Source organism: Vanacampus margaritifer, chromosome 16 (genome assembly GCF_051991255.1).
Source record: "Vanacampus margaritifer isolate UIUO_Vmar chromosome 16, RoL_Vmar_1.0, whole genome shotgun sequence".
NCBI lineage: Eukaryota > Metazoa > Chordata > Actinopteri > Syngnathiformes > Syngnathidae > Vanacampus > Vanacampus margaritifer.
Genome location: NC_135447.1, coordinates 9,338,175 through 9,406,883, shown reverse-complemented (window position 1 = coordinate 9,406,883; position 68,709 = coordinate 9,338,175). Strand labels below are relative to the sequence as shown.

The 68,709-nt window shown below is 39.7% G+C and overlaps 6 protein-coding genes and 1 long non-coding RNA gene across 19 annotated transcripts in view; 2 read left to right on the top strand and 5 right to left on the bottom strand.

The window, feature by feature from the left end:
- chrdl2 (chordin-like 2) overlaps positions 1-765 on the bottom strand; it is a 5,943-nt gene extending 5,178 nt beyond the window's left edge. The window contains exon 1 of one of the 2 annotated variants that reach the window (XM_077547187.1): positions 109-765. Coding sequence is in view for 1 of the 2 variants with exons in the window: in XM_077547186.1 (XP_077403312.1) it covers positions 193-259 (67 nt within the window). In the remaining variant the exon portion in view is untranslated. The remainder of the gene's footprint in view (positions 1-108) is intronic. The other variant, XM_077547186.1, reaches the window with a different exon arrangement.
- A 142-nt stretch (positions 766-907) lies between these two features.
- spag7 (sperm associated antigen 7) lies at positions 908-3,417 on the bottom strand. Its single transcript, XM_077547188.1, has 7 exons — positions 3,262-3,417; positions 2,537-2,604; positions 2,362-2,450; positions 2,190-2,274; positions 2,021-2,110; positions 1,787-1,943; positions 908-1,701 (listed from the first exon to the last, which is right to left on the bottom strand). Exons 1-7 carry the CDS (start codon positions 3,344-3,346, stop codon positions 1,586-1,588), a joined length of 690 nt encoding a protein of 229 aa, XP_077403314.1. The 5' UTR covers positions 3,347-3,417; the 3' UTR covers positions 908-1,585.
- Positions 2,994-5,595, top strand: LOC144036495 (uncharacterized). 2 transcript variants are annotated; one of them, XR_013288659.1, is made up of 4 exons: positions 2,994-3,418; positions 4,763-4,914; positions 5,002-5,113; positions 5,212-5,595. It is a non-coding gene; the product is annotated as an uncharacterized LOC144036495 (long non-coding RNA). The 2 variants fall into 2 exon arrangements; XR_013288658.1 differs by lacking the exon at positions 2,994-3,418 and adding an exon at positions 3,562-4,505.
- Positions 5,596-8,692: 3,097 nt separating this feature from the next.
- On the bottom strand, positions 8,693-15,412 carry mepcea (methylphosphate capping enzyme a). 5 transcript variants are annotated; one of them, XM_077547193.1, is made up of 6 exons: positions 13,402-14,059; positions 11,016-12,540; positions 10,833-10,922; positions 9,509-9,727; positions 9,293-9,416; positions 8,693-9,214 (listed from the first exon to the last, which is right to left on the bottom strand). In XM_077547193.1, exons 2-6 carry the CDS (start codon positions 12,477-12,479, stop codon positions 9,180-9,182), a joined length of 1,932 nt encoding a protein of 643 aa, XP_077403319.1. In that variant the 5' UTR covers positions 12,480-12,540; positions 13,402-14,059; the 3' UTR covers positions 8,693-9,179. The 5 variants fall into 5 exon arrangements, with proteins under 5 accessions (XP_077403319.1, XP_077403317.1, XP_077403318.1 ...); XM_077547191.1 differs by lacking the exon at positions 13,402-14,059 and adding an exon at positions 15,232-15,412 and having other exon boundaries at positions 10,833-12,540; XM_077547192.1 differs by lacking the exon at positions 13,402-14,059 and adding an exon at positions 15,040-15,186 and having other exon boundaries at positions 10,833-12,540.
- Positions 15,413-18,444: 3,032 nt separating this feature from the next.
- LOC144036014 (serine/threonine-protein kinase PAK 3) lies at positions 18,445-43,757 on the top strand. Of its 5 annotated transcripts, none has more exons than XM_077546246.1 (17): positions 18,445-18,557; positions 19,466-19,693; positions 29,128-29,321; positions 29,423-29,523; positions 30,613-30,766; positions 30,864-30,901; positions 32,791-32,853; positions 34,587-34,748; positions 34,836-35,010; positions 35,760-35,823; positions 36,431-36,479; positions 36,571-36,683; positions 37,357-37,474; positions 38,141-38,240; positions 38,317-38,513; positions 38,588-38,725; positions 39,854-43,757. In XM_077546246.1, the coding sequence occupies exons 3-17, from the start codon at positions 29,150-29,152 to the stop codon at positions 39,941-39,943; spliced, it is 1,734 nt and encodes a 577-aa protein (XP_077402372.1). In that variant the 5' UTR covers positions 18,445-18,557; positions 19,466-19,693; positions 29,128-29,149; the 3' UTR covers positions 39,944-43,757. The 5 variants fall into 5 exon arrangements, with proteins under 5 accessions (XP_077402372.1, XP_077402375.1, XP_077402371.1 ...); XM_077546245.1 differs by having other exon boundaries at positions 18,449-18,557; positions 35,754-35,823; XM_077546249.1 differs by lacking the exon at positions 32,791-32,853 and having other exon boundaries at positions 34,590-34,748.
- A 94-nt stretch (positions 43,758-43,851) lies between these two features.
- On the bottom strand, positions 43,852-55,913 carry LOC144036013 (calpain-5-like). 2 transcript variants are annotated; one of them, XM_077546243.1, is made up of 13 exons: positions 55,765-55,913; positions 53,504-53,692; positions 51,880-52,011; positions 51,203-51,411; positions 50,202-50,394; positions 49,930-50,120; positions 48,710-48,787; positions 48,427-48,622; positions 48,223-48,345; positions 46,260-46,462; positions 45,996-46,117; positions 45,767-45,903; positions 43,852-45,482 (listed from the first exon to the last, which is right to left on the bottom strand). In XM_077546243.1, the coding sequence occupies exons 2-13, from the start codon at positions 53,666-53,668 to the stop codon at positions 45,300-45,302; spliced, it is 1,932 nt and encodes a 643-aa protein (XP_077402369.1). In that variant the 5' UTR covers positions 53,669-53,692; positions 55,765-55,913; the 3' UTR covers positions 43,852-45,299. The 2 variants fall into 2 exon arrangements, with proteins under 2 accessions (XP_077402369.1, XP_077402370.1); XM_077546244.1 differs by lacking the exon at positions 55,765-55,913 and adding an exon at positions 54,218-54,367.
- A 2,142-nt stretch (positions 55,914-58,055) lies between these two features.
- Positions 58,056-68,709, bottom strand: part of LOC144036615 (neuronal migration protein doublecortin-like) — a 17,549-nt gene continuing 6,895 nt past the window's right edge. For both annotated transcript variants that reach the window (XM_077547392.1, XM_077547393.1), the window contains exons 4-7: positions 63,367-63,469; positions 62,087-62,176; positions 60,327-60,424; positions 58,056-60,229 (exon numbers count right to left, since the gene is read on the bottom strand). In XM_077547392.1, the coding sequence (XP_077403518.1) occupies positions 60,173-60,229; positions 60,327-60,424; positions 62,087-62,176; positions 63,367-63,469 (348 nt within the window). In that variant the 3' untranslated portion in view covers positions 58,056-60,172. The remainder of the gene's footprint in view (positions 60,230-60,326; positions 60,425-62,086; positions 62,177-63,366; positions 63,470-68,709) is intronic.

Below are 68,709 nucleotides of genomic sequence, written 5' to 3'. Positions count from 1 at the left end.
AAAAAAAAAAAAAATACAAAGGGACAGCAGTGAAAAAAAAAGTGAATGCCATCAGATCTCAGTGCAGCTTTTATGTGGCAAAGTAATCTACCCAAAACTGAATGCAACCTTGGAGAACAGCGAGATGATCTTTTTCCCAGCCTTTTGGATGACCGTCCTTACTGAATGGCTACGCGGAGAAGTTAATCTTACCTTTGCGGCTTCTCAGCTGAGCATCTGCACACCAAACGAGCATCAAAGACACCAACAAGGACTTCATTTTTTCATCCCCAAATCGTGCGTCATACAGCCCGAGAAGTAAAATACTATGTATGTTTCTACACGAATCAAAGCGCACAACAAAGTTTTGCTTGGTTGAGCAGTGGCGCCTCCTGCAGGATAATGAACATCATGACATGCAGTCTCACCAATTGGCTTAGGAAAAGTGAATTGTATTGAATTACTGCTAAACCTACACCTGCCTATTCTATGCGGTACTAATAATAAACTAAAAATTATAAACAAGCTTAAAAATAAATTAAAATGATAAATTATAATGTACAATTGTTGGCTAATACTATAAGTAGCTGCAGTTAAATTGAGTATTTTCTCAGTTTCAGCTTGATCCAATGTAGCAAAATCCAAACAAAACCTATCAGGGGTGTGAAGTTGTAAAAGAGTGAAGGTTCAAGAATACTTTACTTACAATTATTTGATATGAAAGATTACAGAAACTTTGAACAAATGCAAACAATAAAAGCAATGTCAACAAACTAACAAAAAAAAAAAAGTTTTTCTTTGAATAATGTAGTATCTGTTGCCTTGTTTTGGGAAAAGATATAAACCAAATAAATCAGTGAACTTTTAACACCTATCAGACTTGGCTATTTTTGGGTGGCCTTGTAAAAATGACAACAAATTCTTGAAGTCTTATTTTACATTTTATACATTTCATATGGGGTGATGCAACAGCATTTTTAAAAACAAACCCAAAAAAACTTTGTCTAAAAAAAAAAGGGGAAAAAAGTATCAGCGACCAAAGAAAAATCAAATCATTGTAACCTATGAATTGACATGACATCATGGAGATGAGGAAAATAAATCCCTCATTATACAGATGAGGAAAATAAATCCCTGGTGCTTAAGAAGTGGACATTTGTATTTCTTAAAGAGTTTTAAAGCCTGTTTTAATCTTAAAAAGTCTTTAAAGATGTTGACTTGTAAAAATGCTAATAGAGGGGGAGGGATCGATGACATAGGCCTACTTGATGTACAGTATGACCTTTAAAAACCTTGGTAGTGAGATTTCAACACTTTCAACACTAAAAATGTACATTTATATATCCTATTCAGTAGTGTAGATAACACTTGGGGGCGTCGTATTTTAACACAAGCATGTTCCTTATACTGTCGATGGCTCAATGACTGAGAAGTTATTAGCTGACAAAATGTTAGAAACTCAGAAATCCTGAGTATCTTCTGTACAACCAGGATCAGAGTAGAACATCCAACTGCCATATATAAAGTCTCTGCAGTACAGAATATCGCATATTTAGTCAGGGACCAAATTGCATATCTACATGCAAGCGAGATCACGCAGAGCGACTCAGGAAGTGCTGCCGTGTGCTCCCGTGTAGTCTTCTAACTTTTGCCGTTTCTTTGCTCGGATTGCGTTCATGGCTTCTTCTATGGAGCGGGTGTCCCTTTTGTTGGCCACCGGCACTGGTAGGGAGGTAAACGACAGGGAAAGGATGTCAAGGAGAATTCTGGAGTGTGTGTGTTACGTGGTGAAATTAGCTACGCTCACCACATCCATATGCCTGGTTGGCTTCTAGTGTGTGTGCTGCATCTTTGGCTGCGGAGGTGCCAATCAGATGGCTGTACTTGTCTCTGTAGTTGGAATTGGGACACACCTCCGACTTGCTGCTCTGCCGGGACGCTTCTTCTTCCAGAGCCGCCTGCTCCTATAGTAGTCCAGAAATAAATGTATGAATTTTTTTATACAGCTCCTCTATTAGATGTTTCAATCCTCCGGTCTTACTTTGAGCTTGCGTCGCTGCTCCGCCAACTGCGGATCCCACTCCTCTCCTTTGCGATAAGCCTCCAGCTCCTCGTCAGATGGAGCAAACTCCTACAAGAGCACAACAGTAAAATCTAATTATGCTGCCACGTATTTATGTCAATATCAATTAAAAAGCATATTTTCCAACCTTCTTGAACAACATGACGTAACGGCTCTCTTCATCCTCACCAAAAGAAAAAGAAGTCAAACCAGCCACTTCAGCGACATCGTGCCTGTAAGCAGAACCCTTATTGTTGGGTATTTAAACCTCTTCAAAAACTCATTTCACTTGCACATTTGTAATTTTTAATAAACCTTACAATATACTTCGCTCAATCTTCCCCATTGGATTATATTTTCGCTTCTGTTGTGTACTGTCTTGGATGAAATCTGACACTTCTTTCTCCATCTAAACAGTGAAAGAAGCAGTTTTGCATCACTTTGCATGCAAGTTTACAATGTCTGAAAGCAATATCGCTCAGATCAAGTACACACCTTTTTCCTGAACGCTGCTTTCTTTCTTTTCTCCTCTTCTTCCATCTTCTTGAGCCTCGCTGCTTGCTCTGCAAACGTAGCAAAAGTTCAGGTCGCATAATCTTGATCATGTTTATGTTAACCTTGTCTAGTGAAAGTAAAACTTTGCCAACAAATGGATAAACTTATTAGTATGTCAACTGAATTAACCAATATTACAAAGATTGAACTTCTTTTGTGACATCAATCGCAAATAGATAGAATAAGACATGTTGTAAGTATGTATTCATTTAGTATATCTATCGCAGGCTTTCTGGACGCGTAAGGCAAATATTGCAAAAAGAGAGTACAAGAAATCTCAGAGTAACAAGTGATGGCGTAAACGCGACGTCACATATTTTTTTTAACGTAGGGACCAATCACATTTCTACGAATGCGTCCACAACCAACATTGGGCATGCGCATAGAGCTATTAGCCGGTGTGTGTTGTGCCCAAAATAATGCATCTACCCGTGGGCCCGACCTGTGGAACCTGATAATAACGACGAGATCGTGGGCGGTGTCTTTGGCTAGATCGTTACTATTTCTAACCGTGCAAATCGATGGCCAAACCGGCTTATAGCAGCACCAGAAACAACCTCGTTTGCCCTTTCCCTATTTTTCTCAGTCGTGTATCACATCATTGTGTACCGTTTCAAAGGAAAAACGCATGTTGAGGTGTTACAATAGCTAATATATTGTTCTACCTCGAGCCTTTCGTCGGCTTTCCTGGTCGCCGACTGTTGGAGGTTTTTCCATCGAGTTTAATATTGAACCTAGCAGATCCGCCATCTTGACTTGATAGCAAAAACAACGACTACGCACGCGCAACGCATACAGTCTTCTTCGGCGTCTCTTAAATTGGTACGTAAAATACAAAGCGCCCTCAAGTGCGTAAATTGTATATTACAGATAGAGCACTTCATTACAGTATTTAGGTTGGTTGAACAGTTTGGCATTTTCTCGACTTTTTCGTATATATATTAGCAACACATTAGAAATATAATTCAAATACTTTCACTGTTGCAAGATTAGCGCTATTAAATTAGTTTGAATGCAGATTTGCTGACAATCCTGAGAAATGCTACCGTCAATCTATAATGCCAAGGAAATAAGCTAGATACATTTGGCACTCACATGTCCATAATTTTTTTATACCAATGATCTTCATTAGGGTCACGAGCGAGCTGGAGCCTATCCCAGGTGACTTGGGATGGGGTGAGACGCAGGGTAGACTTACTGTAGCCCACACTTGGGGTTGAACAAATAATCTGTAGTGGACTATATATGATGAAAGTCGACTTGAAGTCGTTTAATCGACGACATGCACACTACAGCAGTCGGTCCCCGACTCCCCCACCCTTGCGAATCGCAATTGACCCTCTTACTTCTTTCTCTTGACCTTCTGTTTTGTGCTACAATCTTCTGATAAACCTGTTACATCATTTGGTATTTTGGACACCTGGACTTTGACGGGTGGTCAATTTAATGAGGACAAATATATGGACGGACCTGTATTCCCAGCCAAACTATGACTCTATGTCTGCCTCCCCCCCAAAAAAGAAAAAAATCAATAAATATTTTTAGATTATTTAAATATAGAGTCATAGAAGACAAAAGAAACAAGCTGCTTCAAACATTTGAAACAATCCCCAGGGGGCAGGCTGCACTCGCACCTGCGCAGCTGCATGTGTCCATGCCTTGTAGTCTTATTGTCTGGATGACAATTCGCCCTGCGTCATGGCTACAGCATGTTTTGTACAGTTTGATTGTGGTTTCTCAGCATCAGCAATAACCCATTAACCACTGCTGCATTCAGATGTGGGCAGAGCAGTGGGTGAACAGAGGGCAACCCTAAACACCAAGCTGGGCACACTGTCTTTCAAACTAGACTTTCATTTAACTATTGGGGGCGATTTCATTCTCGCTATCCTGCCATAGGGTTGCATATGTAAGTAAACTATCACTCACCATTTCTTCTTCAGTTAACAAAAAAAAAAGCGGCATATATATATATATATATATATATATATATATATATATATATTAGCAATATATATATATATATATATATATACGTATATATATTGCCCAATGCTGAAGAGGCCACACATAGCCGGTTGACTAAACCGGGTGAGCTGGCAGCCGCGACCGTCACTTCTCAGACTCCCTTCATTCAAAGACACTTTGTTCCTGGGATTTGGACAGAGCCTGGCCGACTCCACCCCCGTGATTGAAATACTGTATAAATGCAGCAGCAACGTGTCCACAGCAGAGGCTGAATGCTTATTGGTGCCCAAACATGAAGAGACCGGCCTTGGTTCTCCTCGTGCTTCTACTGATGTTTGCCACCGGGGAGGGTAAGCAACGGATCTAACCATTTTCACAACTAAATGTTGCAACTAATACTGTAATAATTATAATATCATCAATATTGTTATCTCCAGGTAATGATATCGAACCACAGTACTGGACATGTGGGCATAGAGGGCTTTGCAGACGGTTCTGCTATGCTCAGGAGTACATGATCGGTCATCATGGGTGCCCTCGACGATACAGGTGGGCATGCAAAGATCATAAAAGGCTCACATCAGTGAATTGTTTGGATGTGGAATAGAAATGTCATGATTTATTTTTTTGTCCACGTTCACTTGCAGGTGCTGTGCCATACGGTTTTAACACCTGCCAGGCTTCAGCTGCAAGAAGTCACAGAAGAGTGGTGTGTGCTATTCTGAGGGCTTGAGTCGATTTCTGCCCTCTAAAGTTCAGCAGGGTGTGAAAATGAGCATTTTTGCTGTGATTAAAAAAAACAAAAATACTTATAGGCTCATGAAATTCCATCTTTTTGTTTGAAATATTGTGTTATCTGCATCTTAGATTTTTTTTTTTAGTTGATCATTTCAATTACATTCTGAAATAAAGTGTTACTAATAAAGTTGTGAAAATACAAACACTATGGTAGGTTTGTCTGTACAGAATTTAATTAGAATTGTTATAAAACTTATTTTACTTCACAGCAGAAATTCCCAAACATAACAGTATTTATATGAAATTGTGTTACCGGAATAAAATTCTAAAATGAGTCCGCACGCGTCCATCGTCGCATCGACAGGACACAATGTTAGTCAAGCGACTGACCAGCGCTTTTTGTGAATGAAGCGTCTCTTGTTTTTGTTCTCACCATCGTGTCTGTCTTTCTGTCTGTCTGTGGACAACATTGCCAACCAGACATCAGACATCACAGTTCAACAGTCTTGATTGCAAAGCACATTCTTTGTTATTCTGCCTGTGAGAGAAAAGGTCAAATGTCTGTGCAGGTGAATGTTGACATACTCGAACCACGAGTTGCAATCAATTACACATACTGGAGTTTGTTATTATTATTAGTTACTCATGTATGAGTGATGCTGAGGGGGTAGCAGGCATTAAAAGTATGGATGCAATTTGTAAACACGAGCCTCTGCATTGTCATCTGGTATGAATTTTTCTACACCAACGTGACCCTACGTCAACAAAGCAGCCCCCCAACAGATTTGTTTACATCAGGCTGACTGTCTTCACTCGCCGAGAACAAAAAAAGTCATTCCAGGTTTCCTAACAGCAGGATTACACAAAGGTTGACTTTCATCAAAGGGGTCTCGAAAAGGCATAACAATATCAGTTTTGATTTACTAACTTTTTTAGCATAAGTATTTTAACTTTTAACAGTCAAAATGATCTTGGCAGTGCAGTTCTGTCATTCTCAAAGGAGCAAAAGAAGTCTTGACCCATTGCTGTCTGTAACCATTTTTAATATTTCAAATGTTTACCATAGAGAAACATTCAAATGAGCACTTTGTCGTACATGAAAATCAAGTTCCCCAAGCAGCAGGGAAAGTTCATTCCGACAGCTCCCCCACCCTTCGGCCCTCAAAATAAAAACAAACCTCCCCTGCAGAAATGTACTTTATTCCCTCAAAGTCATTAGTGCAAATTCAACACGAAATATAGTGCAGCTAAAAATCATACGCCCCTTGAATTTCTGTATCTGTTGTGCGACGGGAGCAACTTTTTTTTGTGAGGGAAATCCAGCTGAATTTTACATACATTGGCATATTGCTGCCTATAAAACAGAATTACACATTAAGGGCTCTTATGTATCAAAATGTGCACCATTTATTTCCTGTCTACTGCTTCAAATAGAAGAGATCTAATTGCCCATTGGCATTCAACGGTATTGTTTCTTATAAAAACCCAAATAACATTGACTGTACTGTACACAGATGACTGAACATCCTCAAGAAGGGTACGTTTTTTTCTCTCTCCATTTGACAGTGCATATATTTCATGTAATGCAACGTAATGTGCAGAAAAGACACGCTTTAGCTTGGACGCCTGGTTGTGACCTTTTAAAAGTTAAGACACCACTGCTGAGACAGTAACGTGCAATCAGGCAAAATATTAACGCATGTGTATTATGAGCAAAGAAATATGTTCATTATATGTAAGGAAAAAGTAATCAATGACGCAAAGAAATTGGCCCTTGGTATTACAGCCAAGGGCTGATTTATGCCTGAGAATCCGATTGTCTTAGCGGAAATAAATGAAATGAAATTTCAAACCTATATTTTGTGTCCCATAACAATAAATAAAATAATGATCTAATGGATGGAGGCATGTTTGAATTTAAGGGGGGGAAATAAATTGAAGAATGAAGAAAAATTGACATTATTCATCAGCTGGATTATTGATCCTGTTTAGGACCTTTTTATCTTCCCTATTTGTACACCCCCCCCCCCCCCCCCTCCAAATCATAAATCGTAAGCAAAGCAAAACACAAATCAACTATTCACAAACAAGAGTAAAACAAAATCCCCAAATTACAAACATTGATCACTTACTGAAAGAGAAACACACAGACACACACACACCAGTTATCTCCGTGGAATAATGTGCCCGGCTGCAGTCAATGAAAGATAAGCATTGCTCGTGCACACCAATGCAGGTACAATCATCGCTGACCGCCTGTGGATGACAACGGTACTAACAACTGACACACAGTCATCAAAATTCAAGTGCAAAAGACCCATAAAACATTTGGCGGCACCTTAAACAGCAGATTATTAGTAATAGTATACAAATGTGTTATTTAAAACAAGGCATGGTACGGTCTTGTGGTTTCGCCATCACTTCATAGTGCATTTGCTTTGAAATTGTGCGTAATTAGCAGATGTTGGATTCAGAAGGACAGTGTGTAGAATTTAGTGCCGTCTAGTGGTGAACTAATAGAATGCAACAATATAACTTCGAAAGTACGGTGCCTCAGAGAGACCATACTTCGCAAGCCGACCACCATTTTTACATTCGAGAAGTTCTTCTCCTTCTGGTATCCACAGCGGAAAGATGGTGACAAAACGTGAGCCTCCTATAAGGTGGAATATGCATTGTAAAGAGCTTTGAGCACCATATTGTGTGTATGTATGTATGTATGTATGTATGTATGTATGTATATATATATATATATATATATATATATATATAAAATATGTGATAGAACCTTTTTTCTCAAATTATTGATTTTTTCTTCTTTTTTTTTAAATGAATGAACATAAAAAAATAATAATTCTACACTTTCCTCTGACGTGTTCAAGATGCTGTAGCAACTCTGCCATGGGTCCTTTGCCGCTTCGATTCTACATTCATGAGCTCAACACGCATAAGAATATTAACAGACCGTTACAGTAGAGATATGGCGTCAATGGCAAGACAACCGATGGCAACATGCTGGGGGTGCATCTTACCACTTACCAGTAGCCAGCATTACGCCATCATGGCTTAAATGCGCCCCCTACCATTAGAATGGAGTATTACAACAGCCCAATGACGTAATGTGCAAAATCGGTGCCTCCTCCAAAATTGAAAATATGACATAGTTTAAGCCACATGGAAAAAAGAAGCCCTGTTGTCGAAAGACACATGTCAAATATAAACTTGGGGTTGCCACAATTTTGGCTGATGCGAGTTCAACTTTTACAATACAGTCTTCATATCGTTGTCAACTCCTGGGCCTCATTTTGCAATGTGTGCTAAAAACGGAACATCAACACTGTGATTTGGCAGCAATCAACTACATTTAAGGCTGATGGACTCAAAGCAGAATTTCAACATAACCATTTTATTCAACGGAAACAACTTGAGAAATTTGTGTTTGGGCCACATCTCACTAGCGCGATCGGAGTAATGGCTTTGGAATGAGTCACTAGCTCAAGTTTGGCCACACTCGGCTCACAGAGGCCAATCAAATTGTTTGTACAAAGGGAATTACACCCAGACCTGCTGCATGTGTCATTGCGGTGGCACACAACATTTAATTCATATCAGGGGGAAAAAGAAGAAGATATATATCCTAAGGTATCCAAACTGCCGTGAATCACACAAATTATTTGCAAATAGTCAAGTCCAAGCAGAGTGCTTCTTCCTCTGTGACTGAAGAAGTGAAGCTTCACAAAAACAAAAAAAAAAGTATCCTGCTTTTGGTCCCCTTCTTAAAGAATGTCCCTTGTCAAGAGTCCGAGCAGCCAACGGAACAGTCCAACAGTTTGGCTGTGTGATTACTCACATTCACATCCTCCCAAGGCAGAAGCGGTCATTTGTGAAACAAGTAGATTGGCCTCTGAAAACCTAAAACAAGAAGTTGATCATGACATCAAATCACAATGCAGAATGAAAAAACAAAACACAAAAAAAAACAATGAATACCTCTTGTTAAACTTTTCGGCGTCCCGAGGAACTCGCAACTGGTGAAGCCCACTTCATTGGTGAGGTAGGATGAAAACTGATCTGGCTTGAAGCGAATGCTGTGAAAATGTCTGTTGATGTTATCCTAGTGAGCAAGAAACCACCCAAAAAAAACAATCAGTTAATTATTATTTCACAACAAATAGGCTTCCAATAAAAACGACTCTGTGCTTTTACCGTCAGCTTCTTCCTTTTGATGTAGGACTGCCAAGGCTGCGGCTCCAGGATGAAGATGCCTCCGGGATGAAGATGTTTGTAAACTCTCTTGAAGAGCCGCCTGAGGCCGCTGTCCCCCCAGTTCAGGTGAACCCATTTGGTGACGCTCAGGCACAGGATCACGTCGTACTCGGGCCGCTGAGTCACCAGCAGGTTATCGTTCTGCAGCACGTAATTGGCCTGAAGACAAAACGGAAACAAACTAATTCCACAACTTATCTCACTATTACAGAAAAAGACTGAGTCTTGTCAAATGTTTGCTTAACCACCAACAATATTTTCAACAGATTTTCAAAGACATCCAAATGCATCGACAACAATGTAGCTTTTCACTATGGCCAAACAGTCAATACCTCTTGAAGCAGTGATTCTCATGACCATGCGTCCAATTTCACCTCATCGGTCTGAAAATTATCTATTTAATAAAAAATAATATTTGTTCAAACATCTATGCCAGTGCCATATAGTGGCAGGCAGAACAAATAAATACTCTTACACTCGAATATACATAATTAACCAGTCACTTTATGTGACATTCTTGTTGTGAATTTTACTTTTTTTTTTCTAAGATGGCAGGCTTTACATGATTACCAGGTTTTTTGGGGAATTTTATTATTTTTTTAGATGGCAGGAGTTTCATAATTAACCAGCGTCACTTTGTGACATTTTTTGTTGTGAATTTAATTAATTGTTTTCTAATGAAATGTGCATCGCCTCAATAGAGGTTATAAAAATACTGCTTTAAAGGGTTCACAGTTTGAGAAAAATTGACAGATTTCATACATTTTACTTGGGCTATTGGATTCCTTTAAGTTCAGATGAACACAATAAGATTCAGAACGGATCCTTACTTAACTGTCGTTTGTGTATAAACATTCATAGCAGTGCGCTACTGTATCCATTATTGAATTGGACACAAAAGAGGAACAGTAAACAAAAGAAAAGAATGAAAATGTCATCCAGCATTCTTGGCATGTGGCCATTTATGAGAAAGAGCCCATTTTGTGTTCTCATTCCTTTACATTGCATATAAGTGATGACTTTCGGTTGACCAATCAATGGACTGTTGTGTGTTTCACTCCACCCATGTGGTAAACTCTCACAGCAGAAGGCAGCCTAACGCAAGGGTGACACACTTGACACACTAAAACTAACCAAGTCGATTGCTCGGTGGAAATGGAGCTCGTCATGTGATGTCTAATAATAGAAGCGTTCATAAACGATGCTGAATACTTTTGTTGTGTTATTCTCAAATAATGAGCTCAGTTACAAGATGCCACCTTACCTTAATAAATGACACATTGGCGGGGAACTCCCCTGGTTTTGTGGTGGATGATTCCGTAAGAGGAGGTGCAGCAATGGGCCCCCGGGAGATCTGCAGGGACAGAGGGAAAGAGCAGCTCCTGGCCTGATCACTACCTACGTGCTCTTTTTTCCCCGTTTTGCCGTCTTGTTTACGAGTCTGGACCTGTTCTGTGCCACAAGAGCCCTTGTCGTCCGCAGCATCCTCTTTCAGTGTGTTGCCGTTTTCCCTGCTCTCCGTGTGGGTCGCCCGCCTGGCCTCTTGCGCCTGCATCTCGGAGAGATAGTGCCTGATGTTCTTGCGGGCGGCGTGCACCAGCCCGTTGTCAATGTCCAAACCCAATATGTGGGCGGGCCGCAGCATTTTTGCAACGTAGAGCGTCAGGTGGCCCGAGTTGCAGCCCAAATCGAGCACACGTTTACCTTCAAACCACTCTGGACGAAAGACATGTATCCGAGGGTCTTCACTTGCACTCGGGTTGCGGTAACCGTAATATTTGTTGTAGTTCCCATATTGGAACTTCTTCTTCTGCTGCTGGTGCTGCTGACCCTCCGGAGCAGATTTGGATCTCCCTCTGGGCGTGTGGAAGGAATTTTTGGATCCCCCAGTTTGATGATTTTGCTCACCAGATGCAGATTTTCCAACGGGGGTAGAGTGAGTCACAGGGGGGTCCATTTTGCCAGAGTTGCGCCTCCGCTTGCGTCTGCTTATGTGCTGGTTAGCCCCCACCGGAACCGAAGACGTGGAATCATCCGCAGACATGGACGTCGCTTCCTCCTTGAAGTTGGATGAGTCGTCTGCAGAGTGGTCACGAGAATCCCCCTCACCGCCGGAGACACTGTCTGACACTTTTGAGGCTTCCAGATTAGACCGTGACACCGTACCAGGAAATGACACAGCGTCTCCAGTTTTAACCTCATTTTTGCTCGAGTCTGAAAGGTGTAACTGGGTTGAAAAGCTGCCACCATGATGTCTGTTGCGATGTCTCCTCCTTCCGCCGCTCTTTAAGGGGGACACCAAAAAACTGCTATCTCCCATGCAGCTGTTCAGATTGAGCGGATCTGTGATGTCCCTGGGGATGAGGATCTCCACAGGGTCTCGACTCTTTGCCGGCAACGGGGACGATTTAGGGGTCTCTGCGTTCAGCGCCCTGTTGACTTCCTCATCCTGCAGGCTGTTGAGATTTAGTGGGTCAAAAATGTTCCCACCTAAGAGGAAGTTTGTGGGCAGGACGGAGTCACTTTCTGAGTTTACCCGCCGTCTCCTTTTACCAGAGCTTGGATGCTTGAAATTAAAGCTTGATGTGTTGCGGCGTTTTGCCACTCTCATTTGTTGATGCTGTTTGGCGTGATGGAAGCTATTCCTGCGATTGATGCTAGCCTCGTTCCCTTTGAACCTTGGTCCAGCACCATGGGAGTGGCTCAGAGTGTCCACTGCGCTGGTGTGTTTAGGGGAGGCGGCGGTGCCGGGGACAGGGCAAGAAGCCGCCAAGTCCGAGGCTGCCTTAGCTGAACTGTCCGGTAAAATTGATGTGCCACTGCAACTTCCAGAACATTCTGAAAGCTGCAGAGATGAAGCTGAGCTAGTCTGTGGGCTAGCAGTTTTTAGGGTGTCTTCGTCAACAGACATTGCGGTTGATTTTTTGAGCCAATTCGGACATGGAACTTATGTTAGATCTGCAATATTGGATCTGAAATTAGAGATCAGATGGAAAACGTTAGAAAAAGCAACATAATTTTAAATTCAAAGCTGGCAACAATAATGACACTATAAGCAGCAATGTAATAAGTGGCTGCCATTTTTGTGAAATTTTCTAAAAAGCTTATTGGTAGATACTTTGAACCAAAACTTGTCAGTTGACTGGAGAAAAGGTTCAATGAGTAGCAGACAAGTTAAACTGTTTTATTCTTAACTGAAAGGTGTTTTTTTTAAACCACATTTTATATAGACGACAGCACACACAAACATTCTACACTGTCTTTTTTTTTCTAAATAGAAAAAAATAAAGTTAGAAAATTCTCCAGAAACCAACATATGAATTTTCACAATTCATTTTGAAATCTGTCTCTTTATATAAAAAAATAAAATAAAAAATCTTGTCACGTTGCTAACAGTAAAAAAAATATTCAGTACACTTCCACAACCAATATACATAAGAAAATTTAAATATATATATACATTTTTCAAGTAACTCTCTCTTACAAAATCTATTAGGCTAACTTATCTTTCACACTTACTTGAATTTAACCACTATCCGATTAGAAAGGTGGCATTGAAGACAAGGCAGGGGTTAATGATGTGAAAAAGTTCAAGCCACTATGTTGGACAGTTATCCTGTTAGCATGTTAGCACCTAGCATCCGGGCCAACGTCGAATAAACGTTTAGTTTAAAAGACATCCGATGACCACAAAAAGTCCCCACTTCGACTTGTCGTTGCCTGGAACGCCATAAAAACCCCGTGTGACTCGCATGGCGGTGATAATATTTCGGGAACGGTCACGTTTTCGAGCACAGTCCAGAGTGTGGACACCATCAAAATAATAGACTCACCTCGCAGTTCTCCCCGCCTCCGGTCGGACTGTCAATAGCTGAGCTAATGTTAGCTAGACGCTAACTAGCATACAAGTGGAACCACATCGATGCTAACACGCGGCTAATAAAAATATTATTAGCAACAATAATATAAACAAAGCGTCTGCGCTAGTCTGGCCGTGTTGTGGGCTCCAGTACACATCACACACTCCTATGCACGTCCTCGATCAACTCTCTATACTCGTCAGGCAGGTAGGTGAATAAATGATTGTGGCGTTAGAGTCGGCATGGCGGCGCATCCGGGGTAAGGGATGTAGCTTCAAGCTAACGGCGGAGGGCGGAGATGAGTTAGGCGAGAATTGATGGCGAGAGGCCGGCCTGATGTGGGACAACCAGCAGCCTCTTTGATCTACATCACGGTCACCATCAGGACAGTTTTTGTCGGTACAACAGGCTGTATGGACACACTTTGCACAACCTTGACGTGGTTATTTCGTTTTCAATGTTTCTCCTTTTCTCTATGTCAAACTTTGTTTTTTTGTTTTTCTATATGCCTGCATTAATTGACACTGCCCAGAGAGTAGAGGTAGCAAAGTACAGTACTTTCATGTTGTATAAGTTCAGGTAATAATAATAATAATAATGATGATAATCATTGTCGTCATCATTATCATCATCATCAATCAATCAAAGGGACAAAGCAAAGTAAGCATAAAAGTAAACGTAAAATAAATAAAAGAACATTGTCCAACTACAAACACAAAACTTTCATTAAACTCTCCATTCACCCTAATGGAGAGCAGTAAAACACTGTACAAAATGCAAGCATAAAAACAACAACAGCAATCTAGCACATCACAACACAATACAAATGTGCAAAGAAAAGAGTTACATGTCATAGTAGTCTATGGGATGTTTTCTAAAATTAAACTTTTGTTTTATATATATATATATAATTTTTATTTAAAAAGTATGCTGTTTATAAAATTGAACGTATTATCTGGATGGGTTTAATTTTAGTTATAGAATATGAGGTGGGCCAGTAATAAATATATAAATAAATAAAAAAAGCAGTGGCTCTCAAATGGCCCCTCGGCTGGACTTTGGACACTCATGTACAACTACAGTGTACTGCATGATGCTGTTGTTATGTCGTTCTCATGTTGCTAAATTAGACAACCACAATATTAAACATGTCTCAATTGGATAAATTAAAACAATTCTTTTTTTTTTTGGCCCGCAATGAAAACTAACGTGATGATTTTTCACAATTTTGAAGTCTCATTTTATACACATGGCAATTTTTTTTTACCGCTCAAATTTGGTAGGATTGTTAATAGCACAGCTCTATGTGGTGTTGGTGTTTCAAATTCAGAATATTTTCACTTTCCAGGGACTTTTAAGGCAAGTGTAAATTACTTCCATAAAGGGAGACTGCTTTTCTGCAATGGGCCACCAGAGGGAGACACCACGACAGTGAAATTAAACAATTTAAGACCACCTGCCGGTCCATACCATACCATACATCGCTTCCTTATCATAGCTTTAATGGTTTTGCTGTAAAATTAATGTCTTACGTCAGTTTTTCCAATTATTTCAGTTTTTTTTGTTTTACTTGAAGGAGATTTTTGGTAATGCAGTTAAAAATATATTTACCAATAAAAGTACTGTATAGGGAAGATCAGAAGCTGTAGATTAAAAAAAAATAAAAATCAGCCGTTGGGTTGACATTCTTTGCCCTTGATCTGACAGCTTGTTCTTAATTGGGTTCCAAATCAGTACCGCCATCGGGTAAATGCGCCCCCTCACTAATCTCCATAAAGGAGGGGAAATAGAGGAGAGGGGTACCTGTTCTCCCGCTTATGTCAATCTCTTTTCTCATGGAAATAGGGGTGCGGCCCTCGATTCTGGGCACCATCTGCCCTTCCTCAGGGTTTGGGCCCCAAGCACTCCAGACATGCTCTATTGTTAGTGTGTGTCCAAGCAGAAAGTGGTGAGCACACGCGGCCCTTGTGGCCCAAAAAAAGCGCTTTGCATCAAGAGCACGGGCCTGCTGTTCATTAGCCTACATGTGACAGAAGAGGGGTGGGAGGTTTCGAGCGTGGCCTGTGTGCCATAACATCGGGGAGTGTTTTGTCTTTGAGGCTTGGGCAGGCTTTACATGTGATGTCATTCAAAGTAACCGTTGACTTGACAGGTCAAATGACCTTTTGTGTATCATGTGGGTTGCTTATGACATTTTGATTTCAAGCTAGTATAAATGGATAAATGCATTCATTTTAGCGGCGTATTGCCAAAGTTGGATGTCAGATGAGACACAAAGGAGGTGGGACCGATCCTTTAGTGACTCTTTGTAGTGCTGTACTTGTGCAGGACAAGATGTGCCAGATCAAAAAATCATCTGCAGTCTTGGAGAGAGAAATGGCATAATGCAGAGATAACCTTTTTGCATAATTATTGTGCCTTGAAAACGAAAAAAAGACAAGGCATTGATTTCTGTTTAGATTTTTTTGTTAAACTGGATTACAAATTCATGTAATGTGCGAAGCTGGTTGTGGTGTTTGGATAGTTAACAGGAAAAAAACGTTTACCTTATGTACTCAGTCGCTGGGCGAGTCGTTCAGTGGAGCAATTTAAGAATATAAAATAATGAGAACAGCATTTAAAAACAAACAAATATGATACAAGAATGCTTTTCAGCAGTGGTGTCCAAAGTATGGCCCGGGGGCCATTTGTGGCTCACCATTCACTCTTTGAGCGGCCCATAGCATATACTAAAAATGAAATTGCCTCTTACTAAAATTGTCTTATATACTTTAGAAATTTCACAATATGGAATTAATATATAGAATAAAATCTTACAACAGATTGGTCCTTCTTTTGGTTCTAATGTAGAGATGAGATTAGGCTGCTGTTCATTGCAGGGGCTAATATTTTCTGTTGGGTTTCAAAGCCTCAACCACCCCAAAATATTGTAAAATCCTAAACTATATGCCTTACAGAAAGTTGTTCAGGTAGGAGTTTTTTTTTATATATATATATATAATATTGAGCAATATGCAATTGCTTGATTGACTATTTTTGGTGTGCTTAACAATTTAAACAAGTAAAATAATTTCAAAGTGTATAGTACAGTTCACATCTTAATCATCATATGAAAAAAATTGTCTCAAACAAAACTCATTTGGGTTGTAAATATTTTGGAGCTAGCCTTACATTTCTTATCATATATTGTAATTTCGCCAAAGTGTCTATTTCGACTGAGCTGTTAAGGCCAGTGTGTCTATCATACAAGTGAAGTGACATTTAGAAAATGAGGGGAGAATTGAGTCTGCCTCTAAATGTACTACACTTTAGGAAGCATCAATAATATGCATGCTCGTTTTTTTGGACTGGTCAATGAATCATAAAGTGACCTCAGTATACTGGACCCGCCTGCCCTCCTCATTTTCCAATCTCCACGCTGCCGGCTGCATTGAGATTAGTTATTGAACTGGTCAAGCAAAGGGAAACAAGGCCGCTTCAGAGACACGCCGCACAATAAGCCAGCTGTCAGAGGGAGGGGCTTGCTCAAACCGCGGTTGTCATGGGGTAGGGTGTTGCGTCGCCTTCACAGAGGTGCCACTTCGACGTGCGCTCATTAATATTGACACAATGCTTGATCGGGCCATTCAAACATTAAAATGACAGCAACACAGTTAATAGCAAATATAACAATAAAAGTCTTTATTTTACATTGAAGATGACCAGTTCTGGCCAGTGATCTTAACGGCATGACGACGCGCTAAGCCTCTTCCCGATCCACAGAGGCTCCACATTTGCCTCCCTGTTACTCTTTTATATTCAAAAGGTCATCTCGGCCTCACCTGAATTAGAGCTGCTGTCCTCTGAGGTATACAAGAGGAACTACGTTCACAAGACTCTAATCTTTGCCGACATTTAGCGATTTTTATTATAACAGACAAATGCCATTCATTTAGCCGCTGTGATGTTCACATGCATCAGGTATGCTCCGTGTGAGCTCCCACTGAGCCTTATTATCCTCTTTGATGCAGCAGTTTGAAACGTGCCATAAAACCTAAATATTAAAATGTAGCAAGGCCGTCCAAAGAATTAAGTAGTACATTTAAAATCAAGCTGTAATCTGTCATTACTGTGCTCAGCTGTCCACGCTTAACTTGCTGCACAATTTATTCCAATCAGGAAAGAAAAAAAAATCAATATTTACCCGTAATCAACTGGATAGAGGTCCTCTAACCTCAATTAAATTATTTTTTGGGGGTGAGCGTGCTGAGTGGTAATCTGTCGTGTCAACACACACACACAGCAGACTAAAAGTAGTGGTTGTGTTTGTGGATGCAGCTGTAGCATGGATGAGCGTGACCTATTATGTTCGGCATGCCAAGTTTACCAGTGAAAGGCTTAAAGAGGTTAATCTGATGTAGTAAAACGAAGCGTATTTAATAGACTGTGCATAGCACACATCAGCATCAACATTGCTGTGGATAATTTTTGTTCGAAAAATAACGCAATATATTTTGTCCTTCTAGTAAAAAGTAATTACTTTAGCTTTAAAAACGCTTGCTCTTGTGTAGTGCAATGGCTATTTTATGCAAGTTTCTAAGTGATTGAGTAAAGTTTCTCATTTATAATAGCGTGTTATGTTGTGTTGTCCCAGATTTGTAAATCATTTTTAAATTGTGTCTGACTCTCGTGTCTACTTTAGAATGTTGGATTTGTACTGCCAAACTAGAATTGCATTTGTCCGTGTTTTCAATGTCACGGCTTAATCTCTTAGCGCTCCTGAGAGTCCAAGAAAAAGTAGATACTCAAAGGAAAGATGCGTGTCGGATTATACTTCATCTGCTATATATCTAAAACCTCTTAAGAGAAAATACATGGGCCTTTGCGGAGCTTTTGAGGATGAATACAAGTGTGTAACTGTGCAATATTGGCATTGATAAGTACGTAATGTATTATAATTTTTTTATGTTGTTGTTTTTCAAATCAACAGCCTCTCCATTTGAGTCAATGCTGTCGACTGTCGACTGTCGACGTTACAGGCGTTGTCAGGACAACCAGCCAGGATCCACAGGGCCTTGGTTCAGCTTCCACCTTGAGCAACATGCTAGCCATGAGACTGAGCAGATGCTGTACTCTTCAGCCAATCACAGGTGAGCTAGAGCAAAACGATGACATCATAGGCAAATTAAGACAAATGTAGGCAGGTTTTTGGTTGCCATGCATGCCTCCCCTCCGAATCCCCAACTGCCGTTATGGGGTGGAACGATGACTCTCAGGTATTTATTTGGCATTTTGTATAAATCTGAAAATGACAAATATTGGGGTGCTTTTATTTTTTTAATATTTAATTGTTGTACCAGAATGCTATTTAAATCTGACCACAAAGCTTTATCATGACACACGACAAAGTTGTCACATAATTTCATTCATTCATTCATGTATGTATTAACCCAGATAAAGTCATCTTTTTCATCCCCAAATTTACCATTGAAAAAAAAAAAACCTGAATGTTCTGGCTCATATTCTGTGGGGGTTAGTAATAAGGACACACATTTAGTTATTTTTATTGCATCATGAATGAATGACATCGAACAGCATCTGCATGTAAATGCTCCAGAAACGTCAAAAAAATTTAACTGCATATATAATATTTGATATTGCAGTGTTCGGTGTGCTCTTTGTATTTTATTATTGTTACTATTCTTATTTTCTGTTTTATTGTGGAATTTCCCGTTGAGGAATTATGAGTAGCTACAATAAATAAATTTAACTTTTAAATGACACTAAAATCTTTATATCACAGAAATTAGTTATTGACATTACTTGTTACATTGTTATTATTATTATTATTACTATTATTATGTGAATAAAGTGTGAATAACGTATGCATAAAATGAAGGAAGAAATATAGCAGCAAGTAGTAATTCGGTCCCGCCCTGCCGACTGTCTCACTCAGCAGGTTTGGTCTGTCAAACAGAAAACCAACAGTGTCTTACTCTCTGCTGGCTCCTCCCACTGACCAGCTTCTCTCATTAATATTCATCTTCCCGTCCAATAGGCGAAATAGGGCGGATGACGTCACGAGCTAGGGAACAGCGAGCAGCCAGTGAAGCATCCAGCCAGCCTGCTGAACAAGCCTGCTTTTAGGGTCAGGAACTGGTCTGACAAGAGAATGGCAATCCTGCCGTAAACTGTCACCAGGACCAGGACGGAAGACGGCGGTTCCACCACAGGTGATGGCACACAGGCGAAACACGGACCGAGAGAATGTGAAGACATATTTCAGGTAATTCCCCTCTATGTGTATGCAACATGGGGATGTTAGAGAGGGGGAGACAGAGGAGGTGAGGAGGAGGACGGGCGGGGGGAGGCAGTGAATGTATTTCGGGGTGCTTTGTAGCCCTTTTTTAGGCGTCTTCCACCCTGCAATGGGCCCGGCTAAGCAGGCAGCTGTTTGATCTGCAGTCTATTCGAGTGGGACAGGGTGACTGCCTTCATTCAAATGAGCTTGGCATGTTCTTTTTATTATTTTTTTTTTTATACCATCCTATATGTGCGCCCCCACCTCCACTCCTCTGCATCTCATCAACTCTGCACCCCCTCGCAAATTAGTGATGGGGAGGTGTTTCTAATCAATAGTGGCATTTGTGTAGGCCCGCAGCAGCTGCAGTTGCAACACCGAGACCCCAAAATGTAAAGCAGCCTTTTCTATTTTGGGTTTAGTCCTGAATCTGAGGGATGGATGGGAGCTACGGTATGTGTGCGGATGCTTGATATGCCCACGGATGCTCTTTTGTTACCTCTGCGGTGCGTCCTTTGACGCCTCCCTATCAAAGGATGATGCAGAAGGGAAAAATGTCTTTTTTTGGGTCAGTAAGCAAACACATAAAGCCGGGACGTGCTGCTGTCTCCTGGCTTTGACGTGGACGTGTGCGGCAGTTTCATGGCGGCTCCACTGACAAGCAGATATACAACATCTGGTCACCTGACTTCTTTGGGGATGGGAGTGGGGGCGGGGTCCGGTCCTGTGAGAGCCAAGCCGCTATTTCTCAGATTCTTCCACTGCCCCTCCGTCGGTGGAGGACGACGGGACGGATGGGATCCAGATGAATGCGCGTTTCCACCGTCTCCGCCGGCGCTCATTTTAGTCACGGCGTGCGAGTTAGCTAAGGGAGACATCCATCCGTCCCGGAGATTTGTGAGACGCAAGGCCTGCTGGGTAACCTGTTGTCTAGCTGTCAGGCGGAAGGGAGATTTTAGGGAGTCAACCCAGTGATGGAGGGGAGGGTGAGATGATAGCAAGGAGAATTGGGGGATGGGTTACAGAAGGTGTTACTCCCTGCTAGCACTGGTCTGCTGTATACTGATATTCAATAGACACTTCTATTTCCACATCTAAAAAACACGATAACACACATTATTTCCTTGCCCCTATATTTAAGAGGAAATAATTAGCTGTCATATTGTATTGCCCCAGTTGGAGACGAGGCCTGCACCTTCTTCTGATCACTCTGTGATCTGTCTGCCCACCACTGTATTCGGTCTGTCTTCATTGTCTCTGAAGCTTACATGCAACTCATGAAAATTTCATAGCTGAAAACAAGTAGGTAAAAGGTAACATGGCCGATTCCCACAACGCTCACACGTTTGTATTCAGCGTGACTGGAAAGATCAGTAGAACTGCACCGGCCACTGCACTGTTTGTATAGTAAACAAATAAATGTGTGGGCGCGAGATGGAAGGAACCCGGTTATGATGTTTATGTGGGTCTTTTCATTCATTATCAGGGAACAGTTTCTACTAAAGTTCCAGTTTCAAGTTGAGTGAGTAAAATATGAACCTTAATGACAAAATGCAGGCAGTGGGAATGCTGATCCAAATTACAATTGGTTGACCTTGAGTTTTTCTTCTTGATCTCAGTGATATCATGGAGAAGTCAACCCATTTGAATGTATTTTAAATAAATCCAATAAAATGTATGATTTTGCTCTGGCCTATTTTTCCTCCCGTGTTTGCATTTCTGGGGCCTCCTTATGTTTTCCATTATGGCAGATGTAACCCAACACACGCAGCCTCTCTTACCTCGCCTCGACTAACAAAAGCAGCAGAACATCGTCTTGGCCTGCAGCCCACTTAAAGTGGACTCTCTGAAATCTGATCCACGTACAAGGAGGCCTCCATCTGTTGGAGCCCGGGTGAGACTTGCTGCTGGAAAGCGTATTGTTCAGTAAAGTTACCGTTAAGCTCTCCCGTGTCTTTTATTAATGCAGGAGCTATTTAGGGTGTGTGTTTGTTTTAGGGTCGAACTGACTCCAGCAGTGTATTGTGGTAGGTGTATCGGAGCTGCAGTGTGTGTGTGTGTGTGTGTGTCATGGATTAGCATGTAGGATTGGAAGCCATCTGGCCATTTTGTTCGCGTTGGGGAGGGGGAGTAAGTGCGAGAGATGGATGGAGGGAGACACTCACACACTGACACATTGACACAGCTTCAGTCGTAATCTCCCTACTTGATGTCTGTTGCTTCTTACAATACAGTTGCTTGTCTGTGTGCATTAATGTGTTTGTTTGTTTGTTTGGCTGATACGCCGCGATAGTCCCCCATCAAACTCCAGCTGTAAATTGGACTTTTAAGGAACGTCCAGAGGGTTTTCTTGGAAGGGTTCAACGTTCCAGAAAGTCAGAGATGCTACACCCTTTACTGTAAAATGACTCACAGGAGGAAGATGGACCGAGACGTGCTGAATGGATGAAATGTTGCAGACTTGGAAGAGGTTTAAGAGATTAGCAAGTTTCACTGGGGCAGGCGTTCGCCGATGGGTCGGCTGAACTTGAATGTCTCACGTTGAAGAGGTCAGAGAATTGAAGGGAATTTAGAGGAAGACTGCAAAACGTTGATTCACATTTGGGTTTCCTCCGTGTTGCAAACGGACATTTTGGCCCTCTTTTTCGACAGCACCGGATTTGTCTTACAGTGGGTGAGAGCTGCACACGCTGCACGCTCCAGCTGCAGTATTTAACCGCTCTTAATTCCCCAAAAAGCTGTTTTGGCCAGCGTGTGATTCAAGCTCTGCAAATGCAGGTGAAAGGGAAGATCGCGCACTGTTGCTTCGTCCCCAAAGAGGTCTGTTTATTTTCTCAGCTGTAGGGAGGTGCAACTACTGTGGACGCTTTCTGTTCATTTCGCTTTCTGACTCAAAAGCGAATATGAGGCTCACAAGAATGCGTATTGGAGGGTCGTGGAATAATAACTTCAGCAAAAATGTTTGATTCAATTTAAAGATCATTATACAAACAGGCGGGTATAACATTAGGTGCGATTTCACAATTGAATGAAATTCAATGCATGAGTTGCATAAGACTATCTGCCTTTTACAACAACAACAATTTACAATTCATTTACAAAGTAAATCATTATTAATCATTGTGTTGAACTACTTCAAAAAAAGTGGTAATTTTGCTATGTAACTCTCGCCTTTACTGTCATTCAACTGCTGGTGTACTTTACTTGAAATACTCTTCAATCATCTCTTCCCTGAATGTAAGTGGAAACACACAACTTAACCCAAAACACTGCCTTAGGGATTACAAAGTGTAAGATCATTCGAACAAATGTGTTATATTCACGCTTCTGGCGTCCCTGCACACATACATGCAGATGCAAGTTTATTTATTTGTCAGCATTTCATCATCATCATCGTCTGCTCTCGTTTTCTCGCTGCACTCTTTTTCTGTTTTTGTGACACAACATGCCAATGACGCAACCCACAACAACACACCTTGATTGCACATGGCTGCGAGTGTAATTTTATGCACACTCCTCACCAGAATCGATTGGCTGTTCATAACACAGGCAAGAAAATGTTGTATTTGTTATGTTGTATCATTGTTATGACTGGTCATTAAAAGTGCTACCTGTTTGTAGAATTGTATTTACATTTTATTTATAGGCGTTTTCTGGACACTCAAGGTCACTTTACAACAACAGTTAAAAACATACAAATGCAATGTTAAGAACAACATAAGATCAAATCTAATCAAATAAAACATAAGAAAAGACGATGCCGTTATGGTCAGAGTGAGTAGGCTTGTCTAAACATGTGTATGGAGGGTTAAACATCTGGGCAGGAATCAATCAGAGCTGGATAGAAGTGGTCAGTGTCTGCCTCAAAACTGACTCTTTTTATATATATATATATATATATATATAATCCCAAAAACGCGATGTTTTGTATTTTGAATTATTTAGTGACAACATTAAAGATTGTAGTTTAACCCGTGGGCAGTATTTTATTTTGAAATGGGTTGGTCAGAACCAACAAAAAGCCCAAAAATGGTCACAATAACGCCTAGGGGTTAAACAAAACATATGTAAGATTCTATATAATTAAAACAAATATATTACGTATTACCAAATATTGGACTTCTAAGTGTGAAAAGTTTTTTCCTCTTGATCCGTAGCAGGTAGCTTCTTTCGAACTGCAAATCGACAGGAAGTGCAAGCCTGTCAAAATAAAAGACTTATCATGGAAACATGCTTTCAATAACTTTTTCTGTAAGGAGGAATTGTTGTTTCTTCAAAACTGACAACTTGTCACGTTAATGCGCCTAAAATGCTTTAAGGATCATACAGATGTTGTCCACTTGACAGAAAGAGAATTTAATTTTGCGCTAGGCTATACTAAAAGACACCCGACAAAGTAAGCTTGTTAATATTGAATTATTTTAATTACTTTGTTATCTCCTCTCCATATGGCAGCTGTGACTATCCATTTGATTTTTTTCTCACTTTTCAATTTCTCTTTGCGTTGATGACATGTCGTCATCGAAAAAGAGAAGAGGTGCATAAATCCATTAAAATGGTCTTGTTAAAATGTCAGGTTTCACGTGTGTTTTTGTGCGTGCGCATGCACCTGCAAGTGCGACTGCGATATAGCTAAATATTAAATGGCAGACAGTCTGGGCTCTTACAGTGCCCCAGCAGGGGGGCTTGGGGAAAGATGAGGGTTTGGTGGTGAATAAATTAGTCTGCAGGGTGGACTAACCAGTTTTCTCCGTTTGTTTAATAAAGGGAACCGTTTGAGCTGATCAACTGAATCCTTAAAAACTCCAGCCAGACAAAACTTACTTCCTATCATTTTGATCTATTTGATTTAAATGAAAGCTGAGCTTGAACACTAACTGAAAGTGACATTTGAGCTTTTCAATAAAGTTCTTATTCAATAAAACTAGGTTTGAAAAAATACAATCAATGTCTTCTAATTTGGCCTAATCCAGGAAAAGGCCACAATCAAATAAAACAAGATCAGACAGAGACATCTGGCTAGTGGTTAATAAAAGCCCCCTGCTAACTGATTAGCGATGTTTGTGCTCCGTGCTACATGCAAACGAGTGGCTGAGGGATAACTTGCTACAAGTTTGTCTTTATAAAAAAAAACAAAAAACATAAATCTAGCTTCACTAAGTATGTGAAAAGCGAAGTCTCCAGGACTCAGCGGGTTGTCAAGGGGTCAGGCTGAATGGACTTTTGAAGTAGAAGTGCAGGCGGTCATGAAATCCATTAGCTTAGCCTTTGATATTGTGTAATCATGCTCTAGTTGGCATATTATGAATGAATATGGGCCTTTTATGTCAACACAAGACGTAGACAACACCCGCTAAAAATAGACATTTACCATTTTTTTTCTCAATAAAATAAGCACAATTGCAACAACAAATAGACTATTTTTTTTGTCTTTTGTTCTATAAATTCATATTGTCATGGTAAAAAAATCTTTTTCAACCATTGCCACAAAGCACCGGGCTTACACCAGAGCCCATCTCTTCAAGTAGCCATTACTGGGCTACCATAGATTCAAGATTGCAGGCTCTTCCTGTGTTAGCAGTTCAAATTCAGCATTAATGTTTGAAAGGCCCGCTCGTCGTGGCCAGATCAATATTTCATGAGAAGGAAATGTGAAAGCATCCTCTGAAATATATGTCTGAGCGTTGAAGTGTCAGGGTTGTTTTTAAATACATTCCGATAGCACTTTTAGCAAAGGATGCTGACACAATTATTGACATTGTTTACATTTCATTGCTCGTGTTGTTGTTTTCTTTTCACTGCTTTCAAGAAGAATATTGAAATGTGTTGAGGCAGACTTTGAATCAATCAATAAAGTGGCGTGCTTATTTCCGAGACAGTGCAGCTTACCTGTTGGGTCATTTTTTTTATGCAAGGGGCAAATCAGGGATGTCTGGGAAATATCTAGCAAAGCTGCAGCAGCTATCAGGTGATAAGAGAGCGTAAAAAAATTGTGATGACTACATACGGTACAATTCTAATGTTATCTATCTATGTTCAATCCGGGTTTATGTTTTGTTTACGTGCTTTTTCCTCTCTTTTTGAGTTGTGATTTGCTCTGTACTATATCTTAATACTTTTTTTTCTTCTTTTTTTTTTTTATTAGTTCACCTAAAACCTATTAAAAAATACCGTTCACCTAAACCGAACACTTCCAGCCAGAGTCGTGAGGCCGTCAGGAGACCCGAGGAAGGACTAAAGAAAAGAAAGGAAAGTGAAATCCAGCACTGACCAGACACCATACTTAATATCTTAATACCTGAATACATTTAAAACATTTAAGGAGCAACAGTAACTGGCATGAGTTGATGTTTTGGGTATCTGCGGATTTTGAGCAGATTGCGTTACTTTGACTCAATTGAGGTTTGGGTTGAGCACTGAATTTGGGCGGTCTTACGAGCTGAAGCTTGTTTACTATTTTTGGGCAATGTGTACTGAAGTTGAAATGTAATGTAGCGTTCTAAAATGTTGCTGAATAGGACTGTGTGCAACAACGCAGGAGAACATTGCTTCTTATAAAACATTGGTATAGTGAAACTAAATTTTTTTATTTTTTAGCGCAGCTATACTAATAACCTGCTAACCCATTTCTTGATAGCTTTGACTCATCAGTATGGGTAGTTTTAACCCCTTGTTGGCTCAAATTCTTGACCCAACTTTCTTGGTCGAATCCTCAACCCAATGCACTGGGTATATATAACCCAGGATTGGCTTGGCCCCTCTTTTTTTTTTTTTTTTACCCAGAGTTGAGCTATTTCACCCAATTTGAGTTACTGTTGAGTTGCAGTGAACATAAGGACATACAATCATGATACTAGATACTATAAAGTCTCCACCCCTTTCCCACAAGCATGCTTGCCACAGTGCTCAAGCTTGAAAGAGAATTGAAAGCGCATTGGTCTTTAAAGAATAAAAAAAAAAAAAGGTTGGAAATTGCAAAACTTTTTTATTTTTTATTTTGATGAAGGCTGTTTCTATTGGAACATTTTACTGCATTTTTTGCCTTTGTTTCAGAGGTAGGTTAAAACTAAATGTATAGTTTGTATTAGCTTCTTCAGAGTAAATTCTAATCAACATAATTACGTTCCGACTGCAGTCTTTTTGCGGAGCTGTTTACTATAGTGTCCAAAGAAGAATCCCATTTAATGTGTACTCATTCCTAACTGTTATTCGTTGTGTTTTACGTGTCACAAAGCAGGACGTGAGGCGTCGTGATTGAGTATGAGAGAGTCATGTGCATGTCAGCCCAGTTCATTATGTGGTGTTGTTACTATTGATCGATTTTCCCTCTGTAATTGTTGACCAGATAGTGATCCCTCATTGATCGCATCTCAGTTGCACTTGTCATAGGCCGCGCGTGTGTATGACCAGACGTCGCAATGGTATCGGCAACCACGGCAAGATACTGTAGACCTAGAAAATATCTTCTTCTTTTTTTTTTTACATAGATTAATGAGCTCAACATTTCATATATACAGTAGTTTGCCCTTGTCACCTTTGTGTGTAACAATGGAAATTAAATGTGAACTCTAAAGGCATTACTTTTTTTTTTTTTTTGCAAACAGCCGCATGCCAAATGAAAGATAGTAAAAGGTTGAATGTCCTTCCTTGTCGTCCTTTGAAGCTGACACAGCTTTTGCTGCAAACTTCCTGACAGGCAGACATCTCATCAATTAATCAATCAGGGGTTGTACTAATCCCTACACTTGACCACGAGAATCTTAATTCTGCAATCTGCATCTTGCCAAGCTGTTTTGGACAATCTGGTCTATGCTGTGCTCTAGTTTACAAATCAAGGTCCTTTAAAGCCGAGTTGATGTGGAAGGTTGTGGGATGTACCGCAACACATTGTGGGCTTAACATTTTTCATAGGTCCAACAATAACATTTGTTTAAAAAAAATTCTAGTCCTATTTTGTGAAGGAAGTTGTCTAAATTGGCAACGTTTCGTCTTCTCCTTGGGAGCTCCTTCCTTCCCTCCATCTCGAGGGCTTCTTGCCAGGTCCTACGCCTGCAGTTTTGAGTTTAGATTTGACACCTTTTGGTGGTGAGAAAATGTCCGTTTTTTCCCCCCCCTACAGCCTCTCTCGTCTCATTAGTGCCATCACAATCTGTTGGTCCTGTCCATCATTATCTCAAAGCCAACCATAAAGCCATGTGTTCGCTAAAAGTCCCTTTTCATCAGCTGTCTGTTTTCCTCACTCCTGATGATTTTCTGTTTTCTTGAACACTCAAGCTGCAAACCTGTAACATTTTCTCCATCAGAACGTCAACAGCTAGTGAGTCTGCTCCACACCTTTTGACTGACCGCCGACCTTGTATAAAACCTCATTTTGAACACCATGTATTTCTTTGCTTGTGTCTTTTTATTGTTTATTGTCAATGAACGTTACATAATGGTAAATAATATATTAAATAAAACCTGTTAAATGTTCCAAGGTCCTAATCAAGACAGTTGGACTCAGATTTATTTTATTATTCCCAAAGGTGGTGGGGGGGTTGGGTGGCAGGACAAAATGGTCAACCTTAGAGGTTCTGCAAAAAATCCAAATTTTTACAATTGGGACAAGTTGTACTTCTTAGTATTAACAAAATGGAGGTCAGCCTTAGAGGTTCTGCAAAAAATCTGAATTATAAAACATTGGGACAAATTGTACTATTTTGACATGAATACCAACAAAAATAAATATAAATAAAATAAATATCAGGTTGTTTTATTTCTTTTGGGAAGATGAAGATTATGGCGTAATCAGCCACTTTGTTCGATGCAAAGAGTTTTAGGTCACCATGAAGGCACATGTGTGATATGCGGGATTCGAAGTGCTGGGGTGGCTTTTGTTTGTTAATGTAGGTCTCCATGAAAAAGGGGGGGGGGCTGGCCCGCTTTTCTGGCACAGTCGTGCTGCACATCACATGATGGGCTTGGCCTCGGGGCGAGGCAGTGAAGGAGTCTAATATGCTAGCGGGATGGGTAGGTGGAAAACAAATTGAAAATGTTTATATAGTACAGGTTGTCACATGTGCCATTTCAGTTAACTTTGTTGGTCCACCAAGCCAATTGTGCTTCCTTCTTGTTCGAATGCTCAAATGGGGCAAAGCTCAGACCAATTTGCACCACGGACTGTTCCATGCATCTGCATGTAGTGCGATCTGTCTGATGTGACAGTCACATTACTCCAATTCTGCTGCCTCAGAAAGCAGCTGACCAGAAAAGGAACCGCGTACATCGCTACCCTCACTGGACCTTTAGCACCATTTTGAGTACGTCACATCACAGCAAACAGGAAGTGCCGTTGATCAGTTTGCACACTCTCTTCCCGAAAATACAATTTTATAGAGTACTCTCCTCTACATACAAATATGTTTTTTTCTCTTTTCCAGGACACTGTGAGTGCTACTAAAGATGTCTGATAGTGTCGATATTGAAGAGAAACCACCAGCCCCGCCCTTGAGAATGAACAGTAGTTCCAGAGACTCATCATCAGTGAATCCCGCCTCTAAACCGCTTCCAATGGCTCCTGAAGAAAAAATCAAGAAAGTCCGCCTGCGCTCCATCTTCCCCGGGGGAGATAAGAGTGAGTACTTGCCCTCGTCGACCCCGTGTCGATTTCACGCTCAGCCCCCTTTCGATTCCATATGTATTTAGAAATCATTTTGTGGTCATGATTTTGTTTAGCAAACAAGAAGAAGGAGAAGGAACGTCCCGAGATATCGCTTCCTTCCGACTTTGAACACACCATCCACGTCGGCTTTGATGCCGTAACAGGAGAATTCACAGTGAGTGTCGATTTCACCCGATAGAACTGCAACCGATCGCCCATCTGGCAGCATTCATTAAGAAACATCACACTTTCAGAAGGAGGCTGCGATAGGTCCACTGATAAAATATTTCCATTTCTGGTGTGCTGTGGAGACCCTAATTTGAATATTTTATGTTTTTTTTTTTTTCATTTATATCCATTTGGAATTAGTTATGATGAGTAGACAGGTGACGTTTTGTGTGAATCCACTAATTGATGCCGTCACAATTTAAAAAAATAATAAAATTGCTTTTATTTATATAATGTAGGCCTATATGAGAATACAGTATAGTAATAATAATAATAATAATACTTGATTCAAAACTAAATCAGTCTATGTGTATAAATGACCAAATCTGTCATTTCAAAACAACTTTTCATCTAGTTATGATCCAACATTAGCAGCATTTTAAATGTAACATTGAAAATCCTATTTTACATGTTCAGATGCTTTTATTTCATAATCGGAGATAGTTTTATCCACATCTGAAATTACTTCTCAACTGGTGAAAAGTTTTTCCATAATTCACTGTTATACTCAAATGCAAAATAATTAACAAATAAATTCTCCCAGCTTTGGACTTGCATGATTGCTTATTAGCGTGAATTCATAAAGTATAGTTGTGTGTTTTAAACACAAGCGCTTGTTTGTTACTCAAGCCGTGACTCGGTGTGACACGCAGAGGACGCCGCACTGACTTAGTGTGGTTGATTTTGACTTTGATTGTGAAAGATTAAATGTCTTTTGCTCAAAGCTATCATGGCTTCACTAGAACTGGAAAATTTATTAGACACAAAACAAACCACGTCACATCTTCCATTCACTCACAGATGAAAAGCTTTGCCTGCAAGGAAAGTCGCTATGCTTATAATAAATATCAATCGTATTTCTTAATATTAGAAAAAGAAAGTCATTGCTATTAAATTCATATGTCACAGGGGGCATATTGATGTAGTGGTTACCACATTAGCCTTCAGTTGTTGACATCAGAGGGTTTTCCCTGAACATATAATGTTATATAAAAGTGTGAACTTTTGAAGTTTGAACCCCTCCGCTCGGTTGCAGGGAATCCCAGAACAATGGGCACGGCTCCTTCAGACCTCCAACATCACCAAGCTGGAGCAGAAGAAGAATCCACAAGCTGTATTGGATGTCCTCAAGTTCTATGACTCCAAAGAGACGGTCAACAACCAGAAGTATATGAGCTTCACCTCAGGAGGTACGGCGCTAAATGCTAATCATTTAAAAAAAAAAAAAAAGGGATTCAGAATGCTTTTTAAACAGTATTTTAATTCAATCATTTCTTTCTATTTCAGACAAGTCAGCCCATGGTTACATAGCAGCAAACACTCTGGTGAGTTATTGTATCATTACGGTTTATTATTTAATATTTTAGTTTTTCTATTTATGCTTGCTACTTTTTGCTTCAGGTGGTTTATTTGGCCTGTTTATTAAGAATTTAACTTGACCTTTCCTGGAGGTCAGGTGCCCCACATTTTTTTTGTTTTTTTTTACAAGATTATGTTCTATGCAGCCCCACTAGTCTAAACGCGGCATTCTGATTAACTTTGCGTTTGTGCAATATGAATTAAGCAGCAAAATCCGCCTGTTTTGATCTATCTCAGGGGGCGGCCATTTTGCCACTTGCTGTTCACTGACGACCAATCACGGCTCAACTGTTTTCTAAGTTTGGCCATGTGATGTTCAGATTTAGGTCATGTGACATTTGTAAGCTGAGCCGTGATTGGTTGTTACCTGAACCCTGAGGGACTGTGATGTCATTTTCAGTCAACAGCAACTGGTAAAATGGCTGCCACCTGCGATAGATAAAAACGGGTGGATTTTGCGCATATTCATATTCCACAAATGCAATATTAATCATAATGTGCTTTTTAGACTAGTGGGTGCGCATACAATATGTTAAGAAAATATTTAGCATCATTTATGTTAATTTTACAGGTAAGTTTGAACATTTTGTGTATTCAATTCATCAAAGTGACTATTGGAGTTGCTATCAGTGCACATGCTTTCCTTTCATGGGCAAAATGTGCACATTCCTATCATGATACTTTCTCAATAATTCCCTGAACTTTGCAGCCATTCCAGTCCGTTTTTGCACTCAAAAACTGATCCTCCGTGAGAGCGACTGCTGCTCATAGTTGATTTTTCCGATCTACTTAACTCGATTTCGAAATACAAACAATAGCCCCGGCTCCAGCCGAGGCTCAACTGCACCGAGGAGGACTCCCACCAGGCTGACCTCATTCCTAGCTTGGACCAGAGTAATCTATGCTTTTAATGCCTTTCTCCGCGCGCACGCTCGGCCGGGTGAAGAAGTGCAATCCGAGTTTGGCGAGGGGATGGATTGGTCGCCCCGGGGCCAACCGCACAGAGATCATGCTGGGCTGCTGCTCGGATAGTGCCAGCGAAGGGCCGGCGAGGGTGGCAGGAAGTCCAAGAGGTTGCGTGTGGGAGCGTATTTGAGGGCGTCTCAGACTGTTGCGTCGCTTCTCTGCCCTGCAGACAGGACTTTGCTCTGAACTTGTGCCATAGATGGATCTTAGTGTGTCCGGCAGGCAGAACGATCACAAAGTGGAAACAAAAAATGAGGTTATTGAACTTAGAAAAAGTGCTTTGGGTTTGCACTTACTGTCAACAAGGGTCAGGATTGTATTGTTGGGCAATTTAAACTTACCCAAGTACCCAATCAATTTATCAATTCACATTTTAGACCGATAAGACACAATGCCTCCAGCTCTTCATAAAATATGAGATTTGTTGACTGGAAACTGTTAACAAAATTTGCCATAAACAAAACAAATTGATGTTAGTGTCAGCTTTGATGTGGTTACTGAGGCTTCGGTCACAGAGGGTTTAATCAACTTAGTATTGACTTTCAGAGCTATAAACGTGATATGTGACAAAATGGCCACTGCCATCACACCATTATCGTTTGTCCTGTTGTCTGTTTTCTGTTTTTGAACTGCATTGCCACCTGAGGAGAGTTATATTGTATGTCAAATCTGCCTCAACAAAAGTATGGAAATTAGTGACGTTGATATATTACGTCAGCACTCCTGAATGATACCGCGTCCGTAGCCCAGTTTTATGGACCCGACGGCCATCCCTCAGTAGTGACCCCCTCCCCACCTGCCCTCCCCCTTCCCTTGAAGTCCACTCACTCTTCAACACTGTGTGGGTTTGTTTTGAGTAAATCCTCCCATTTTCAACCTTCACATTCAGAACCGACTGCTGTCATCTGGGCCTCCTGTCAGCCTTAGAACCTGCAGCGCATTATTTGACAAGGTAACTCCTCCATATTACTATTGCACATCTCTGCATTGGCTTTCAGGGTCCAATAATTTGATCTAAATCAGGGATGAGCGACCACACTCTAAGTGGCCTTTTAATAAAAAAAAAATTAGAAAGTGAGTTTATTTTTTATTTTTAACAAAGCCCCTCAAAATTCTTGCTGATGAACATTAAATATACTTGTCCTTTTATTTATTTTTTAATTTTTTTTTAATTTTTATAAACCTCAACAAAAAAGGCTGATGAGCATCCAATACACTTTTCCCGTGAAATTATTCCGGAAAAAAAGGTGAAAAAAAAAAAAAAGTGAAAAATATAGAAAAACATGCAAAATATGCAGCGGTCGACTGCAGTTTTAAGTTGTAATATCACCAATCACCACTAGATGTCAGGCGTGTTTTAGTTGTGCTTACACTGTATTTTAGACTCACCAATACCACAACGTAAGTAAAAAATAATAATTTGGGCAGATTTGGAATGATGTACAGGACAAATATAGTATCTCAATAATATAACAATTTTGATTTGATTTTTGTGGGAAAAAATGTACAAAATGTGTTCTTGCACTCAAAATTGAATATGTGGTTATTTTGTTTCCTTCCAACCCCTTCTTGTTGGGTTTAGGTTATTGGATCTTGTATACATACATTGAAAAATGTATTATCAAAAATTACATTAGGGTAGGGTTAGGGTAGCACGTTGTAAAATTGTGGCCCTTTCCAGCATTTATGTTGCCCATCCCTGATCTAAATTATGCCCACTGGCGAGTATAAAATACCTCCTTACGAGATGTTTTCTTTTCGAGGCATCATCACTGTACCGACATGCAAGCTGTGGTCAACAATTTCGAAGGTGTATATGAATTAAGAGGACCTTGTTGGTGGTGGCAAGGCAGGGGCGCATGCCATATAGGGTTTGGATGACTTTGCATGTTCTGTACCGTTTTGAGAACTCTCCCTTCATCACCATTAACAACATAACCACATGGCCTTTTTTTAAATGTATTTTATTAGTATTTTTAAGAAGGGATTAAAAAACACACAAATGTCACTACTTACAAACACACAAGGACTCATTTGTGCACTGCACCGTTGACCCAATCCTTCTTGGAGCAGGTCGATGGCCGAATGGTCTTGAATGAAGGACTGGGTCTTTCCTTTTTGTTTAATCACCCGAACTAATCTTCACTGCTTCATTTATGCATGACAAGACTGGAAATAGATTTTTCCATAAGTGGAAAATGATTCAAGGCTAACAGACTTTTGGATGGGGATGGGAACAATTACTCAGGGGTGGGCATAATAAATATGTCGCAAGCTTATTAGCATAGTTTTCGGCACTTGTTGAAAGGTATCGTGCGTATCCAAGATAGCTGCAGGTCATCTATGCATTGCACTTTACTGCAATGTTGCAGCATGTTTGCTCCACTTAGCATATTCCAATACGTAACCTCGTATCCCTGAAAGAAAGTGCATTCTCATCCTCGGTTCTTGGCACACAGAACCATCCCAAACCCTTGGCTCTGACAAAAGTGCACCTTTTTTCCTTGAGCTCTCACTCGGCTGCTAACACTTTCCTGCCCTTTAGCGCAATTGTTCCTGACAATTGTGCTGCCTCATTTTCCTACCACGTTTAATAATATGACTCTCATTTCCAGGATGTTGTTTTAGGTTTATAAGAAAAATTCTAACAAACGCGGCACATCTATTTTTTTTTCCCCCATCCAGCAGGGTGCCAAAACATCAACGTCAGAACCCCCGATTGCGCCACCTGTGTCAGAAGAGGAGGATGAGGAGGAAGAGGAAGAGGAGGAGGAGGAAGAGGAGGAGGAAGATGACGACGACGAACTGCCACCCGTCATTGCGCCTCGACCTGAGCACACAAAATCTGTGCGTTTTTTTATTATTATTGATCATTATTCATTTATTGTTGTCAAAGCACGCCGAATGACTCCATCTTTTCATATTCTCTCATAGATCTACACGCGCTCAGTCATGGACCCGCCCAAACCTCCCACTCCCATTAAAGAAGTTGTGACGCCACCCGAGTCACAGGTCCAGCCCGACAACACATCTAGTACAATGTATCGCCACACTGACCGCCAGAGGAAGAAGTCCAAAATGACAGATGAGGAGATTCTGGAAAGACTCAGTATGTGTCTTTATATTATTGTCTGCCCTTACAACTTACCCACAACACCAACATTAACTTCTTCTTTCTTTTCATTTTAAAGGCAGAGTCAAATTAGTTTACAATGATATGTGCAATATGTCCTTTCTAGTCTAAAAACATAATTTGTAGAATATGGATTAAACAGCAAAATCCGCCCATTTTTATCCATTTCAGGGGGCGGCCATTTTACCACTAGCTGTCGACTGAAAATGACATCACAGTCACTCAGGGCTCAGGTAACGACCAATCAACTCAGCTTGTGAACGTCACATGACCAAACTCAGAAACAAGTGAGCCGTGGTTGGTCGTTACCTGAACCCTTAGGCACTGCGATGTTATTTTCAGTCGACAGCAAGTTGCAAAATGGCCGCCCCCTGACATGGATAAAAACGGGGGATTATTGCTGTTTAATTCATATTCTACCAATACAATATTAATCAAAATGTCATGTTTAGAGTAGCGGGGGCGCATAGAACACTTTCAAGTAAATACATTTTTGGACTACACAACATGTACCTAATGTTGTGACCAGCGAGCATACAAGTTCATTCACTGATGCTTACTATGAAAATGCTTTGGCTTAATTTCTAAAATTAGATGTGCTCGAAGGCAAAGAGTCTCTGCCATGCGCTGATGTTTTTTTTAAGCATTTACGCACCCACACACACGCACACACATAGAAACAAAACACGCACAATCATTATGCTTGTGTTTTGTCTCTGACTCAGGGAGTATCGTGAGTGTGGGGGATCCCAAAAAGAAGTACACACGCTTCGAGAAAATAGGGCAAGGGTAAGTGTGCGAGTGGAAACTTGGAGTGTATGTGAGTTAAACGGGAAGATTTTGAATAAATGAACTTAAATGACACTGTGATATTTTGTGATGGTAAAATAGAGTGGTAAATAAAATTATATATTATTTATAGCCTTGGATGATACCCTCATGTACAGCAAGATTAGAAACAAATCCAATGGGTTGTACAAATTTGTCCTTCTGCATAGTATGCCATTTCTTTTCAAACTCTTCAAGCTCAATTTTTATCAAATTACTAATTTAAGAACGGACACAAAATCTGGCTATGCTAACTCACATTCAGTCATTTCAAAACAAACAAAAAAATAATAATTTAATCAGGCCTTTGCTCTCCAGTCTGATGATTAAGTAATTAAATGTGATGCGGTGTTGCGGACTGTCATGTGCCAAATTTAAATTTAATTTCCCCTCAAACATTGTCATTGAATTCAATTGATTTTAGCCATTTTAACAGTTTCCTTGCTAATTATAATTAGTAACTTCCTGTTTTAGGCGCATACAATCATATAAAACAGTTTTAGAGTCACTACCTTTAAGAACAAATAATAAATCTGTATGTTTATTGACATCATTTCTTTGTCTTCAGAGCTTCTGGCACCGTGTATACCGCCATCGACATAGCAACCGGCCAAGAGGTAATAATAAGGATTGCAGCCCTAATATTGAAATGTCATTATCTTATTGTTGTAATATGTATTGTGTTTTTTCATCCTGCCACTACTACAGGTGGCCATCAAGCAGATGAACCTGCAGCAGCAACCCAAGAAGGAGTTGATCATCAATGAGATCTTGGTGATGAGGGAAAACAAAAACTCAAATATAGTCAACTACCTGGACAGGTCAGTTATTGAGTTTATAATCCCTTTGAACTGACATCCATTCAGTTTGATTGAGATTGCGTACAAATGTTTGCATCACTTTGAACTCTTTAGCTGTTTACGCTAGTCAGCATTATTTAGAAACTACATTACTGCCCCCTACTGTTGAGGAGTAAAGAATAGGGACACCAATAACCAGTATGTTCTATGCAGACCCACTAGTCTAAATATGGTATTGTGTTAGTGGAATATGAGTTACGCATTATAATTATATAATTATATATTATATGTGACCTCACTAGTATAAACATGACATTCTGATTAATAGTACATATGTGGAATATGAGTTATGCAGCAAAATCCAGCCATTTTTGTCCATATGAGGGGGCGGCCATTTTGCCACTTGCTGTCGACTGAAGATGACATCAATGTTGCTCAGGTCTCAGGTAACAACCAATATCAATGCAGATTCAGAAAACAGGTGAACATTTATTGTCATCTTCAGTCGACAGCAAGTGGCAAAATGGCCGCCCCCTCATATGGACAAAAACGGCTGGATTTTGCTGCATAACTCATATTCCACAAATGTAATATTAATCAGACTGTCATGTTTAGACTAGAGAGGCCACATATATTATTATTGTCAAGAAATGTTTAAGGTTGACGTCCATATTTTTGAATTCTTTTATCACAGTTACTTGGTAGGAGACGAGCTCTGGGTAGTGATGGAGTATTTGGCCGGCGGCTCGTTGACAGATGTCGTGACTGAGACCTGCATGGACGAGGGCCAGATTGCAGCAGTTTGTAGAGAGGTAAGAGCCCCGCTGACGTGACCTTTACTTTCAGATGGAAACATGGAAACAAATGTTCACCTGGTTGAATGGAGAAAAATTTGCCCCCCCCCCTGCCCACACACACACAAAATGTCTTTTGTATTCTGAAAGAGTAATAAAATTATTTGTCCTCTTTGCGTGTTCCAAAACTTGAAGACAGATTTAATGTAAGAAAAAACACCTTTGCAAAAATGATTTTAATCTAACAGAGATCTCTGGACATCGTGACAGGCTCCAAACATCACATAACAGGTGGAATTTCAGAGTGCCGAATGTGTCTCTTCCGCGTGTAAAATGGCTTCTTATAGTTAAAAAGACCGCCTCTCTTTCATTTGTAGACAAAACATACTCTCTTGGTACTTTTCCGTGAGCGATGGTGAAAACAGAGTCAGGGGTGCGTGTTCGAAGCAGATTCTGTTCTCAAGGACCAAATGTGTTTTCCCACAGAGAAGGAACTTCTAGACCAAATAATATGTCCCAACTTAAGGTCAAATTATACTGAGTTCAACACTACTTGCTTTACACGTCTATAAAACCTTTCAACATGGTTAATATAAAGAATTAAGATGTTAATAATGTATAACAATGGTTAATATATGAAAATATAGAATTTAAATGTTAATAATATCCAACAATTCTCTTCAGTGTCTTCAAGCGTTGGATTTCCTACACTCCAACCAGGTGATCCACAGAGACATAAAAAGTGACAACATCCTTTTGGGAATGGACGGATCTGTCAAACTCAGTAAGTTATTGACACAAACAAAAAAAGGCGATTGAATGTGTTCACTGATGGATTTTCCTTTTGTCTCCCGCCACAGCCGACTTCGGCTTCTGCGCCCAGATAACGCCAGAGCAGAACAAGCGCAGCACAATGGTGGGAACGCCCTACTGGATGGCACCAGAGGTGGTGACCCGCAAGGCTTATGGCCCAAAAGTGGACATCTGGTCTCTGGGAATCATGGCCATTGAAATGGTGGAAGGAGAGCCTCCATATCTGAATGAGAATCCTCTCAGGGTAACAATTGCATCATCAATAATACCTATTTTCTAATACGATGGCGTCCATTTTGACCGCATCCGTCTTTCCAGGCGTTGTACCTGATTGCTACCAACGGGACACCCGAGCTCCAAAACCCAGAGAGACTGTCGTCCGTCTTTAGAGACTTCCTCAACCGCTGCCTGGAGATGGATGTGGACCGCAGAGGTTCTGCCAAGGAGTTGCTTCAGGTAAGAGCGGCCGAAAAACTCGAGTACAGTTAGATGGGAGGGAAGAAGACACTTTTTTAATTTAGTGGAGTTTTACAGGCAAGCTGCCAAGAGAGGGAAAACCTCAAAAGCTGTTTGTGTTTTCAGGGTTTCGAAAAGTGCTTTCAAGTGCTTCACATTAGTACTTTTATTTCTTTCATAACATTTAGCTGAGGTAATTCTTCGCTTGTTAGATACGAGGCGCTCATTCACGCAACTGCTGCATTTCCATGCTCCACTGCAACAGTATTGGCTGTTTTAAATGAAAACTTTGTTTTTATTTCTGTAATATGTGTGTGTTAAATAAATAAATAAATGATACATTTATTTATTTATATATTCAAATGAAAGATTTATTTAATATTTATTTATTTAAATAATAAACGATCATGCTTTTATTTATTTATAAGTAAATAAAAGATCATGCTTTTATTTATTTATTTATATATATTATTAAATAAAATATAATCAACCTTTTTTTTATTCAAATTAAAGACTATTTATTCATTTAAATAAATAAAAGATTATGCTTCATTTATTTCTAAATAAACAAATTACAATTAAAATCACACATTTATTTATTCAAATAAAAGATCATTGATTTATTTAAATAAATAAAAGATCATGCTTTTATTTATTTATAAAAAAAAATGTTTTTAATCCAAATAAAATATAATTTATTTATTTATTTAAATAGATAAAATATAATGCTTTGATTTGTTTATAAATAAACAAATTACAAATAAAATCACACATTTATTTATTTACTTATTCAAATAAAAGATCATTTATTTATTTAAATAAATAAAAGATAATGCTTTTATTTATTTATTTATTTGGGGGAGTATTTTTTTAAAGTCGTCAAGGGGCTCCCAACATGCCTTTGGTTTGCTTAGGACTTGTCTATAAAAGTAAGTTCATCAATCATATGTGTGGGTAAAGAAAATCAATTTGATCTCACAAAGGGTTCGATTTGACTTAACAAAATGTGTGTGAACCTTGTTCAAAATGTGGAAGTAAAATTTGGTTGCATAATGCCGGCTTGTTAGGGTCATGCTTGACACTCTTGTCTGCTGTCCTCATCTTTATTTTGCCTTTTTCTCTGTGCAGCATTCATTCCTCAAGCTGGCCAAGCCTCTGTCCAGCTTGACGCCTCTGATTGTAGCTGCCAAGGAAGCCATAAAGAACAGCAGTCGCTAGGGGGCGCTCTCTGTCCTCACCCAAGGCCGGAGCACCGCGTTCATGACGGTGGAAGGGTACTTCTGATATTTGCTGGCTGGGTGATGTGACAACACAAAGTGCACAAAAGAAAGGGGGGCTGGGGGGAGCTCTGTGACTCCCTTTTCAAAAGCCTTCACCCCCCCCCCCCACCACCTCCACCTCCAGCACCCCCAGCCCACCCATACGTACAGTACGAACGGCGGCCTTGCAGCCTCTCGGCACCGTGCTGCTAAAAAGACCTTTTTGTTTACGTCTTCAGCACACTCTGTACATGTAGAGCAGTCTGTCGCTAGTGTGTGTGTGCGTGCGTGCGTGCACATCTGTTTAGGTTCTGTGGGGTGGGGACAACTGCTTCCAAACCAAAAAAGAGGGGGACAAAACCCTCAAAGAAGAGCTTTTGGTAGAGTTTCCTCTTCCTACACGTCATGCCTGGCAGCATCTTATCAAAGTCATGCTTGGACCCAAACTGTGCTCGTATGACTGGAGGAGTTGTTGGTGGCTGTGTGTGTGTGTGTGTGTGTGCGCGCGCGCGCGTGTGTGTGCACAAGTGAAGTTACAAGGGGAAAGCCATGATTAATTTAACCGGACCAAAGGTGGATTTGAGCATTCTTGCTTTATTTTAGCTTAGCATTGCTCTTATTTCTCAGTTTGACCATTTTTTCAACAGATTTGGCCCGAGTCTGACTCCCATTTTCAATCAACAAATATTTAATATTGAATATGGCATAAGGATGTATTTAACCTTGATCCCGTATGCTCTTAGACTCCTACTAACATTTGTGGTTGTTACTCAGCCCTTCTTAGTTGCACATGTGCCAGTTTTTGAATTTATATAATATTTATAATATTTCATTGATTATTTTAAAACATGTCAGCAAATATATTTTATTTGCATGCATTTTATACGTTGTTTCTGAATATTAGTGTAACCTAATCCTGCTTAAAATGTAAACTAAATCCCCTTTTAAATGCATTTTACCCCGTACATTATTGGTAAAAAAAAAAAGACCAAGCAAATATTAGGAATAAATGTTGCAATGAAATATATAAATGTATCAATAGATCTTTGAAGATAATTCCAAAATTAAGAAGTCATGTTTTTTTTGTTTTGTTTTTTTAAATCATTGCAGAATAGTTATGATCATCCTTTGGACTAAATACCAAAAATCTGGCCTCTTCCTCCTTCTATACTGAATGTATCATTTTAATAGTGGATATTTCAATTTTATACAACCGCCTTCCTCCTCTTGGGCTTAATAATGCTCATATAATTTTTTTATTATTATTTTGTGTCTTACATTAACTTTTCAAATGATAATTTATGCTTTGTAGATGTGGCATATAAAAGAGTCCTAATTACAATTTATGAAATTATAGCCATTCTCTCCATTATCAATCATCCGTCCAGAATTCAAAATGTTTCCCCCTGCTGGTTCTGACTATGAGAAGACTTTTAAGTCACTTCAAGTTGTCATTGGCCCAATATACTGTGCCTGTCAAACATAATAAGAGTGAAGACACACATTTCTATATCTTACTGTTTAACCAAAATAAAGGGTCACCTTAAATTATTAATTTGCTATAGATGATCAATTGTGTAACTTTTATCACCGCAACAGCGCAACTTATCCCCATGTAGCTACACCATCCTGTGTGTGCGTGTGTGTGTGCGCGCGCGCTCTCGTCTTCCTATCGACATCCTCTCATCCTATTAAAACTGCGAGTGTCCGAGGGCTACCTCAGTCTGCGCGAGTCCAATCCTCCACCGTGACGTCGAGGTGCGCGGGAAGCTGCTCAGACACATTTTGTACCTCCGTTGTACAGCAACAGTCCACAAGCTGGAGTGATGTGACACAGGAAGTCATGCATGTAAAACAACCAACTATAATACACTGTATCTCATCATTCACTTAGGTTAAGATTGTTAGGATATGTGCGATGGATATAAAAAGTCTACACACCCCCATTTAAATGGAAGGTTTTTGTGATACGAAATATCAAGATAGATGGTTTTACACCTATACAACTGGATTGACACAAAAAATTGTTGGGAAGGGAAATAGATGTTTGCATAAGTTTGCACACCCTATTGTAAGTGAGAGTGTGATTGTGTACATAATGGCATGCGAAGTAATGTTACATGGGAGTCAATATACCACCATTTAAAGCTTCTGATTGATTAACTCTAAAAACATCTCAGATGTTTTAGCACGATTTTCCTGACGTTTTTTTTTTTTGCTGTATTAGCAGACGGTGGAAGGTTATCTCCTAACCTAACAAAAAACAAAGGATATTCGATAACACTTTTCTTTTACGACCGATACCAGTATCAGTACTCAACTCACGAATAGATACCGATATCAAGTACCGATACCAGTAGTATACTTGATAAATACAGAAAAAAATAATTTTTTTAAAGAAAGACCTATACATCTGAATATAGTATTTTTCCTTAAATATGTATGAAGCTAAATGGCAATTATTAATTCCTCTCATTTCTAGTTCCTGAGCGTAAAACAGCCACAAAAGGGCGGCTGCTGTACAAGCAAGGAAATCTTAAAATAAAGACAGGTATCGGCCTGATACCGATACCAGGTAGCGGTACTCGCCCATCCCTAACAACGAAAACTTGAATCCCAAATTTTACTAAATCACTCTTGAACTCTCACAAACTCCGGTGCAGGAATACCAGTAAGTGGTTGCACCAAACCTTCATGCTTCTGCAAGCAACGAAAATATCAAGCCTACTAGAACATTCGAGATTTATTTGGGGTTAATCAGGGGCACATTGATTCACATGTAACATGATTTTGGATGTTTGGTAAATTTTAAACACAGTCACATCACCAGTTATAATAGGGTGTGCACACTTATGCAACCATTTATTTTTACTTTCCCCACCCCCTTGTTGTACACGTTATAGGTCATAATGGTGGAAAAACATTTGAATTCCTTTTTTTATACCACAAAAAAACACATCATTTGAACAGGGGTGTGTACACTTTTTATATCTAATGTATGTACAGTATGTATGTATGTAAATATGAAAGAGGGAAACATCCCCTCTACCCCCACCAACCCCCCTTTTTTTCAAATGATGTAACTTAAAAAATAAGACATTTTCGGTTGCTTTATGGTAAGTATCAGTCAATGTTTTGCACTCTGCAAACGGAACAAAAGAAGAACATGCGCTACAGAGGTTCCATTTTGGGCCCCTTTCCACGGGACACTCCTTCACGTGGACAGTGAACTGATGAGTGTGTATGTGTGCGATGGGTGTGGCTGGCCTGTGAGGACGCTAGGTCCCAGCGACGCCCACGTACAGGTGCGAACTGTGAACACAAAGAGGCGGAGACGCCTCAAATGTGTCGCCTCCCCCTTTCCGTTGTTCCCCCTGTACATTCCTTATCTTATGAATGTGTCAATCTGTACATGTGGTGTGAAAATTCCTCTATTAATGTGTATCAAGAGAATGGAACTAAGACAAAAAATGTTACTTTTTAAATTATTATCATTATTACTACTCTTATTATTGTCACGCTTTGTAAAACTGCTGATTCATCCGGCATACCTCAGCAGGCTGCTCCCCGCCTTTGAGAGAGGACGGGGGAGGGGGGGGAAGCACGACGGTGACATGAGGTTTTGGATAAACTATTTTTAATTGTGGTCGAAGCAATAGACTTTTTGAACTTTGAATTGTGCATGGCTGTGTCTTGAGTGTAAAAAAAAAAAAAAAGGACAAAAAATCGCAGTTTGGGAACTGGACTGAAATAAAAAGAGTTGCTGTATTGCATCATGCTATGGTGAGCTGCATTCGAGGTGCAAGTTTGAACATGAAAATTTGTGGAATTTTGCTATTCTGGTAAATCATAAAAATGGAAAATAGATTATATATAAATTGGGTTTTAATATTTTGCAGGTTACACACTTAGTGGACACTTCATTAGGTACGCCTGCACAATATAATCCAGTACAAGAGCTGTATAAACAAAGATAATACTCAATTGTGATTGACACTGTCACATATTAATCGGCTATTAATGCATCATACTTGGAGCTGTTTTTAACTCATTCACTGCCATTGACGACTATAGACATCAAAAATTCATGTGAACTATTTCTATTAGTTTAACATTTTTTTAATGAAAACCTAGAATTTTTTATTGTACATTTATAACAGATATAAAATTATCATGCGATTAATTAGGATTAAACGCCCCTTATTTTTAATTTTTTTTTTAGGCCCGTCAGGCGATTAACATTTTTAATTGTAATCAGGGATGTGATTTTTCTGCTAATTCGCGGAATTCCGCTTTTTTTATCCCCCCCCCCCCCAAAAAAAAATACGTTTTTTTTTTTGTTTTTTTTTAGTAGTTCATTGTGTATGCACATGACTCCGACAGATAACATCTTCTGCTATAACAAAGACATTTGTGGTATGCTCTAATATGAGTTACTTTTCATTTGGTCATGATACAATTATTTGTTCATGAAATTTGAACTCTTCAACATTATTTATGTGTTAACTTAGTAATCACATTAGTTAGATATGATGATATTCTCAGTGATAGTTTTTAAAAGCAAAGGCAGTCCAATGTTTTTGAATGTGACTGATTTTGAGTTGACTAAAACTGCCATTTTATATGGGATAGTTCAATATACATTGAAAATTTATGCTGTTGTTTTGTCTATTTCTTTGTCATGTGAGTGCATTGAAAGTACTTAAAAACATGGAAAACCCATGAGCTCCGGGGGGCGAAGCCTTGTCCCCCCACCAGGGCACTGCCCTGGACCTAGCTGGGTGCCAACGGCCCCCAGACCCCCGGCTAAATTTTCAGATAATTTCACTTTGGTCAAATCACATCCCTGTTGTAATTAATCACGACTTCACTAGTTAACGATTCACAATTTTATTTCTGTTCTAAATTTACACACACACAAATTTTAGGTTTTCATACTCTTGTTAGCAAAAGTGGTTTTTTTTAAAAACTAATAGAAATAGTTAAAATGATTTTTTTACATCTATGGCAGTGAATGAGTTAATATTTTGACCCTCATAAAGTAACCAGCATATTAGAAACGCCTCTCAATATGATGCAGTGCGAGTAAGATTATTTTATTGTTTTTATTGTTTCTTATCAATGAGTGACAAAAAACAGATTATAAGTGTAAAACAGTTCATTGGAAAATGTATAAGTTACTCTTAGAAAGATACAATGAAGGTAAAAAAAAAAAAGACATTCACACTGTCCAGCATGGCCTTGCTTTACGTATGCAAATCATAGAAAGCGTTGACCTTTTTGCTGTTGACAGTTTCACAGTTGCGCACGTAGCCTCAAATGGCGGTGAGCTGAGTGGAAGTGATTATTCTCAGACTGACGCTGCCGGGCATCTCGTCGGCCATGTTGCGGCCTTGCTTCCTCAGCCCAAGCCTCTGCGGATCGGCGGTGTCCTTTGCTGAACCTGAGAGCACCACTTGGCCCATGAACTGGTCCTGCACCGCATTGCTGTTCCAGATCTGGTGTCGGGCAGGCAGTTTCGAGAAACGAAAATGTTTAATAGTGATATGCCACTGATGCCATTCATTAGCCTGTTGATGGTATTTAGATTTTTTTTGTTAGCGTCATGCTAAGCAGATTTCCCTTAGGCCAGTGGTTCCCAAACGTTTTTTTTTTCAACGCCCCCCCCCACCCCCCCCCCCCTTTCGGAGATGAAATGATATACCAAAGAGTTTACTTACTTACATTAAGTACAGCAAACAGCAATAATTTACAGTTTTGACAATGAAAACAAACATCTTACCTGTACTGTTAAAGGCTTCCTGGGCTTCTTCCTGTAGAAAATACCACTCGTTTCAAACTCTGGTGTCAAAGTGTCCTTCTGGATTGTCGATTTAACTGATCGACCCTCGCAGCTTATAATCACGTACGGGTCCGCACCTGCGTGGAAGCACGGGGAAGGTAAACGACCTCAACAAAACATGTCGTGCCAGTTTCAGGGTATTCCGTCAATTTAAAAGCAAGCGACTAACCTCCTGAACTGTCCTGGTTCTGCAGCCCCTCCGCAGCATGGATGTAGACGTGGGTCACCACTTGTGGGTATCCCAGGAAGGAACTACAACATCTCACCTTCGGCTTATCATCGCTCAGCTCCCTGGAAGAACACAAAACGGATACGACATCCTAGATCAGGTGAAAATGCAGAAAATGAACTAGCAAAAAAGTCAGTAGAGCGCGGATCTCCATCAGTGCTGTGTTTTTGTTGCTTTGTTTGACGCGACAGAGATGACCGGTACCTGCAGCCCGAGTCCACGTCAGTGAAGAGTCGTATCATGTAGTCGCCCAGAGTTTGTGGCTTGAAGGTGGTGGGCAGGATGACGTAGCGGCCCTGCTGCAGCGTGCACCTCATGAAGACCGTGCGGGCATTGATGTACGTCGACGTCGCCACCACCTTCTGGGTCAGGATGTCGTGTAGTCTGTATTTTCGGTTCAGTTCCACCTGAGAGGGATAAATAACTTCTAATAGTTTCGATATATAACAAGACAAGAAAGTTCCACCCTAAGCCCTGCTTAGTGGTAGCCTCAGGCAGCAGAAGCCCAATAAGGGGAAGGAGCCAGATGGGCTGTCATGAAAAGACAAGCCCCAGCATGGCATATACCACCGACAAGTCTTGCTTAGTGGTAGCCTCAGGCAGCAGAAGCCCAATAAGGGGAAGGAGCCAGATGGGCTGTCATGGAAAGACAATTGTGACACAGCACGGAAGCACTAACCGAAGTCCTGTCATCATCCATATTGTTGACATACGAAAATTCAAACTAAAAACCTGGCATTCATCATTTTATGTTATCACTGTATCTCACAAAGGAAGAAACCCAGATAACAAAGGATAAGCGGATGTTTCCAGTTGGCCATGCGCAGACGGCAGCTTGTTAAAATGACATGTTGATTGTGGCACTGACCTCAAATGCTGTCCAGAACGTTCACAAGTGTCAGCAATCAGCACGATAAGAGTGAATGATGTGTGCTTGAACATGGCCAAATGTCAAGTCAATTGCATTACAGGACAAGGTTTGGCACAAACGTATGTGAGAAAACGTCATTTGAGCCTGTACAGAAACGTTTTGTGAGAAAGCGTGTGTTTTAAACCCTAAAAAATGCAAAAGTAAAACGGGACGTTAGTTGTGTCACTGTCTGCTGTTTTCTCAGCTTGAAACAATCAACTTAAATGATTGCAGTCTTTGGTATGATTTAATACCTTGGTGAAAAAAGGCCTAATATGATTTGATACACTTAATAGGTGTCATTAAAACCGCTTGCTCATTCTTTGGCCAATGCCAAAATGTGAGCAAATGAGCCTTCTCTCTTCCCAAAACAAATGATATTTTGGTCTATGTGCACACATCCCAGACGTGAACCCAAAAGCCTTGTAATCAAGCATACCAAGAAAACAATCAGTGTCTCAACGTTTTTCTTTTCTTTCTTTTTTTTAACCTTTTTATATGGCGAAAATATCTAATCTTGGACTGTACATTTAATTGCTTGTTTTGCACAATGAGCCCTTATGCGAAGCATTGCTTGATAATTTGCTGCCCTCTAGCGATGTCTTTTCAAAATGCAGCTCGTGTGTGAAGGCTTTAAATTTCAATTAGTAATTTAAACTTTTAAAATTTTAACGCACACCACAAAGACTACTGGAACATAAATTTTACTGAGCATATGTGAATATAAATACACCATACATTACTAGGCATGGGCCAATATTAGATTATGACTAAATTAAATAAATTTACAGCTATAAAATGACCTTTTGGAAATTTTTGGGTAAATAAAAAAAATTCCCCATTAAACACAATCATTTTAAAACAAAATATAGAATATATAACATAAAGCTTAAAAAATAGATAAATATTAGTATTCATCTTCTGTTTTAATACCTCTTAGTAGGTCACAATGTCCCACCACAAGTGAGCTATTTTTTTTTAGAACAGACCTGTTCTTGGAGCTAACCAGTACTTGCTGGCACTTTTTTTTTTTTAAAGGAAAATGCAGAGCAAAAGGCATCTATGTGTTTTCAGTCTCTCGTTTTGCTCCCTCGCTCCTCCGTTAAGCTCCGAGAAGGAGAAAAAAAAAAGGGAATTTGAGTCGATTCCTATAACAACCACTAGTTGACAGCTGCTATGTTCCTTCTCCATTATGTTTGAGTAGTTTTACTTTATTTTAGAATACTTGCATTATTTAACTTTTTTTTTTTTTTTTACCTTGAAGATACCGAAGCCAATTGTTAGATTTTCCCCTTGACCAAATTTCCTGTGGATCTTCATATCTCTTTGCTGTAAGGAGATGAGCACCTCGTCGGCCTCCTTTGTGACATCAAACACGTACTACGAAAAGACGATGGAATGCCGTCAGAACAACACACACGCTTGTTCAAATATTAGAAAAATGCTTTCGGTGTGACGTACCTGAGGGTTCTGCAGAAAGGTCGGCTTGTGGTTAGCACAACCGCCGCAGCGGTTCAAGAGCGGCTCGGCATGCTTGGTCCAGCTTCCAAAGTGGACGATCTCATGCCAGGTCTTGTGGATGCTGATCACCGACGTGTTAATGAGGCGACACACGTCGGCGTCCGTAAAGTGCTTGCACCAGTCTGCGAAGGACATCCTGCGGAAGGTCCAGTTGAAATGATTAAAGGAGGATGTGGTCACTAAAAAAGAGGATTGTTTGCAATGTGGTGAATTGATTGCATACCAGAACTCTCCATCGTCCTCCACTGTGATGCCAAGGTTGCCTCTTTCGGTGTCGCCAACCTTTGACCATTCCTCGGAGCTGATAGGATGGTTGGAAGAGAGACGATTACGCTAATATAGAAAGTGAACACCCCCCGTTAAAATATCACTTTGTTTTCTGATTTTAATGAATGTTAATAAGAAGTTCATTCACTCAAGAAACAGTTGGGCCAAACCCTACAGTTTTTTTTTGTTTTTGTTTAACCCAATAAAGTTGGGTCAAGCACGAAACAATCCCCAAAAATAAATTTTATTTTATTTTTTAGTAAACACTTTAAAATTAGTTTGGCTAAAAATAACCCAAATGATACGACCCAACTTTCTGGGTTAACTATTTAACCCAAAACGTCGGTGGGTCAAGCCACAAAACAACCCCCAAAAATGCACTTGATTTTTTTTTAATTTTAGTAAAAAATTTAACAAATTGGGTTGTTTTGTGTGTTATTCACTTGACCCAATTATTGGGGTTATTTATTTAACTCATCGGCTTCTTTATTTAACCCAAAAGTTAATTTTTTTTTAAACCCATTTGGGTTATTTCAAACCCAAAATAGAGTGATCAATCCATCCATTTTCTATAACACATATCCTCATTAGAATTGGAGCTTAGCCCAGCTGACTTGCCAGTCAGATACAAAACTAAACAAAGTAAACACAGGAAAGTCAACGATGAATTTCCAAACCTGAAGGTCAGAACTCCGAGTCAGAAGTACTAACTACTGGCTGTAATTAGAACCTGTTACAATTTGATTTAAAGAAAAAAAAAATAATAATTAAAAATAATAATAATAATAATAATAATAATAATAATAATAATAATAATAATAAAAAATAAATAAATATATATATATACAAAATGTTTGGTGGTAAATATTTAAGAAATATATATATTTTTTTTTTTTCACAAATTCAACTCTCCATTTCTTTAATTCAAAGTCTACAAGCCTCTTGACTGGGTTTGCCTTGCCACCAAATGACAAAATATGCCCCTTGGATGCAGCACGGTGGCCTAGTGGTTGGCACTTCCGCCACACAGTTCAAATCTCAGGTCAGGCACTCCCGTGCGGAGCTGCTATACACTCCATCGTCTTCCCCCCGTGATTGTTTATAGTTGACTCAATATTGACTGGCACTCCTTTAGAAAATGGATAGTTGTATTTGGATGCATGCTCGGGGTCACACCTGTCACTCCAGGATCCGTTCCACTCAGTCTTGCCCCATGGATTCCTCATGCGAATCATGGGGATGGTCTCATTCTTGAAGTAAGCTATCAGCCCGTGACCCAGCCGCACACTGTTCACTGCTGTCACCGAGTAGGCGTGACCTTTCACCAGCCCATTGGCCATCCTGGACTCAATTTCATGAGGTTGTGCCTAATAAGAAGAAAACAGCTCACATGTAAGGAACGTTTCTTTTCAATGTAGACTACTCAAACCCGAGGACGTCCCACACACCTTAATGGAGCAACTGATGATTCCGCCGCGGTCGTACACCTTGAGTAGATCTGCAAAGAGATGGTCCATTTTCTTTTGGTCTTTATAGTAAGCCTCGGCTTCCAGATTGATGGCCTCAGCCACAGCTCCGCTGAAGTCCACCACAGCATCTCCGGTGTTGCCCCCCGTCAGTGATTCGTAGCAGCCAGACAACCTGGACACGCAGCGTAAGGCACGTTTAGGCCCTTACGTTGTATTTTCACTATCAGCGGCATTTTATCAATGGGACAACTGCCACTTGTTGCTGGGCAAAGTTCAAAAACACACACAAAGGAGATTATAGGACTATAAGTAGGCTACTGTGTACTGTAAAAAAACAATTGGGTCAAAAATAAAACAAAAATGTAGTTATTAAACAAATTAAATTAATAATCCACCCCAAAAATGTGATTTATTCATTCGACTCAACTTTTTGGGTTAATTGAATAACCCAATTGAATTTGGTCAAAAATGAACTGACCCAACTTTTTGGAGTTATTCAATCCAAAACATTGGGTCAAATGAAAAAATAAACCACAAAGCAACCCAATTTGTTGGGTTGTTTTGCGGGTTATTCATTTGACCCAACTTTTTGGGCAAGTTGAATAACACAATTGACTGGGTCAAAAATAAACAGACCCTTTGTTGTTGAGTTAAATAACTCAAAATATTGGGGGGGATTAATAACCCATAAAGCAACCCAAAAACTGGGATGCTTTGTGGGTTATTCATTTGACCCAACTTATTGGGTTAATTGAATCACCCAAAAAGTTAAGTTGGTCAAAATTTGGATTATTTTTGACCCAACTGTTCTCAGAGTGTTAATTGAATAACCCAAAAAGTTGAGCTGGACCCTTTTTGACCCATTTTGGGATATTTTTGACCCATTATTAGGAGTCTCGCAGGTATTGTTTGATGCTGACTTGCTACAGTCCGCCATTGTTTTGAGTTATAAAATGTTACATTGCAAGCGTTGGCCTCACTTTGCATAAGCTTTCTCCAACAGAGCGCTCCAATATTCATTGTTGTTTTTGGAGTGACAGTAGATGAGCTCTCCGTTGATTGTAGGAAGCCGATCATCCACCACCACATCTACCCATTCTCCAAACAGCCAAAACTGAAAGTGAAAGATTCCGGCATAGTCCTCCGGGTGTTTGGAGTCCCACTCCTGCTCCTTCCAGTCAGGTATTACCTGCGTACATAATCCAAACCTTTTACTCGCACCAATGTTTTGATGTTTAGAAGACTTTTATTACAAGGTTATGGGACTACTTTCAGTTAGATTGCTTTAAAGATAAGAATGTTTATTGTTTATTGGTATGCATTGAACTTTGAGTTTTGGGCCAATCTAGTGGTCGTATTTTGAGCAACTTACTTGCAATTTCTGTACATCATTTTTTGTAGCAGATGACCAAATAGCTGGACAAGAACCAATGTGTGACAGGACTAGTGCTTAGATTACTTCTTTTGGTATTTTTTGTTTCATATACCTGGAGAATCTCCTTATTATAGTGAGGCAGCAGTGTTAAAAAAATAATAAAAAATGACCAGAGAAACTTAAGATTCACTTGAATGAGTCAAACGGCCTCGGGTGCATTCCTGCTGTCCTAGCATGAACATTCTCGCATATATCCCAGCTCACTCCATAAATTAAGCTCACCTTCTTCCAGAGGTTGGGCTTCAGTGCCAGACACGAGCAGGCGGCCACAAACCAACAGTTCCCCACTGATCCTTGGTTCAAGTCATGCGCGCTGACACCCTCCACAAACAGGTGAGGGTCATTGCTTATTTCCTGCAACACAACAGTCACGTTATGAACGAATCATGTGAAAATGTTTGACAAGTCAGCGACCATATTTGGGAACATGACATAAGTCACAATGGGCGCCACATGTGTCATAATTTGGCTGAACCATGTGATGGGATGTTTAGCAACCGCTACGTTTGTCTGGCTTGACCACTGAAACGTTGTTTTTTTTCAAATGGATTAGGCTAAGCCTTCTGTTAGCAATTAGCATTATTTAAAAGGGAAGTCAACCCAATTTTGTTCTTTACAATGTGTTCTATGCAGCCCCACTAGTCTAAAAACGGTGTTAGGATTAATATTGCGTTTGTGGAATGTTTTTGTCCATCTCATGGCGGCCATTTTGTCACTTCCTGTTGCTCAGGACTCAGCTCACAACCCAATCGCGACTCACCTGTTTTCTTAGTTTGGTCATGTGACATTGACGTCATTTTCAGTCAACAGCAAGTGGCCAAAATGGCCGCCCCTGAGATGGATATAAACAAGTGGAGTTTGCTGCTTATTTCATATTCCACAAACACAATATTAATTAACCCAATTTTGTTCTTTACAATGTATTCTATGCAGCCCCACTAGTCTAAAAACGGTGTTAGGATTAATATCGCGTTTGTGGAATGTTTTTATCCATCTCATGGCGGCCATTTTGTCACTTCCTGGTGCTCAGGACTCAGCTAACAACCCAATCGCGACTCACCTGTTTTCTTAGTTTGGTCATGTGACATTGACGTCATTTTCAGTCAACAGCAAGTGGGCAAAATGGCCGCCCCTGAGATGGATATAAACAAGTGGATTTTGCTGCTTATTTCATATTCCACAAACACAATATTAATTAACCCAATTTTGTTCTTTACAATGTATTCTATGCAGCCCCACTAGTCTAAAAACGGTGTTAGGATTAATATCGCGTTTGTGGAATGTTTTTATCCATCTCATGGCGGCCATTTTGTCACTTCCTGTTGCTCAGGACTCAGCTAACAACCCAATCGCGACTCACCTGTTTTCTTAGTTTGGTCATGTGACATTGACGTCATTTTCAGTCAACAGCAAGTGGCCAAAATGGCCGCCCCTGAGATGGATATAAACAAGTGGAGTTTGCTGCTTATTTCATATTCCACAAACACGATATTAATCAGAATGCCGTATTTATTTAAAGACATTTTTGATAGTAATCCCTTTAAGATTTTAATGATAAGAATAATAAATAGTCTTCTCTCAGTATTATCTTCAAAAGAGATTAGCTTTGGGTCCCTCTGGCAGCTTCACATAACCCCCCCCCCCCCCCCTTTCAGTCAAATATGTTCTTTTCTTGCGCTATTGTGTGGGGCACATTCTGCCAGCAAGTCATAACTGATAAGCGATAACGCCGTACCCAGCACCATTACATAAATTTCTCCAACAAACTGTGGAATCTTGTCCAGTAAGTCTGATCTGTTCCTTCTTGACGTCCCAAAATTTCCCAAGAGTAAACAACGCTACTCACCCCAGGACGCTTCCAGTGCACGATTCCAGGTGGCGGGTTCCGATAATACACCGACGCATTTATGGCGGGGAATTCAGGATCCTCAAACAGTTTCTTACTCTTGATGCAGTCCTTCTTCAGCTCAGCGTAGTGCTGGTTCTTGTAGGGGGTCACAGAGGAGAACATGGTCCACAAGTGCAAGACTCACAGCTGCACAAGGACATGACACAGAGTGAGCTTTTCCCGCCCTAGTTTTGGTTTTGAACATTGTGCATACATCTGGAGAGTCTAACTTTGGATATATTGGAATACATTGCTGAAGGCTTTTTAAAAATTGAATCCATACGACAACGTTCACATCCAGGTTTTTCTCTTTTAGGTAAATGCAGTGAAAGCAAAAGTAACATTATTGTCTCCATAGAGCATCTCAACGCGTCACATGACAAAAAAAAAAAAAAGAAGCAAAGAACAATGGAGCTGTACACAAATACTAAAAAATAGACTTACATAAGTAAAAGTCCTGTTGTTTTATGTTCATTTAATCATTTGACCAAACCAAATGTTTCTTGAGCATACGACAAGCCAATACACGGGCACGTCTGTCCAATCTGCCCCTATTTTGCAACTGTAGTCGAGATCTGAATAAAATACAGTGACCTAATGCCTACATAGGATTTTAAAGACGAATTTCCTGTAAACATTTCTATATCAAAGCAACAAACGAGTTGACCATACCTCTGACGCAGGGACGAAAAAGCCTTCCTGCTCCACAATAAGGAAGCTCCTGAGTGTTTTTACCTGCCCGCCTTTGCCCTCCCACACACCGTCGATGCATTACTGCATTGTTGGAGCCGCACCCTGCCTGTTTTCCACCGCTCTCCTCTTATGTATAAACTTCCCTTGATATTGTTTGACTCGATTCAATTTATGGGAAATCACTTAACAGAGATTACAAGGCAGATATATGCTGTAATGGAGGAGCCAGTCCAAGGGGGGAAACTAATGTATGCAGCGCTGGCTTGGTGTGTGTGTGTGTGTGTGTGTGTGTGTTATCTATTTTAGAGTTCCAGTCTAATGTGATCATGCAGTGTATTTTGGTAAGGTGTTCATAGAAGACTATAAACGTATCATTTTTGTGTGTGTGTGTTGTTTATTATTAGATCTCAGTTCATGTTTCATGTGTAATAGGGCTGCAACTAACTAATATGGTAATAATTATTTTGTCAATTGATAGATGGATCTGATTAAAAACATGTTTAAATTCATTTCCCTTTTATTCCAATTGACAGCGCAGAAAAAGCACAAACAATAATTAGCATTTAGTTACTGGTTTGTTTGCTACACAATTAATAGTTGGGTCAAAAAGGGACCGACACAGCGTTTTGGGTTATTCACTTAACCCAAAAAGTTGGGTCAAAAATGAAAAACCCACAACCAAATATTGGTTTGTTTTGTGGGTTATTACATTTGGGTCAAAATGTATATTCCACAAACCAACCCAATTTTTGTTGTTGGGTTATTTTTGGGGTTATTTTATTCATTTTTGTACGTTCACTCAAGAAACAGTTGGGTCAAAAATAATCTAGGTTGGGTAAAAAAAATAAAAATAAAAAAAGGGCTGGATTATGGATATGGAAGGGATTTTTTCTCTAAAGCCAGTTGGGTCAAAAAAATATATAATACAACAACCACCAAAAATGATACACCCTAAAATCAGTTGGGTAAAAACAGTCCCAATTTGGGCCAAAAATGGACACTACTTTTACAATTTGACCCAAATTTCTCAATTTTATTTATTTTATTATTATTTTGTGTAACCGATCCATTTTTGAGGAGTAATTTTATGCAAAACAACCCAATTTTGAGGGTTGAGTTTGAGATGATTATTTTAATATATATATATATATATTTTTTTTACCCAACTGTTTTTAAAGTGTAACGTCAGAAATTAGCAAAAGTGTTGATCATTGCTTTCTCAAGTAACAGCAAATATTTTATTTCGATTCAACACAAAGATAATCAAATTTCACGAAGGACTACAGAAATGACCAGGGACTGTCCAATTTTTGACCCAGCTGTTTTTAGAGTCTATCTGAATTGCATCTTATAAAATATTACAAACTTCCTCATGTGACAGATCATTATCAGATTTTTTTTTTCTGTCAACAAGGAGCATGCTGGTATACCTAATCAAGTGTTCTGTGAGCGTACCATAAAGAATTAGGTCACAATAAGGCATTTAATAGGTTAAAGGGTTTGAGGTAACTAAAGGTAACACTCACCTGTAGAAGGCTGTCTTGTGGTTTTGCTCTTCTGAGGTCAGCCACATTCAAAATCCCCACTGCATCCCACACGTTAAGGTTTCAACGTCTGTTTCCATAAAACACGACAGGAGGGGGCGGGCTCAAATGCAGATTGTGAATTTTGCTAACTCCCTGAAGCCAATGTAGTAATTAGACCACACGCGCGAGCAGAAAACTGGTCTGACCAGCAGCTCCGTGCATTCATGCAAAGGAGAGAAAGAGGAGGGAAGGGGAGACTGAAACTAAATACTTGAGTGATCCTTGGAGGTGAAACAAGCCAAAACCTGTTGTGTTTGATTTGCATTGCACCACCAGAGCACGCTGTGGAATCAACTAGAGCTTTTATATAGTGGACGTTTTGTTTGGAATGGCCTAGAAAGAGGTCAGAGGTCAGCCTGACAATTAACAGCACTAACATAACAGGGCATTCAGTGCACACACTAGGTGAAGTGTAGTAGAAAAAGACAACCTGGCAACCACTCTGTTGTCTGGCTCAAAGTCGGGAAGGAGCACAAGAAGCTCTTTGACTCTTTGAGACAGAAGAGGAAAAGAAGTCTTTCAGATAATCTTCCACCGTGAACAAGAATGTTCCAAGAAAGCCAAAAGAAATACGGCAACTCCGTGCAGGAGATGAATGGGACCGGCTCAAGAAGAATTGAAATTAAAAGTCAATCTCATGGATTACGATTGAACTGAGAAAGCGATCAATGCGATATCTAAAACACAAGGCAAGCGCGCGAGAAAAAGACGGAGATACAAGGTTTTTCATATTTACCTCATCCTTCCATATTTCAACACGAGGAAAGTGTAGTGAGATGACCATTTTAAAAACTTTTGCTAGCCTTGCGGGAAGTTCTTAACTCATTCACTGCTATTGTTGGCTATATTATTTTTATTATACCATTTCTATTAGTTTTAACATTTTTTCCCCCACTTGTTAAGAGTATGAAAATCTAGATTTTTTTTATTGTATTAGAACAGATATACAATTTGTGATTGATCGTGAGTTAACTAGCAAAGTCATGCGATTAAGATAAAAATTTTAAACACCTGATGCCCCTAATTATTATTATTATTTTCAATTTTTGGGGGTTTTAATTAATTTTTAATAATTTCTAAAAAAAAAAAAGAAAAGATCACAAATTTTCTATCTGTTCTAAATGTACAAAAAAAACATTTCTAGGTTTTCATACTCTTAACAAAAATGGATGAAAACGTTAATCTAATAGAAATTGTTCAAATTAATTTTTGACGTGTATAGCTGTCAACGGCAGTGAATGAGTTAATATATGCTGTGGGCCGCTGAGAGATGGATTGTGGGCCGCAGATGGCCCCCGGGCCATATTTTGGAAACCCCTGATCTAAATCCCTCCATTTTCTGTGCTGCTTCCAATCCAAACTGACAGGTTAAAACTTGTTTTATCCCACACTGATAAGAATCATAATTATGCTTCCGCCATTCTTTTATCATCTTTCCCAAAAGAAAAAAAAAAATCATTCGAGAGCAATCATGCGCCAGTGACTGCCTCTTGCATTTAAATGTGATTGAAACAGGCTGGGTCAAATATGTGCCCCGCAACGTCACAAACAGTTCAGCCAATATTTGTGAAACACAATGAAGCAATTTGCCTCCATTTATTGCAGCGGCAGGCTGGGGTCATCTTTGTCTTTGCACAGGTCGAATGTCTTGCGAACGTGCAATAAAATGCCGTTAAGCTTGAAAAAGCACACATGAATACCACAAGGTTACAACAAACATGACTTTTATCTTGGTTAAAAATGTACTTGCATGGAGGACAGTGCCCGATAACAGCATTTTCCATCTTCTGCTTGCTTTAATTGATTTTGGGCACTGTGACAATTTTTCATATCTACAAGTATGTTTCGATGAACTCTGTTTATTTTTTTACATAGCACTTCCTCCACTAGTTAACCTACCCTTTGCAACAAATACAACCAGCAGATGGCAGCAGATTACCATTTAACTTCATTAGATACACTTGTAAGAAGCACAATAGCTTGTTTATGGACACATTCGAACATCCGGGCATTTTTTATATTTCCGCAAAACAAACGCTTCCTTTACAGGGTGAAAACAAATTGCGTATTGTATTGTTTTGTTTTTGCATGAGAGTATAGCGTACAAGCCAGGCAGATAATGAATATTGAAAAAATAATAATAATCATCACAAATCTGTGCATTTATTCAAGGCAGATTTTCGCTATACTTCCTATCACGGCATATGAAATAAATAATAACAAAAGTGAGGTACTTTTACAAGTGTTTTAATTGCAAAATGATACCAGTTATTACATTGAATAAAGCACTGAAACAAGCCACCGGTTGACATTCCAAAATACCACGCGGGGGAGACGGGGGACATTGTACATTCCAAAGGGGGCGGGGGTTCATTTATTTAATGAGAAAAGGCATAGGTGGAATATAAAAAGAGTACAGAAGGAAGGTTATTTACACCATAATAAAGTGTCTAAGTCTACAAAACAAGCATTGTTGGCCTCATTTGAAAAAGTGGTTAAAAAAAAAGTGTAAGCAAGATTTCTCATTTCTTGTTTGTGCAAAAACAAGGCACCATTGTAGGTGAAGATTAAACCACATTGGCCATCTAACATTGCTGTGGCCAGTTTACACAAGACGGACATTTTGTTTTATATGCTGTAGAAAGGAACACATTAAAATGTGCGGAGAGGGGAGAAAAAGTTTCATACAAAATGATGAGCAAAGACTTGAATGGCAGCGCCCTCTGTTGGATAACGATTGCAATGACAGCAAAAGCGCATTTAGTGATGATTGGATGGCAAACCGTTCAGCGCTTTTATGGAATATCCTACTGGTGGGCTCAATTGTTAATGCACTGGTATGCTCTGCACGCACTATAGTAAGAATTTAGCACACTAATGACGTTTTTGACACTACTGTATGGCTGACTGCTTTCCATATACTTGAGTTTGTTGACGGAACACGCAACTTTCATGACGTCATAGACATTTCATCACTATCCCTCAAATCCAAATGCATAGATGTTAAATTGAAAAAAGGATGCCACACAAGCAGCACTTTACATTTCAGTTTTGCGGGGTAAATTGTGGTCCTGCATTGTAACGGTGCCATGCAGACATTCAAAGTGCCTGTAGCTGGTTGTGCTTCAGTGTCAGCCAATTGAATCAAGAGTCTCGGGCTTGATTGCCTGCAAAACCTGAGAAAACTCTTAGGAAAAAAAATTACATACACATACTTTATTATATTTTTAAAAAAGCGCTGCACAAGGAGCCTTAAAAAGAAAAGTGCTCGCAGCTCACAAGTTAAATGTAGAGAAAAAAATCCAAGACACGTACCCTTCATATAAATTAATAAACTTTATCAAATATTAAAAGCAACATTATGTTGAGCATGGGGAGGAAAATTCTTACATCACCAGGTTGTTCCTCCAGAATTTTACTCTAGTAACTAAGTTTTTTTTTTCGCTCTTTTTTTTTTTTTTTTAAATAAATCCTGCAACACTTTGGCTTTGTGACCTTTATTTATCTGTGACTTATTAAAATGGTACTCAAACACTGCCGTACACCGATTGGCCTAATTTAACAAGTTGAACTTTGGTCAATCTTATGCACCATTAGGTCCTTCGAACCAACTTTTTTTTTGTAACTAAATCTTTAAAATCATTCAACAGTATCATGCAATGCAGTATGTACAAGATGGAGGGTATATGATGTAACCAGGTATATAACCTGCTATTGTACCGTATGTATGGAGCCAAAGTAAAAAAAAAAAAAATCACTGAAGCAATGTGTGGAATATTTTTGTAGTTATTGCAATTAATGATCAGGATCAGAAGATCTGTCCACACATTGTCCCCTAAAGAGTTCTTTTACTTTGACTACAGCGTGAAGAAGATGAGCAAAATGTTATATTATGGAAGCATAGCAATGGTGGCCGGAAAACCAGAGAAGGTTATGAGAACTATGCACATTATTTACAGCAGCAGGTTCAGAACACTGGACCTTCATAGAAAAAAAAAGAAAAAAGAAAGAAAAAGAAAAAAGCTTTTGCGATGATGACATTGCAGAACGTCACGGATCAAATGTGGTATAAAATTGAGATTCAACCCCAAAAATTTCCTATTTTGCTGCTTGTAATTGGCGTCTAATGAGTGTCCAAAAACCAAAGTGAAAATCAGTGAACAGTGTAAATACATTTGTGCCATGGTAAGATGACTATATTGGTGGTGAAAATTGATTTTGAAAAATACTTTAAACAAGTGTGTGTGTGTTTTTTTTCGTGTTCTCAAACAGCAAAGAAAATCCTAGTTGACACCCCAGTGAATCTCCCAAACCATATGGCGGAGAGAACAAAAAAAAGTTTCAGAGTCTACATGGACTCCCCAATAGAATCATCATCATCCAGAGATAAGGGCAGGTAGAGGTCCTGCAAAACACAGAACATGTTCAAAGGTTGCATTTAAGGGCCCCCCGCCTAAAAAATAAAAATAAAAAATAGGCAACAAGAGCGTGTGTGTCCATACCTTCTGCTTGCTGCTGGGTGCAGGACTGGTAGGGGTGGAGGTGGGAGAGTGCTTGGAGACCGGGGTGGAAATCTGGCTGCTGGAGCCTGTGCCGTTGACTGGCAGGAGAAAAAGAAAAAATTAGGACTACAAAATTTGGATTATTATTTTTTTTTAACCTCTCTTCACTTATTCACTGAAAGACTTGCCGATTTGGTGCTCAGGACAAAGCACTATCTAATACAGTGGTTATTAACCTTGTATGAATCCATGTGGTTCAATCGAACCCAGGTTAAGAACCACTAATGTAATACACGAGTATCTAACGCCATCTTGTAGCCAAAGAGCTACCTTGAAATTAGTTGAGAATTTTCATGTAGTGCTTTGATGCCATCTTGTGGCATTTACTGAAAATTGTCAAACCGTTTCATTAAGGAACACCAAAACAAAAGCGGTCGTCTCACAAGCAAGCATCAAAAGGATCACTTATTTTTTATTTATTTTTTTTACATAGCACCGTGGATGATAGATGATTTTCTTCCACTACCGGAACATTACCCTGTGATTTCCATTCCTCCAAAAAGTTTAACAAGTTGGTCGTTTCTCAACTGGGTCACATTTTTGGATTCATCCAATGGCGTATTCGTGTTTACATCCAAGAGCAGCGCAAGAGTTTTTAAAGTGCTTTTTGTCTACAAGAGATTAAAAAAAAAAAAAAATGTTTTAAAGACTTGAGCAGACTGCCAGCCAGGTGGCCTCGAGTGTTTCAAAAACAACTTGGACAAAGATTCCTTGTGAAGCTGAACGCAGGCTTCATTTCAACCACTCGGTCAGACGAAGTGTATCATTAAGAAGAAGGCCACCCAAAAACCACAACACTATTATCACGTTAGTACATAAAATCCCACAAGCATTACATGTAGACCACATCTTATTTGGCTTCCTTAAAAGAGTTTAATATTATTCCGTGGAAAATAAAAACCAGGACGGTGGTGTTTGTCAGCCAGTTAACCCCCAAAAATTGTTTTGTATTTACTGCAAGCAAACATCCATTCAACTACTGCTGAGCTGCTAATGTGTGCAATCATCTGCATGGCCGCCTTAACCAATACTGATCAATAAACTAATCAGCAAACCTTTTGATTGCAGAATGTGATTCAGCTTAAATATTTCATCCTATTCCTCTCGATGACTTAGATGGACAATCAGCAGCTTTTTTTCCCTCTCCAATATCAGAAGATGAAGCCACTTTCTGTAATTACGGCTGGATCACAAACTGCAGTACTAGCATTGCTAGTTGTATTGATAATTAAAAATCATTCTCTCCTAAAAATATGTAAAACTTTTTTTTTTTTTTTTTTAAATACTTCTTTAGTCCTTCACTCCCAAAAACCTGTTTTTAATGCAGCTTCTGACATGAAGAAGTGGCTTAAAGCAATGGTAGTTAAAAAAATATATATATTTAAAAAAAAAACAACAGCCAGCAGGTGGCAGCAGAGTATAAAAGACATCAGCCAGGGCAATGTTGCAACAAGCTCTTTTTGTCAGCGTTTTCACCACGAATGTGAATAATGATGAAACTTAGCTATATTCTAATGCCAATTTCTGCAAAACAAAATCCACTACAAATATACTTTTTTTTCTGATAAAAGAAGGCTCATCTTTCTTTTGGTAGGATCAATGTTTTTCATAGCAATAAGAAACTAAATCAGGTAAAATCCAGTAAGACAGCTGGGAGTTGCTTCAGTGAAAATGCATAAATAAGCAAAAAAACGGCTTACTTGATTCAGCAGGCGACTTGCAGCGTTTGATCGATCCAGGACTCTTGATCAAACTACGATGAACTTTCTGATTCTTCATCACTCTGCACTCTGCAATGGAAAACCAACAGCATTTTTTTTTATTTTATTTTTTTAAACACAGCTTATCTTACTTTACTTTATGTCTGACAAATATGTTGCCAGGCAGAATTTACACCATCTGACATCATAACCTCTCATTCTTAATAGTACAGAATATCTTCTATATTTTGTAGTCTGACATCTACTTAAACTAACATCACAAAATGACCTTGGCGGCATGTGATGCGCACAAAAAAATAAAAAATAAACGAACACAGCTTCTTGTGTATTTTTATTAAGTGGAAAATGTGGCGAATTGTTATTGCCCAAGGCTTCTCGCCACAGAAATACGGTTGCTGGGTAACCTTCTTCGAGCGGGCCAAATAACAGTTTTATCTTCATGATGATTATTGATTGCTTAAGACACAATTCTTATACCAACATGAAAAGCATGACAAGATTGTGTCTTAATAGTGTGGCAAGCGATAATGTTGGGAAAAGCCTTCCGCTCTTGAATAATTATATTAATCAGTCCAGCCCTCAAGTCTCCAGAGGTCCCGGCACGTCGGTCTTCATCCTAACCATCAAAACAACACCCACCCAATAGACCCACATGTGCTATTGTTCACAGCTCATAGAAGCGCACTGAATTATACCGAGAAGGTGGTAGACAATGTTAGAGGCACACACCTTCAAAACTGAGCATCATCTTCGTGAGGCAGAATTCACAATGTGTTCATATTTGAAGGAAGTGGTTTAAAAAGAGCTAAGAAAAAAAAAAAAAAAAAAGGAACAAAGGCTTGACGGGAGTACGAGTCACTAAGAGGATTGCGTGAAAATTTGCCAGTATCAGTAGCGGCGCATCAGCAGGCCTAAACCTGTCACCGGGCAGATTAATGCTTCTTTTTCTACCTTTTTTCTTATTCCGCTGCTGCCTGTAGATAAGAGACTCCCTCATTGGCCTCCCTCTGTTTGCTTCCCTCAACAATCATTGAGCACCACATGCAATATTAAGCCTATTTAGGCACACTTGAGGGGGAAAAAAAAATAAACAAATAACCGGTGTTATTTCTGTACAGTTGCATACTAACTGCAACCACAACAAAAATATTGCCAAGTAAATATAGCATTATTGCTGTGAAATATTTTGAATACAGTTCTTGTACTGGACAGTGATAATTAGGGACGGTTTGCCTGATATGCAAATTAAATAGCTGTACCATTCTCATCCAGAGAGAAGTCATCCTGGGCGTAGCGGAATTTCTCAGGTCCACATGCAATAAAAACATCCTCTTCGCCAAAGAAATCTTGAAGGCAAGTAACCTGTGAAGTCAAGAGAAAATATGAGCAGGAATAAAGTACAGAAGTCTCATAAAAAGTAAGTTGACAGTGGAATTTTATTTTTATTTTTATTTTTTTTTAAATGCTATAATCAAAATTTTTTTTATTTTATATTATTATTATGGAGTGGTATTCTATTCTATTATTTTATTCTATTATTGTGTTTATTACCGTTATTGTTTTTTTTATTCTTTCATGTTCAAATAAACTCAAACTCAAATGCTTTGTTATTACCGCTAGTAGTAGCTGTTATTCTTTATTCTAAGTAATTTTCAAACATTTTTTCAAGCAGCCTTAGGAATCCTGACCCGAGCCAGTGTGTTGCCTTTGTGCTCTTTTCATCATGTCAACAATGCGTTTAGCCACAGCAAGTGACAATTACAAAAAGCCCACCTGCGCAAAAAAAAAAAAAAATAAATAAAAAATAAAAAACTCAAGACATTGTAGTATAAGGTTACACCTTTGCTGCAATATTTAATGATTCCACTTTCATCGCTGAGGGACTTTTAAGTCCACAGCAGCTGAAGATGTGACATGATGGATGCCGCCACAGCGTCACATTTAAGGATGCTGGCGATGCATCACGGCACATTTGACGATACACGTCCAAACTATGAGCTAAAGATAACGTGGGAAGGTCCCACCCAGCCTAGCAGCTGTCCTGGCCAACAAGTTACAAGTGTGTGCTGGTGACTTTCTGGCATGGCATCCAACAGCTGTACCCTCCCTCTCAATGGCTCATAGTGCACATAATGCCCCCCCCCCCCCTCCCAACTAGATTAAGTCAGGATGATCCACATAGATGGTGCTTTGACTCTTGGGATTAAATGCTTTATTAGCTAGCCAGTGCAATTTTCTAAATTTGTATGTTTGTACCATCATAATTAGCAAAGGAATTAGATGCATGTTACTTTTATTACTGCAGTGTGGTAAAAAAGATGGAAGCTCAAGGAGGAACTAATTCCCCCCCCCCCCCTAGAGGAGGAGAAATGGGCCGAATGGGCCTGCAGGGGAGAGGCTGGAATGTTTTAATAGCTTTAAGAACAGAGCTGATTAAAGGGATAACCTGGTTATCCTAAAGACTGCCAGTTTAAACTCTCAGCAGGAATATGCGTGCAAAATAAAGACTGATGCTCTCCGAGTAGGCCTCAGACTGCCAGCTGGGGTCATGTGGGCACATAAGATCCATTTTTCCCCCCAACATTTTTCCACTTGACTGCGATACAAGTCGATCAGCAGTTAGGATGAAATATAACAATATGTGCTCGAACATTTTTAAAGACTTAAGTTTTGGGCACAATATTAGGGCTGCAGCTGTCAGTTATTTTTGTATATCGTACAGAAAATTATATTGAATAATTAAGTATTTGTATAAAATGTATTTACATTTTTAGATAATCAACCTTTTTTTCCTGCCTTAATTTAAACTGTGCAAAGCAGCAAACTGTACTTCTCTAGAAGCATTAGTGAGATTTTGGGCTATGAGACAACGTGACTTCAAAACCAAAGTCGGAATTCTGCTGACCAAAACCACATTTGATTAAGCCTGGTTTGTTAAAAAATGGATCGGTAGAAACTGCCAGCATCAAAGTGTGAAGAGTCATTTTCACCCATCAAGCCACCTTTGAAAAGGATTCCGTTGGCAATTGCCAGCCTATATCGGGCACTCGCTTAGCTAGCAGCTAGCCGCTAACGCTGGGAATGGGCACGGCATCATATAATGTCAGCTTAATTCGTTTTTGTTTTGTTTTGTTTTTTAGCAATTGAACATTATTTCAGGATGATGTGTTATTTAGTTGCAACAGTTTGTGTTTGATTTAAACTTAAATTAGGCACCAACGATTCAACTTCCAGTCAGGAAGACGAGTCAAGCTAGCTGCCACGCCAACACACACTGCCATAAACAACTTTGTATTAAAAAAGGCACTATTGTGTGTTACTGTAGTTTGCACAATTTTATTTTCAAACTGCCCTTCTCACCAATTCATGCTAACTGACCCAACAAATGATCTCCTGGATGACCAGACAAAAAACCTCCAGACATGTTCCAACATCTTCCCCAAAGAGTATTAGCTATTAAACTCTATATTCATTCATTTTCCTGTGGTGAAGATGTGTCAAAACTGTACTCAAAAGGTAGCTCCAGGGAGAACTCAGTAAAGAGCGTCTATAAACCGCAAATAGTCTGCACAACAACATCTAAGCAAAACACTCAGACTAATCCCATTGCCATACAGTTGACAAAAAAAAATTCACTTGCTCTCAAGACCACATGGAAAGTACAGCACAGTATCTGCTTTCAACACGAAAAAAATATATAGCACATCCACCAGACAAGACTGTGGAAGTGAGTGACATGTGACAATGCCAACAGAGCTCAGGTGTTTAAAACTAATTTTAAGTATATTCTGAGTGCATTTGGAATTTATCAAAGCATTGGAAATTACGGGGGGGGGGGGGGGGTTAAGTGGCTCTTTTCAGATCCCCCTTTAAACGCCCTCCCCCAAACTCCATCCACTCTCCATGCCACCAAGCCCATCCCCTAATCTCTGCTTGACCAGCTGTCAAGGACACGTGACCTCCCGAAAACTCTTAACTGAATTATTCAGACTAACAAGTCGTCAAGATGGGAGAAAAAAAAAAATCGGGTTTTCCTGTATTAAAAGTTAGTTCAACAAAAGTCATAATGTGATTCTACTGTTGTGAGAAAAATTTTCAATGAAAGTCATCCTGTGCCCTACGCATAACCTTGCTGCAACCAGCACGTTCTCATCAGTGCTCATTTGAAGCACAGATGAGTGATTCCGCCAGAGATATATCTGCACAGTCATGGGGGCCAGCTGGTGTCTGATCTGTTCAGCCTCCCCCCCCCCATAACCCTCTCCTTCCCCATCCTGGAGGAAGCCAGCATCGCATTTGTCTGACTGATGTTGGCCAGAGCGTCATTAAAACGCGATTCCCTCTCTTCCCCCTGGGTCATGTTCACTAGTTGATGCTATTAAGATGGCGACCACGCCCCTTTAGAAACCAAAGTGTGTGTGCGTGAGAGAGAAAAATCAGGGGTTGTTGAGTTCATATCTTCATATGAATGAATGCAAAGTAGACAGGTAAGACCCACCAAAGTCAATTACAAAAGACCCACTCAGCATATCCCAGCCTTTGTCAAAAACTGGATCCATCCGGGAGGAGCTTATCGCCATGACAACTGCTTCTGCAGTGTGGCCAAACACGAGCGGGCTGCAAAAGCAGACAATTCTCCCCTCTTTGCAGATGTATTTCGTCGTTAAGACGCTGCTAACACATGTCCGCATCCATCTCCCATGCTGTAACAAATCATTCCCTGTAATTGGCTTTTAAAGCAAATGGGAAAAAAAAAATTCCCCCCCCCCCCCCCCCAAGATTCCTCACGCCACAGATTCTCTTATAGAGAATGGTTTTGATTAAAAAAATAAAAAGGTCACTCAAAACTGCTGTGCACCTTAAACAGATTTCCCAAATAACATGTGGCATTTATTAAATGAAAGCCTTCCCACAATTCATTTAATACAAACCAGACACTGCAAATTGAATACAAAAAGGTCTGCAGGCGATTCGATAAAGACTGATTTAACGTTAAATTTGATAAGACAAGTAAGACCTGTTTTCAGGCAATGGGAACAATTAACCGCCCTGTCAGCAAAAATAAATAAATAAAATGATGGCAATTGGCTCAAAGGATGGAAAATTACTGCTGAACGAGTCGGCCCCACCCTTTTAGACTCAAGTGAAAAGCAGCAGTGTTTGAGAGGAAAATTTTGATTTGATGAGGACGGATGCCGTAGTTTACATTTAGAAGGGGGGGGGAGATCAATATTCCTAAAAAAAATATATATATTAAAACACCTCAAGCTCGACAGGGGTGGGGGGGGGTTACAGCAATCAATCACATCCCGTAAAGGAATGCAAATATCCAAATGATTTCTTTGAAGCCAAACCTGCATCCATTGTAAACTTTCACACCCACGAGACTGCAGGATGAGTATCCGGCAGACCGGTCCACACCAGCTGGGCTCTCTTTGTGCCTGGGATGTGGTTTCCTAGCAACCAGACCTAGCAGCTATCGCTATGCAATGGTAGGAGGAGGAGCGGCGCAAAGTCAGGGAGGGGCAGGCACTGCATCAATAACGCTTCTACCAGATCACCTCGAACGCATCGCCGTTATTAAGTCTGCCGCTGATGTGCGCAAAGAGAAATAAGCCTTCAAACTATTATTAGATTAAACAAATATCATTCTTGTAATTATGAAAATCCACTATTCTATGATTGAGATATTTGACAGTGATAAAAAATTTTGGGGGGAAAAATCTAATTATTAAAAAAATCTTAAGGCATACATAAAGCTAAATTGATGTTCACTACGGCAACATTCAGTATTTTACGATGGCTGCTGTATCCAAACATTTGGCACATCAGTTCTGCAACACCTTAGGGCTACGGTAACCGAAAGCTCCCCTGGGAGAATGCATTCAAAATCAAATTCCTCCATCCATCATAAGATAGCACCTCCCCTCCGGCAAGGTCTTACTATACACAAGAAAATGGAGGAACTAGCAGTCGGAGAGACGTTTTGGACCCGATACCTGCTCCATCTGTCGTGAACGATGGAGGACAAATAGCTGGGAATGAGGAGATCTTGTTTAAGAAGCATCAATGTCTTTTTCCAGTGTTGATTTAATGCCATAGAGTAGTGGTGTCCAACCTAGGGTCTGGGGGTCATTTGTGGCACCCCATCCATTTTTCAGTGGCCCAGCAACATAACTAAAAATGACATTTGATACAGCCTGCAAGGCTAGTTAAAAAAAATAAAATAAAATTTGTCAAAGTATCAAATAGGTGCCCCTATTACTAATGAAGTGGTTTGTATATTGTAGTTTTCTGGATGCAAAAAGATACAAATAAATTTAGCACTAAAATAATGGCAACAATAATATGGTGACTAAAACTTGATACATTATAGAAGCAAAGATTGTTTCTTCCAATTTCTGTTCCATCTATAAAAATGGTCATCTTACTACAGTTTCCTCTTGTGGCTCTGAATGTGAGAATGGGATTTTGGTTGTTCATTGCAGGGGTGGATTTAGTATAACTCTGACTGCCAGACGTTTTCAGAAAAGGGATGCCATGGGTGCCAGCCGATTTAAGCATTTTTGACTGATCTTTCAAGGTCCACAGAAAATTACGTG

What these genes read in the sequence shown, in the direction of transcription:
- LOC144036013 (XM_077546243.1), bottom strand. Translation starts at nt 53,668, where the DNA reads ATGTTCTCCTCTGTGACCCCCTACAAGAACCAGCACTACGCTGAGCTG. An exon ending in TTGGCTTCGGTATCTTCAAG is followed by an intron (nt 46,463 to 48,222) that starts GTAAAAAAAAAA and finishes TATCCCTCTCAG; the next exon opens with GTGGAACTGAACCGAAAATA. An exon ending in GAACCAGGACAGTTCAGGAG is followed by an intron (nt 45,904 to 45,995) that starts GTTAGTCGCTTG and finishes GCTTCCACGCAG; the next exon opens with GTGCGGACCCGTACGTGATT.
- spag7 (XM_077547188.1), bottom strand. Translation starts at nt 3,346, where the DNA reads ATGGCGGATCTGCTAGGTTCAATATTAAACTCGATGGAAAAACCTCCA. An exon ending in AAGCAGCGTTCAGGAAAAAG is followed by an intron (nt 2,451 to 2,536) that starts GTGTGTACTTGA and finishes TTCACTGTTTAG; the next exon opens with ATGGAGAAAGAAGTGTCAGA. An exon ending in AAGATTGAGCGAAGTATATT is followed by an intron (nt 2,275 to 2,361) that starts GTAAGGTTTATT and finishes TTCTGCTTACAG; the next exon opens with GCACGATGTCGCTGAAGTGG.
- LOC144036014 (XM_077546245.1), top strand. Translation starts at nt 29,150, where the DNA reads ATGTCTGATAGTGTCGATATTGAAGAGAAACCACCAGCCCCGCCCTTG. An exon ending in TTCGAGAAAATAGGGCAAGG is followed by an intron (nt 35,824 to 36,430) that starts GTAAGTGTGCGA and finishes CTTTGTCTTCAG; the next exon opens with AGCTTCTGGCACCGTGTATA. An exon ending in ATAGTCAACTACCTGGACAG is followed by an intron (nt 36,684 to 37,356) that starts GTCAGTTATTGA and finishes CTTTTATCACAG; the next exon opens with TTACTTGGTAGGAGACGAGC.
- mepcea (XM_077547191.1), bottom strand. Translation starts at nt 12,479, where the DNA reads ATGTCTGTTGACGAAGACACCCTAAAAACTGCTAGCCCACAGACTAGC. An exon ending in TCAAAAGGAAGAAGCTGACG is followed by an intron (nt 9,417 to 9,508) that starts GTAAAAGCACAG and finishes CTTGCTCACTAG; the next exon opens with GATAACATCAACAGACATTT. An exon ending in GCCGAAAAGTTTAACAAGAG is followed by an intron (nt 9,215 to 9,292) that starts GTATTCATTGTT and finishes TTCTTGTTTTAG; the next exon opens with GTTTTCAGAGGCCAATCTAC.